This window comes from Clytia hemisphaerica, unplaced genomic scaffold, assembly GCF_902728285.1.
Source record: "Clytia hemisphaerica strain Z4C2 unplaced genomic scaffold, Clytia hemisphaerica genome assembly, whole genome shotgun sequence".
Lineage (NCBI taxonomy): Eukaryota > Metazoa > Cnidaria > Hydrozoa > Leptothecata > Clytiidae > Clytia > Clytia hemisphaerica.
The window spans coordinates 54,393-114,973 of NW_027104218.1; the positions used below are offsets into that span (position 1 = coordinate 54,393).

The 60,581-nt window shown below is 35.8% G+C and overlaps 4 protein-coding genes and 2 long non-coding RNA genes across 6 annotated transcripts; 2 read left to right on the top strand and 4 right to left on the bottom strand.

The window, feature by feature from the left end:
- Window positions 1-6,400: 6,400 nt before the first annotated feature.
- LOC136815752 (uncharacterized) lies at window positions 6,401-8,009 on the bottom strand. Its single transcript, XM_067072204.1, has 3 exons — window positions 7,780-8,009; window positions 7,200-7,352; window positions 6,401-6,763 (listed from the first exon to the last, which is right to left on the bottom strand). The coding sequence occupies exons 1-3, from the start codon at window positions 7,988-7,990 to the stop codon at window positions 6,570-6,572; spliced, it is 558 nt and encodes a 185-aa protein (XP_066928305.1). The 5' UTR covers window positions 7,991-8,009; the 3' UTR covers window positions 6,401-6,569.
- Window positions 8,010-10,546: 2,537 nt separating this feature from the next.
- Window positions 10,547-25,107, bottom strand: LOC136815764 (uncharacterized). The gene is made up of 4 exons (XM_067072213.1): window positions 24,963-25,107; window positions 15,460-15,700; window positions 12,723-12,884; window positions 10,547-11,044 (listed from the first exon to the last, which is right to left on the bottom strand). Exons 2-4 carry the CDS (start codon window positions 15,665-15,667, stop codon window positions 10,617-10,619), a joined length of 798 nt encoding a protein of 265 aa, XP_066928314.1. The 5' UTR covers window positions 15,668-15,700; window positions 24,963-25,107; the 3' UTR covers window positions 10,547-10,616.
- On the top strand, window positions 21,964-23,478 carry LOC136815753 (uncharacterized). Its single transcript, XR_010847758.1, has 3 exons — window positions 21,964-22,019; window positions 22,381-22,514; window positions 23,158-23,478. It is a non-coding gene; the product is annotated as an uncharacterized lncRNA (long non-coding RNA).
- Window positions 25,108-26,020: 913 nt separating the features above from the next.
- LOC136815765 (crk-like protein) lies at window positions 26,021-34,842 on the bottom strand. The gene is made up of 8 exons (XM_067072214.1): window positions 34,710-34,842; window positions 34,189-34,308; window positions 33,489-33,630; window positions 31,874-31,972; window positions 30,855-30,983; window positions 30,290-30,409; window positions 29,189-29,278; window positions 26,021-28,659 (listed from the first exon to the last, which is right to left on the bottom strand). Exons 1-8 carry the CDS (start codon window positions 34,733-34,735, stop codon window positions 28,510-28,512), a joined length of 876 nt encoding a protein of 291 aa, XP_066928315.1. The 5' UTR covers window positions 34,736-34,842; the 3' UTR covers window positions 26,021-28,509.
- An 11,863-nt stretch (window positions 34,843-46,705) lies between these two features.
- LOC136815754 (NPC intracellular cholesterol transporter 2 homolog a-like) lies at window positions 46,706-49,383 on the bottom strand. The gene is made up of 4 exons (XM_067072205.1): window positions 49,269-49,383; window positions 48,837-48,911; window positions 47,452-47,660; window positions 46,706-46,837 (listed from the first exon to the last, which is right to left on the bottom strand). Exons 1-4 carry the CDS (start codon window positions 49,342-49,344, stop codon window positions 46,754-46,756), a joined length of 444 nt encoding a protein of 147 aa, XP_066928306.1. The 5' UTR covers window positions 49,345-49,383; the 3' UTR covers window positions 46,706-46,753.
- An 8,920-nt stretch (window positions 49,384-58,303) lies between these two features.
- LOC136815766 (uncharacterized) lies at window positions 58,304-59,162 on the top strand. Its single transcript, XR_010847760.1, has 3 exons — window positions 58,304-58,343; window positions 58,807-58,868; window positions 59,007-59,162. It is a non-coding gene; the product is annotated as an uncharacterized lncRNA (long non-coding RNA).
- The last annotated feature ends 1,419 nt before the right edge of the window (window positions 59,163-60,581 follow it).

The following is a 60,581-nucleotide window of genomic DNA, read 5'->3' on the forward strand; positions in this document are numbered from 1 at the left end:
ATGTCATCTAACATTAAATCACGGAACCAACAGCTGATTGGTTACAAATGATGTGTTGACTGATTTTACGCCACTTACAACCAATCAGCTGTTGGTTCTATGGTGTGATGTTAAAGATATTGCAGTGATGCATACTAATCAGTATTACTAATCAGTACAGCATAAATTCTTTATTTATAGAGTCTAATTGAAAGTGTAACTCTTCCTTTTTTTCCTAAACCTGAACTTTGTACCCAAGGCTGCACTTTTGATTTTACCTAAGGCTAAAGCCTAAAGGTCACAATACAGTTTTTGAAGTCTTTAAAATTGCAACATAGAATTCTTTTCAAATTAAGTATTTGGATCAACCAACTAGAAATATACAACTTTCGTATTTTTTTCTCCATTTTTTACGAAAGTTCTGGAAATGAAAATGAAGAGTTAATGATTGAATATTAACCACTGATGATCTGCAGCACTATTGTGAATCGCTCTGGGTGGTTCTCACTTGAGAAAATGATTGGCAGATTTAAGTTTATCCACTAGTGAGGGACTTTGCGGGCATTCTGCAGAGGTGAATCTTTTTAACTTGGACAAATGCTTGAACCCTGCCTTTTGTTTTTAAAATTTTGAAAATAGTAGCACTTAGCATTGGCAGATCATTTTGATGGAAGTTATTTAAATGACACAAGATTTTTAACAGAAAATCATTTGTTTCATTGTTAAAGTGATGATAGTGCGTTTATTGATTTTGCTATACATCTGGCAAATTGAGGCTTGTGAGTGCACTTTATAGTTTTGATTTCCATTGAATCTTAACACCCATGATAGCCTGATAGTATATCAACTTTATAGCAAGAACAAACAATAAATTTCAACAAGTGTGTGGCAGAGTCCTGGTGTTGTAACCCGAAAGCTACTGAAAACGTTTGGTGGATGGTACTCCTGGGGGGGGGGATACTTAGGCAAATGGAGGGTACGATATGTGCCGCCCTTAAGGGTACCTTTTTTGGATTTCCAAAGTCCTGCTAAGGGTCGGAAAAATTAGAAAATCAAATATCAGTCCCACTAAGGGTCGGAGAAATAGGAAAATTTCAAACTTTTACCCCCGGAAAGATCGAAATTTGGTCAAAAATGGTCAAATTTGTCCCGACAAGGGTAACAAAATTCACAAAATTTTCCTTTGTTTTCTCCTTTCTAGTCCCGGTAAGGGTCAAAAGGTCAAAAGTTGGGCGGCACCCCCCCCCGTCAGCTCGCAACCCTAGTACCCCCTCCCCCGGGATGGTACTGGACAGAAGAAATTGAGAACACAAGTCATTTACAAAATGACATAAACTAAGTACTTTATGCATACAAACTTTTGCGAGCAGAAACTTTCGCGAGGTCGAAAAATCGCGAAATTCACGACATTTACTTTCACGAATTCAAACAAAAAATCTTTTTCGCGAGCATAAACTTTCGCGAATCAATACATTGAAAAGGAAAACTTTCACACGAAAAACAGCTAAGAGGGACAAAATACTTTAATTGGATTGAAACTTTTGTCTTTCAACTTATGTTGCCTTACCAAGTTAAAAAAGTACACCATAAATATTATTCTAAGTTAGAAATTTTACAGATTTTCTATTTTTTCAAGAATTTTTCGCGAGCATAAACTTTCGCGAATGGCCCCTTCAAGAATTTTCAAAGACATCTACTTTCGCGAAAAGAGCTAAAATTCGCGAAAATTGCAAAAGTTTCAGCTCGTGAAAGTTTGTAAGCCTCAAGTATATTTTCTGCAACAATGGTACAGCATGTATGGTCTTCAACGAGAACTCTGTGAAATCCACATGCTCTCATTGAGCCTGGTCAGAAAGGTCAAACTTGTTACCAGGCCCCAAAGAGCATGGACATCAAAGACAAAAACACAGAACACTCAACAAAGGGGAATGGTGACTCTGACTCATAGACACTGATCTGTTCTGAAAAATACTCGTGATTCACAATGAAGGGATGTCAAAATGTAAACAACATTTAATATATAAAATGGTAGCCTAGCTATATAATATTTATACAAAAGAACAGCCACTTCAAAATATGCCATGTTTGCCCTGATTGCCAATTATTTTGCATTCGATTGACAAAAATTTGGCAAATGTGGCAAAATTTGAGTGCCATAAATGCCAAATAAAAAAGATGTGGTGAATCTGACATTCTTGGCATTTTTGGAACTTACCTCCATACGTCTCCATACAAAACACTGTTTCCACGAGACCTGTGTTCTTTTGGCTCCAATTTTGCCACTTTTGCCAAAGATTTTGAAAAATAGAAGACCTTCCAATGCTAAAGCAAAACAATGCCGATCGGCAATTTGATTGGTTAAAAAATCATTTGTTTACAAACGCCGACAGAAAACTGCTGACTAAGCATCACAAAACAGAAATCATAATGGCGGCGTAGCTATGTACAAATTTGCCATGAAGCTGTGATCTTTTGACATTGAAATTGTAGATTTGGCAAAGTTGGTGAATATGGCAAATTTGGAAGTCAATCGAATTGGCTGGAAGAACTATGATATAAGAAGATATATATACAAAAATAATACTATTGATATAGTGATTTCCACACTGGCATACTCCAACTCTTTTGTCCCTACTTGTCCCTACCACCATGGACAGGTGGAAGGAACTTCTGAATGAAATGACATTGGGTGATAATTTGACCTTATTTTCTAATGAACTCCTAAAACTTGAATCTTGTTTATATTTATCTTTAATGAATACCTATACTAATTTTATATGTGGCAAGTATGGGTTAACACCTTGCTACTTAACAAGTAGATAGATAGGTAGATATAATGCTTTAATTCTGCTATTATCAGCGTTGCACGCCATTCTAGAAAGTACATAGACAGTTGCTAGGTTATTTGATAATTTTTGACTTTGTAACCTAATGTTTGTATACACATACTTTTAGGCTTGTCATGCAGGCACTTAGTTCAAGAAACACAGTAAGATAGTTACACTAGCACCCTGCCAAAATAGATTATTAAAATAAGATTAATACTGCAAAAGTGCTTTATCATTTCCTAAGAATGCGTCGCAAAACTTCTATTAATATCATGATAATGTACATTAGTGTATTATGTGATTGATTAATAGAACTAGAATTAGAACTTCTATAAGGTTTTAGGCCACAATCACAAATAACTTGTGTTCGCGTTGTCCCAGAGACTGATAATTTTTCTTAATTTTTCAGATTATTTTGAGTAGCAAAATTGTCGCAATTTTATCCGATTCCATCCTTTGCTTCACCCAACCATCTTTACTTCAATTGCATGTTCCATTGTTTTACGGAAGAATTCAATTTCAAAATATAAGGGATCATAACTTTGTGTAATGCTGACATACCTTGCCTAATTTTGCCTTAGCAAATCTGGTCTTAAAAATGTTTATAGATAAAAAATTCTGAATAAGCTGTTGAAAAAATCACTCTACAACAACTACTTGTAACTACTTTGCAGACCAGATAGTTGCTATTGAATTGAATTGAATATATTTATGGCGGAATTAGACAAGGACCGCGTTGCCGGACCGTTTACATAAACAGGGAAAACAGCGGGCTGTTTATTTTCAATTTCTGATATATAGATTTGATTTCTGCCGACTCATAGTTTGAAAATCCACTTTTCCAATGCTTTCTTTGCTGACCGACTGACCGACTCATTTTTTTGCCTTAAAAACTATACAAACACATCCTTATCCTTATTTTTGAGCCTTATAAAAAATTAAGCCACACTTGCAATTATAGCATTTGAAAAAATTTTGGAAAAAAAAATTACCTAAATTTTATGCCATACCGTGAAGTCGGGTAAAACTTGCATCAGTGGAGGCTAACATGAATAACCCTCAAATGAATGACCTGGCTGCTGGTCATTAAAATACAAAGTTAAATCAAAACAAAATGGTAGAATAGAGCTGCGAGCGGAGCTGCGTAATTCAATTGTTTTGAAATTTTGCTGCTTTGGTTGGTCTTTTATTTGATGGCTATGCAGGTTTCCCTCGCTCCACTGATGCAAGTTACAAGACTTCACGGTACCTAGATCATAGATGCTAACTTTCAAAACTACCGTGAGATCAGGTGACTTGCATCAGAGTGGAGGCTAACATGAATAACCCTCTCAAATGAATGACTGTCTGGTTGTCTGGTCATTACATTAAAATACAAAGTTAAATCAAAACGAAAATGGTAGAGTTAGAGCTGAAAGCGGAGCTGCGTAGTTGATTTGTTTTGAAATTTTGCTGCTTTGATTGGTCAGTCATTTGATGATGGCTATGCAAGTTACCCTCCACTGATGCAAGTTACCCGACTTCACGGTATATTATAGTCAATAATATGAATTTTCCAAGAAAAAGATTTACAGGTGAGAAGACAACCACCCGTCAAAACCCTGAAATGAATAAAATCGAAAGACGATGAATCTCATTGTATGAAAAACTAAACACAAGACAACATAAGATACTCACAAGGCATGATTTTTATTTCATGAAAGTTTAAAACTACTTTAGCAAGATATAATAAAATAAAACGAAGAGAAGTGCCTTTTGCCCATTAATACTAGTATAAAAAGTTTTAAGATTATGCACATGATAATATAATCTTTTAAATCTCCCTTACGTAATTACTCTGTCTTGAAGTTTTTTTAATGAACTCTTTCAGTCTTTCATGCTGTCAACTTTCAACTTTTACTCCATCACTTGTGCGTGAGCTAAACGTTTTGTTTTGATATATTTTGTGTTTACTTTTTTGCGCGCGTACAATGTCACTTGTGACTGGGCGATTTAGACCGGTCTAGACTACAAACGAAATTTTAAGAGCCGTTGCACACTTGCTCTGTGTTTTTGAGAAAATAATGCCAATGATTTCAAAGCCCCGAAGCGACTAGATACGAAATATGAAGTCACTTTCCACACCATTTCCGGGGGGGGTTTCATGGTTGGCGGAGGAGCGGAATCGGCCCTTTTTTCGGACGGAGTGGCGGAATTTGGCGAAAATTTAGACGGAATTACGGAAATTGGGTTCTCTGACGGAGACGGAAAATTAGACAATTTTAGTGCGGAAAAACGGAATTTAGCAAAAAAATTTGCGGAATTTCGGAATTGGTAAAAGATATTCAAAATTTGCGGAATTTTCGACAAAAATATTGAATTTCAAAGGAATTTTCGGTGACGGAATTTTGGTTCAATTTAAGACGGTTTGACGGAAGTTTGAGAAAAAATTGACGGAATTGCGGAATCGGGTACCCCCTGAAACCCCCCCCCATTTCCCATACCTCGTCAAGGATTTACAGCTGGACCACAGCCCTCGTTTTCGAGAATTGACGGGTCCAACCGAAATATTTTCTCGAGCTACAATCATGGTCGAAATCTTGAGAATTAGTCTTATTTCCTCGTTTTTCGAAATTTGGAGTTAGGGCGAGAAAGTCGATTTTTTGGGCCATCTCGTCTCGTCGTCAACGTCTTCGATCAAAACTTGGTGTTGATTGCATTAATAGATTTGAAGTTATCGCCGTTTTCCATAAATGACGTCCATTTGAATCTTTCCTTTGACGTGTTTTTTCGACGAATTTCAGATAGCGTCAAAATCAGTTTTTGGCCGATATCTTGAAATCGGCTTAATTTAAATTTTGAGTTGACCCAGGGCTTTCCGTAACCATCTTGTTAAAAGGCTTCTTTTGAGCCATATGCGAGAGCTAAGGAACAATGGGAAGCGGTCGGCGTCACGAAAAATATGTTTTGGACTTTCCTTAACTCACTTGAGTTGAGAAAACGTGGCCTCCCTACCGTAACTAGGGGTTTATCAAAGTTAAATATGACGAGGGATCGGGAAGTTCCTACCAGTCCAAGCCACGAAATCAGGTGACAATTTTAAATTCAGTATAACCAGCTAGTGAGAATAATTGTTTTCAATTGTTAGTCTTCTTAGATAACGTATCGCTTGTACGTTTTAAACAGCTAAAGTAGCTTTGACTATTCACGGTAAGAATATTCTTAAGGGTTAAGGAAGTAAGAACAAAGAACACTAGTTTTATACAACAATAACAACATATATTTTACAAAATTAATGAAGGATAGATTTGATGAAATATCATCTATTGTGATTCTAGGTGTAAAATGCATTGAATTATGCGTTTGTCCCATTCGCTGTATCTCCAACCACTCCCATTTGTAACCAAACTTGCTTCAAGTCCGATTTTCAAATCGCTTTTATTAAAGACACGTCGGTACTCGATGATCTATAAGAAACCAAGCTGGCACACAGCGTTGTTTCAACGTTCATCTAATATGACGTTGTAAACGTTAGATGGACGTTGAAACAACGTCGTGTGCCAGCCGGGTGTCGCGTGATCTAAAGGCCAAAGAATTTTGGGTTATAAAGCAGCTTCTGAGATTTTATATTGATTGGGATACAAAAATTGAACGAAAGAAGTGTCTCTATATCCAGCTGACAAAAACGCGTTGTTTCAACGTTCATCTAACGTTATATGGACTTTGTGAACGTTAGGTGAACATTGAAACAACGTTGTGTGCCAGCTGGGTTTCCAAACACGTTCAAACGATAAATGTTATACTGGTTCTTCGCATACATCGCGTACAGAGGATGAGAATACAGGCTACACCCAAACAAAAACATGTCACACAGGCTACATAGAAAGTGTAGATTTTGTTGATAGAAGCGCCCGTTGCATCGAAAATCCGGTCTTCGGCCACTGATCCGTATAATAATGCGGTGATGGCACAAATAGCTAAAAATAGATCAAAAATAATGTAAAAGTTATTGTTTCTAGGAACCCAGCCTCGTTCCATTCCATGTGTATTATCATCGCTTTGACGCTTCACTGATAGCGCTAGATAATCGGCGTCAATCAGTAACGTAAATAAAGCCTGGGATACACGGGAACGAGGTTGCTAGGAACCTTATATGGGACAAATTTTATAATGTAGAACCAACAAAATGCGAAACAGTAACCTATAAGTTATATATTCAAAACAGGGTTAGGGTTAGGGTTAAGCATGGCAAGCGAGCTTAGGAGCCGTCGCTTACTTTTGATACATAACTGTGTCATATGTAGCTGGGGCTTTCAAAATTTTTAATTCATTGCAACCAAAAATTTGTCAATTCAATACAAAATTTGCCTCAGTTTAGCTTGCTTGTACTTTGAGGTGAAGAAAGATACATACCGGCAACAAAAGTGGAAGTGAAGACGGACGTTACGTATCCGGTCAAGGTTTTATACGGACTTCGAATCAAGATAAGAATGTGTATCACGACCGAAAAGAAGCAGCAAATGGAAGCGATGGAGTAAAGGATCAGAGCTATGTCCAAAACACGAGCTGAATACAAAGATAAATGCATATAAGGAATTATATTTTCAGACACTTTATGGTTATGACATTATTTTCATACGTCGAAAGGGACTGTATGTATGTAGTTATACACTGCGAGAAAATGTGACCTCCCCTAAACTACACGAAGCCTGAAAAATTTTCAAGCTCTGTGTAGTTTAGGGGTGGTCCCTAGAGTTAGTTACTACAGTTTCTTGGTGGTGTGTAACTATATACATACAGTCAGGAAATCATAAAAAGATAATGTACAGTCCCTGGCCCACAGAATGCAGGTGCCCCACAATGTAACATAACCAGTCCCCACATATATGACATCACCTCAAAGAAAGTGAAATATTAGGTTTTGTTGGATACTTTATGGGATGAAATTTCGGATTTTATTAGAGGGAGCGTGGGAATCGTTTGTGCAACTTACTTCTCCTGTTTTTGAACTTGAAAAGTGAATCTCTTGGTTCCCACTCAGCACAACCATCACAATCTCCTTTGAAAGCAATCAACCCTTTGAATAGCCCCTTTTCACTATCATAAATCCAATTGGTCGTGAAAACACAGGCTAGTGAGCCAACCAAAGACAGTAAGAGTAAGACAAAAGAGACACCGAACCCATGTTTGTAATAACAAGCCATTTTTTAATACACTGGAAACTAAAACGATATGAGTCCGTTAAAATTGTACGAAATTCCAATTACCAGTTCCCAATGCAGCGCTCCTCTTTTCGTTCATGTTGTTTCGCTTGAGGGAACGATTCACTGAGTTTATAAAAGCTCGAAGGGCTAGAGAAGAATCTTCAATCTTTCTCAACAAGAAAACGTGAACATTTGCTTCGCATTAAGAATGACGGTGATTGAATCCATCACAGTCTGGCGATAAATTTCCGTTTTTCAATCCCGCGTTTGTGGGAAACCACACACCTTGCAAGCTTCAGATGAGAAATAAGTGACTTCATTTCCCATCTAAAAGTTTTATCCCTGGGGTTTAAAAAACAATTACAGTTGACGCTTGTTGTGCTTGTTGTGCTTGAGTTTTATCCCCGGGCCCATCAAGGGTTTAAACTCAATTACAGTTGACGCTCTCTAATTCGACGTTCTGCTATTCGATAGGCTCCCTTGTTTGATAATATCGAAAGCCAGTCAACAAGAAACTCTCATAAACGAGGCTCCCTTATTTGATGAAAATACAATTCCCCTTGAAGATTGAATTAGAGAGTGTCAACTGCACCTCGTTTAAAAAAATGTCCCGTATGAAACAAGAGATCAAAATAAATAAACCAAGTGATGCCAAATTTATCCGATTTAGTGCAGCACCATCTTTCAAATTGCAATAACTGCGCTCGTTATTGGAGACCAAGGCCAATATCGTACCCAGGGCCACTTACCAGCACTTTTTGATTCTACTGATGGTCGTAAGAAGTGCTATCAGAATCATCAAAAAGCGGACTAAGGTACCGGAACCGATTATGACCAAGACCTTAATAACACCAGATTGAGTGTAAACAAATCTTAGCTACAAATGAATTCCATAATTTCCAAAAATCTTCTTTGCTTAAACAAACTCATTCCGATGAATTTCGAGCCCACCAAAATAACAATTTCCCAATGGAGTGTACAAAATACTACGAGAATCACAACTTTACCAAAAAAGCTATATAAGAAAAACGGCTGAAATTCTTTGAATATTTAGTTTCATAATAACTTTCGTATTATTTAGAGATCCTTTTGAAATCTGTTTTGATGATATTTGAAACAACAAAAAAGGATAAATGTCTGAAAAAACATAACTTTATGTGTTCAAGATGATCTAGAGATGATCTAATCAAAGTAGACTGGATCCTTATGGGTTGAATTCAAGCAAAGGCAAGATAAGCTAAAATAAATGTCTCCTTAACTCGAACAAGTTCACTCGAATGTCTCCTTAACTCGAACAAGTGTTCTAGTCCCTTTAGTTAACAATGCTTTATAAAACCTTATTCCATATCCATAACTTGAATTTCCACAGTTCGAACAAATTTGCTGTGTTTGTGTTCCCCTTTCATTTTCGAGTTAAAGACTTGACTGTAGTATGTAATACAAGCATTTTTATTGGAAACATGAGACTCAGCTATCCTTACTTAACCTTTGAGATTTAGTATTCTCATATTACTCTCGGGTACCTAATAGCCGTCCCCCCCGCTAATTAATTTTTCGAAAATTTTCCACCCAGGACATTCTTATTCCAACCCCCCCGCTTATTAATTTTTGGGAAAATATTTTTGAAGGTTCCCTTTTTTGTCCCAATTTTGCTGTATTTGCCTCCTTTTCAAAAAAATTTCCAGCCAGGACATTTTTATTCCAACCCCCCCCCCGCTTATTAAGTTTTGAGATTTTTTTCCGACCCCCCCCCCGCGCTTATTCCAACCCCCCGGCTATTACGTACCCGAGAGTATTCATTTACTACAACCTCTTCCAACTGGAAAAACTGGCCAAAACATCGTCCCCGGTGGAAAATTGTCCTCCAATTTTTGTCTCCACTGAAAATAATCAAATAAACCAATCCTTACTACAAAATATTATGCTATTTTTTCCATTCCAGTTTCAGTTCGTTATTTTTATCCTTACTGACTGAAAAAATCCTATTAATTCTGTGAAAAGGGGGTGTTTTACTAGTTTTAAAAGGCTTTTTCAGCCATATTTGGTCTAAATTGAGCCTAAAGGAGCCTCAAATTCTAATACTAGGCGTGCACAGAAGAAGACAACTTGTCGTTATGAGAGCACGAGGCGAGATTCAACCAGAGCCTAAGGACAGATTGAAAACATCCCAACCTTTGGTTTCAGAAATTTCTAAAATAAGTGATTTTAAGTTTGTTTTAATCACACTTAAAAATTTTGAAACAAAAGAACAGTCGAAGCTGAGTCAATTATTACTAATTTTTATAAAAATTGCAATCGTTGAAGAGGAAAACATTCATTGCAAAAAGAAAGAAAACTAGGATGATTCTTTGTGAAAGCGGGAAAATTTGTACAATTTGGCTATTTAAAATTACTTTTTAAAAGAACAAAACTTTTAAACAAGAAAAATGCAAAAAAAATATTTAGAAAAGCGAGGTATAAAGTAAAATTCGCAAAAATTTACAAAATAATTTCGAAGATGCAAGGTACTAGGTAACTAGGAATCTTGAAAATAATGAATTCTTAATAAATTCTTAACACACCAAGTAAAATATCAAAATAGCCTGAAAAACCATGAAAACTAGACTTGATTGATACCAAGCTAGATTTAATACTGGGGTTGTCCTACAGGCTGCATAGGGTATTGAAACATAGGCTGGCTGTTATAACCTCCACCTGACATCTGATGTTGCATTTGAGGGTAACTGGGCGTGGTTGGGTGGTAAGAGGGCGGTGGAGCGTGATGCTGATGTGGATTGTAACTTAACTGATCATCTAGAGGGGCACTTCCGATGCTCATAGCGCCCGCATTACTTCGGATTTCCGTATCACCAATATATTGTACATCGGATGAGCGATGTGTTTTGGACATACAACAAGTGCATAAAACCAGAACACAGGCTAATAGCAAGATGACTGATGTAATACAGCCTACATAATATGTGTAATTGTCTTCGAAATCAGTACCCCCTTTCGGCTTGAATAGTTCGTCGCGTGCGAACGTTCCGTATAATACACCCGTCATTGCGCTTGCCGCTAAAAAGAAAACATATAATTTGGGTTAAAAAAACTTCATTTCAAATTCCAAATGAAACTTCAAGCAATTACTACAAAAATACTTCCACTATGAGGAACTATGTCATTCAAATTTCTCCTCCAATCTCAAATCTCAAATAAAGCAGCTTGGTCGCTTCCAGGTTTTACTTTTGAAAAGTTGAATCAATTTCTGGAACTACCGGAATCCTTAAGTCACTAGGCTGCTTACTCCCATTAACGGATTCGTGCTCCTATGAGCAGCAATATTTCACGCAATAACGCAATCTCTTTTCGAAATTCACTCATTCACTCAAATTTTTATAGAGTTTCACGCAAACCCGATTTTACAGAAAGTCGGGAAAATGCAGTTTTGTAGAAGTCTTTCATCTAGACTATGAAGTCACCCATTGGAAAAGAAACATAAAATTGGATGAAGATAGCCTACGGGTTCCACTAAAACGTATTTAGGATTTTCCCTAACACACTCTTGGAATGAAAAGGAGAATGAAAAGGAAAACTCAAAGTTCAACCGTCTTCACATTTCTACATTTTTAAAACCCAGGCCGATCTCCACTTGTGCGCGCTTCGATCACATTTTTTCGAGCAAACACTCTTGGAATGAAAAGGAGAGCTCAAAGTTCAGCCGTCTTCATATTTCTACGTTATAAAGAGTTTTGAAAAACTAACTAACGTCCCCATGTATCCCAGGCTTTATTTACGTTACTTATTGACGCCAGAGAATAGCGAGGTTAAGCACGGGGTTATTTTGACCGTAAAGTGCGATACCGTAGGCCTGTACATAACTTGCACAAGCAAACCATGCAAGTGAAATCTTATGTACAGGCCTATGGTATCGCACTTTACGGTCGAAATAACCCCGTGCTTAACCTCGCTAATACCCTGGTGTTGGCTGTTGTGAGTTCCCTCTTTCAGAGGGGGACTTCTCAAAACAATACGTCATATAAAAAGATCTGACGTTACAAAGTTACACTGTAATGCAATGGTTTCAAATCCAGGAACAAATGAAATCTGACGTTTTGTTTTTAAATTACGTAATCCTACGGGTTCGAAAATCAGAAAATACCAGGGTATTATCTAGCGCTATCAGTAAACATCAAAAAGCTGATAATACACAGGGAGCGAGCTTGTTAACTTTATTTGGGAAACGAGGATTACGGCGCTCTGATAAAGACTCTTTGGAAATTTTTGCGTCTAATCGACTGGAAGACGTTATAGGAGCACAACCAGTCCCAATTACCCTAGGCTACGTCATATCTTCCTTCGTTTCGAGCGTAAAACTCCTACTCTTCGGGATATGAGCACTGCTCTTGTTTTGAATATTGAAATTCACCGGATAAATCGCATGCGCACTGAGGTTTTAATGATACAGCAGAGTTTCGAAACCTTAGCCAATCAGCTGTGTTTTAAACATTCTTTTATTTGAAATCTCTAATGATAAACATCTTCTGTGAAAGTTGTCTATTATGTTTAATCCTATTAATAAACGAATTACCGGTGGGGGTCACTAGTGGCCGCCTATAGCAGTGCCTATAGACCAAGAGTAAGGCTTGGAGCTGTCTATTCTGTAGACTACAATTACCCATGATTGATCTTGACCGTGAAATTGTCAATAAACGATTATTTTTAAAACAAAGGAAATCAAAATGAGAAATGGTACCTGCAAGTAAAGTGAAGAAAAAGATGGTAGCTGCGTAACATTCTCGACTTTTGTATTGTGTTCGCTTCAGAATTACGATATGTAATATGGTGGAGATAAAGGAACAGCAAGCAACCACGATGTATAAGACGAGTACGATATCCAGTGTTTGACTTGTATAATCTAAAACAAAAATGAAGTATGTTATTTAAAAGCAGAACAGCACTCTTAATAAGGAAATTAATTACGGGATTAGGATTATTAGTGATTGGACCATTGAGTTTCAAGCTCGAAGGGCTAGAGGCGAAACTTTAACCCTTCCCAGGCAAGAGAAATCGAAGCTTATTTCCAATCCAAAACGCGTATAGAACGCGTTTATTACGTGCCGGATTGTATCTAGTGGTTCCTTTGTTTTGGAGGACTACATTTTTTGAAATCTAGCGATAGATTTTAGTTTCAATTGACGTCTTTTTTTAAGCTGGCGAATCTCGCAAGGAAAATGGAGGAAAAAATCGATGAAAATGACCAAGAATTGCCGCTTAAAAATGAGGTTTGCACCCCAGAAAAATGCATTATTAGAGAAGGAACAACACCAAAAGACACTCTGACCTGCAGGAAGTGCCACCGAGATGTTCATTATGATTGTTCTGAGCTATCAATCTACCAAATACAGATTTGCTTAACGTTTAAATCTCGAAGTTTTCAATGCCAAAGTTGCGTTAAGATCTCGCCAGAGCTGATTGAACGAGTTGAAACATGCAAAAACACCAAAATCGAAGGACTTCAAAAGAAAATTAAAGCATGTGAGAACATCATGAAAGTACAAAATGAAGAAATTTCCCAACTGAAATCAAATGATGTGAACTTTCTTACAAAAGAAATCAAAGAAAGCCTGGAAACAAAGATGAGCATACTTGAGAAAAAGATAGAAACAAAGATCGAGAACATCTTAATCGAAAAGAAGCAAGAGGCGAAAGATGTTAGTTATGCTGAAGCTGTATCCAAACAGATTAATCTAAAATCAAATTAGGTGGAGAAAATAACTCGATGTGAAACAGTCGGCAAACAACGATCCACATCATGTAACCTAATTTTCCATGGAATCAAAGAACATCTGGAGGATCCCGAGAATACAACGAAAATCTACGACGAGAAATTTATCAAGTACAGAATCCTTGGAGTACAACTGGGTATCAAGGGCATAAAAATTATAAACACACAGAGGATTGGAGTATTCACGGAAGGGAGAGAGGAGGAAGAGAGGTATCGACCAATCAAGGTAGTATTCGAAAATGAAGAAGACAAGAACAAAGTCTTGAGAGCCATCACGACATACAAAGGCCCTCCTTCATCCTATCGAGCAACAGAAGACCTCACAATTATTGAACGATTGGCAATCAAAGAATTGTGCAAGAGAGCACATGAGCGCAATGCTCAAATGAAGGACAAAAACATTCAATTTAAAGTCAGGGGAAGCCCCAGAACAAAACTTTACCTAAAGAAAATTGTAACAACGAGCAATTGTAAAAAGACAGGTTCTTAGAGGCCCACGGCGTGCCTTGAACCTCAATCCTTAATAAATAATAAATAAATTCGGTGTTTGTGTGAAAACTACGCCCAGGCGTTCTGTATGGGAAATAAGTGGTTTCATTCCCCATCCAGGATTCCCGCCTCTAGCACTTCGGGCTTGATGGATTGAACTCAATGGATTGAACACGGAAATTTTCATCTTATTTTGATTATTACATCAGGGAGGTAAGCGTTAATTTTCAAAGATTATACTTGATATATAATCTGTTTTGTTTTTTTTGGACACATTGTACTCTCTCGAATCAAAGTCCACCAGTACTTTTAGCACTGATATGAAAATGGGTCTGTGTATAGTCCGTATAAGAAACCCCGGTCTGTAAGCCTTTTGTTTCAAGCTTGAGCTTGCGTTACGAAATTAGTTTGTTTTGCTCGCCCTTTTTAACTTTTGAACCAATCCCATGAGGAGTATTTGGTAACGTGATTTTGGTAATTGATTTTTATAATCGTATTACACGCTTTTTTTTATAAGAATGGTGTAAATCCATTTCATCATGGATATTCTTAACTTTTTTGGGAGATTTATCCTAAAACATTCTTACAGCATTCTTAGGTTAGAATCCTAATTCAGACTAGATTTAACATTTAGTACATACATCTCAAAATTCCATGATGGTGATATTCTTAGCATATTCTTAATTTTTCGGCCATTTTCATCATGGACATTCTTATAAAGTGTATTCTTATTATAAAAAAAAGCGTGTAACAAAGGAAAAAGTTAACAAAAAGTTACGACAATAGGCTTCCTTTCCAGACCAGGGTTTGTTATACGGACTTCGCTCGAATTTGAATCTCTATTATTCGAATATTTCTGTGATTTGAACTAGATTATTGGTTCCCTCCAAATGGAAAATGGTTCAAATTACTCTCTGTACCCTTGGTTTCAAATAAATGCCCCCCCCCACTTGTTAACTTTTCGAAAATTTCCTAACCTCCCGGACCTTATCAGGACCCCCCCCCCGTTTATTAATTTTTAAGAATATTTTCAGCTGTCAAAGAAAAGTCCCATAATTTGATCTAAATAGCCTGATATTAGCCTGATATTTTTCTCCGCCCCCCGTTTATTCGAACCCCCCCCGTTTATTTGGAACTAAGAGTAATTCAAATTAATTCTTTTATCCATTGAAGATCGAATGAGAGGTATTATTCTTCTAAAATGTAGTATTCTTACCATCATATCCAACCTTTTTGAATTCAAAAATAAGACCCCGCACTCTCCAATTATCGTAACCTGTGTATTTCCATGCGATCAAACCATAAAACCACTTGCCACTAGCTTGTACCCAGTTTGTTGTCAACAGACATACTAAAGATCCTCCAAAAGCAAGTATGAGGAGGACCAATGATACACCAAAGACATGCTTGTAATAACAACCCATTTTATGAGCCCTTCATCCACCTTTATCTCTCATCTGAAACGGAAAGAAGAAACGAAATTAGAAAAAACGTGAACCGGGGGAGGGGGGACCGATAGGTGATACAATCATGGTCGTAATATTTAAGAAAAAAGGGAAATCCACCGGGAAGTTTTGAAATCACAATTGATTTGTAAGTGCTCTAAAGTAGGTTTGAAGGGTAGAGTTTTAACTCTAAGTTTTAACACTAGACTTAGGACCTTAGGGTCTGAGGATCCAAAAGTTCAAAAATAGTCCAATAAGGCTCAGAATATAGCCTGGAAGTCTGCCAACCCCTCCCAAATTGAAATATTCGATTAAGTTAAAGAGATAGCCCAAAATCGACTTTCTCGCCAGAACTTTAAATCTTGAAAAACGTTAAAATAACCGGAATTCTCATTCTATTTCGACCATGATTGTAGGTATGAACGTGGTGCAAGTAAGAATAAAGGGATTTTAAGAGTTTATCTAATAAACTCAGTTTTATTCGATAATTTTTTGATTTTTATTCTCTCGAGGGATCATTAAAACCAGTTCAAGAAAAGGGTGCATTCTGAGTTAAGGAGCTGTAAACACTTTTTATAAGAGTTAATAAGATTTTTCAAGGTGCCAAGGAGTTTGTTCGAGCTATAGAGACTGACAGTCACAAGTAGTTTAAAGTTTCCCAGTCAAAAATAATTTAAGGGACAAGAAAAAACGAAGCCAAACAAAGCCAAGCTGAGGTTTTGAGAAGGGTTTCACAAGTTCACAGGTTTTTAGATTCTTATCTACTTATTACAAACCTTAAGCCCAGGGCTGGGAGGGGGAGGAACACTCAAATTAAGCGACCGACTGTAGGTTGGACCTTTCAGGATACTTTCTACGTGTCCCAAAGTACTGAAAGGGTCAAAAGACAGTGAGCGAGTGAACAAAAACTTTTGACAAGGCTTTGGAAATTTAACTTTTTTTGCCTTAAAATTGACAAAACTTTTCAAAAAAGTGTACCGTAAGTTGGTTTTTAAATCGAAAGTCCAGCCCCCCCCCCAACGGGATCTTTTTAAAGAACACTTATTCTACCACACGCTAATACAGAAAAATCTAACTTTAAAACTGAAAGACTTGTGCGCGCTGCAATCGCACCTTTTGGCTTCAATCCTTTTTGCTTGGAAAAAAGATTACGTCATAAAAATGAAGCGCGCACTCGAAAATAAAGTTGAACACATTTCAACTTTTTTCAACCGTTACGTCAGATCGCGCCAAAGGAATTGCTTCATTTTTCTTTTGATCAATAGCGTAGCTTTTGTAGCTTTCCGATCGCAGCGCGCGCAAGTGGAAACCGGCCTTTACAAACTAATGCTAAGCTGATATTTCAAACAGGTGTTTACGTTCGACCTCACTAGAAAGAAACAAATAATTATTAAACTCTCTTTTTGGCTTGTATTTGTAATTGGATTTACGAACAAGGTTTTTAAGTCGACTCCAGAGAGAATACACGTTTCTTTATAAGAAAAAACTATATAAGAACATTTTAAGACTTCGCGTACTCTAAAACAAATTTCTTAAGAAAATACTTACAAACTGGTGAAAATAAAAACATGTTAAAAACATTTTTAGTTTAACACTGAAAAAGTTAAGAACATCCGAAGTGAAATTTTTTGGATGTTCTTATAAAAAAGCCATGTAATGTCAGAGATTAGAGGGTCGTTTACAAAACTGTTAACTCAACAGAACTCAACAATCTATTAGTTTGGCTAAAGCAACTATTTTAAAAATATACCATAAAGCATCAGTGAAACAGGGGTGTTACGAACAAGTTATAACGAGAATTCACACTGAGTGAAAACCATTGAGTTTAAAGCCCGAAGGGCTAGAGTTCAATCTCTAACCTTTCTCAGGCAAGAAAAAGTGAAGCCTTAAAAAATGCGCCGCATTTTTGACGACAGTTTGAATCTAGCAATTCCTTTGTTAACGATTGATATTTTTTTCGAAATTTAGCGGTTAATTTTAGTTTCAATCTGTCATTTGTGTAAAAACCAGGCGAACCGCTCAAGGCCGCGCAACTTTGGTAGGATTTGTTGGCTTCAAATCCTACCAAGGAGATTGACTTCTAGCCCTTCGGGCTTATACTTCATTGGTGAAAACACGGGAACACGGGTTTTAAAGTTACTTCGAATAAACGTCCCCCTTCTTTTAAACGCCCCTCCTAAAAGGAAAATTATTTAATAAACACCCCCCTCAAATAAACGCCCCTTCGAATGTATGCCCCCTCTAGGGGAGGGGCGTTTATTAGAAACTTGTGACTTTAATACTACAATACCAGTGTTGATTGGAATTGAAAAGGAAGATTTTAGTCATCTCTTGTAACCAGAGTAGTTTTCAATGCAATTTTAATCGTTGAACCAAAGAAATTTTGCACTAAAATCCTGATAAAACAAAGGGTATATTTGCTCTAAATATTCGACTTTAGACTAAAATAATTCAATAAACGCCCCCTTTCTTTAAACGCCCCCCTCGAATAAACGCCCCTCCTAGCTTTAAAAAATAATAATTTATCTCCACTCCACCATTAATAAAAATTTAGCTATAGAAAAGGATTATCCTATCCCCATTGGAATTTAGCTTGTTTATGATTTCCCCACTGGTAAAAGAAATTTTCACAAGTCACTGAGACAGTGTCATAAATTTTGAAACCCTTACTCACAACGAACTAGAGCCAATTTTTAACCCAAAAAATCAAGTCGATTAAATAAATTCAAATCTTAAATCAAGAGAATTAACTCAGCGCCAGAATCAACTTAAAGCTCTACAAAACAGCCCTGTTTGAGTAAGAGAAACTTATGAGAAACTTTATGATAAAAGGGTTCAAATCAAGGAGGTGATGCAATACGAGAATGAAGAATCTCATGTTTCCTTAAGAAAGGATTTCAAATTACAATCAAAGTCATAATATTAGTTAAAAAGCGAGATTCCTTGCTAAACTTTAAACACCAAAAATTATTTTCAGAAGTTCAGTATTATTACTGGGAGTAGAATTTTAACTCTCACGATCCTTAGGATCTCAGGATCTAAAAAGCTCAAAATTGTTCAAACGAGGCTAAGAATATAGCGTAGAAGTCACTTGAATCAAAGACACTTCGCTATACAAGTGTCCTTGCTTGAATCCCTCCAAAATAAAATTATTCAATGAAATAAAGTGGAAGTATAATTATTGCTCGAATTTTAATTCTACAAGACGTTGAAATACCCAAAATTCTTAAGAATTCTCACATCATTACCTACTTTCTCTTTTAACTAAAGCCAAGCATATACCAACACTACCTTCAAAAAAGTTTCCTCAAGCAGGACAAAAAAAGTCTATTTTCATAGTACAAGTCGAAAAAAGATTTATAAGTCACTCTTAATCTCATCTCTCATCGTTGAGTTAGTTGTAATAGGTATTCAATTCTATAGATCTATGTTTTTATTATATTACTACTTTCTTTTACTAAACAACGATAGCCTTAATTAAGTGTTGTTCTTAGCTGCTACTCAGAACAGGTCGTTAGAATATTTTAAAGAGCGCTCCTTTTTTGAATATCTAACCTTAGTTGCAAATTTTGGAAAAATCTAGTCTTCAAAATTGTAAATAAGCTGGAATATTTTGTGTTCGCGAGGCAAAAGAGTGATTTCTTGTGATGAGTACTCAAAATTTGTGTTCTTATTCTTATAAAAAATAGTTAGAAGAGGTATTTAGATTTAAATGAGTAAGAATGCATTGTAAATGAGATTTTAATACCATTAGCCAGTGGTATATCAAATAGATTTTTTATAAGAACTTTTTGAAATTGGAATATTTTTAGCACAAAAAAAATGTAATTAAGAACATGGTTATTAAAACGCGGACAATCTTTAAAATTAATTTTCATTGGTCTAGACTCTTAATTGACAAAAGCTTGGCTAATCCATATTCCCATTTTTTGTGAATTTTCGTTATGGCAACAAGAAAGCGTCATTTCATGACAGTACACATTTTTTATAAGCAACGTTGCTAAGACTCCAGTAAAACATTTTTAGATGATCTAAGCATGGCAGACGATAGCCCTTGACCCAGAAGCATAAATATGATTTAGATAATACAATATCAGGGGTGGTCAAAGCGAATTTTTTCAGAAAAATGAGCTAGAATGCTAAACAACCCCAGCCCTGGCCCAGAAAATTGGAGTTGCTTATAAAAAGAATGTGTAAGGCATCAGCACACAAAACCTCAAAGAGGCAAAAGGAATGCTTAAGCCATAAGAATGTTCTCATGAAATTCTATGAACCCCAGTAATAAAATTGCTCAGCAAGCAAATTTTCTTAAGATTCCACGAGGGCTTATCTAGCAGAAATTGTTTTTATGTTCTTTGACTCAAACGACTTTTTATCACAAAATTCATGAATAGCAAATTACACCTCATTACACGTTTTTTTCTACGGACCACTTATCAGCGCCATTCAGACTATCAAAAAGCTATAAGTAGCCCTCGGGCTAGCCTCTCCCAAATAACTCTTTCAAAGAGGGTTTCTTAAAGACAACTATTCAAAACTTGAAAGAAAATAAAAATGTTTTGTTTGAATTCATTTACTTTTGGTGTATTTTCTAGCAACGTGGAGGCTAATTTTTCAAATTACCCTCAGGCCGAACTATGATTTGCTTAGCGGTGTCACTAAACTTCAGCCCCCCTAACATGGAAATGCTTCTAACGGCATACACAAAGTAAGGAGACCTCCCCCTTTAGGTATTATTCTTTCCGACGGGTATCATGTTGTGAAACTAACGCAGCAATATTCATTCTTTTGGGAGGGGATTAGCACTGACCTCTATAAACCCTGGGATAAGATATAACCACCATCTTTTATCAGAGTTTTTTTAATGTGGTACCCGCAAAGAACATATCGGATCGTTCTCGGAATCGTTAAATTTTTGCCTAACATCAAACGACGCTATATCACAAGTGTCCAGGAAAAAGTAAAGATCTAGTGCTCTCGATGTATTACATTGCTATTGAGTGGTGTACCAGTAGAAAATCCCAATCAAAGATATTAGGCTTCCGTGATTGAGAAGCTTTCTTCAGGGTATATATATCATTGAGTTTAAAGCCCGAAGGGCTAGAGTAGAATCTCTTAACTTTCCCAGGCAAGAAAAGGTGAAGCCACTTATTTCCCATCCAAAACGCGACGAGAGCGTCATGATTACGATGACGACGGATTGTATATAGCGATTCCTTTGTTTTTGAGGACTGCATTTTTGGAAATCTAGCGATAGATTTTAGTTTCAATCTGGCGTTTGTGTAAAAACTACGCGCGGATGTTCTGGATGGGAAATAAGTGGTTTCATTTCCCATCCAGGAATATATGAAATACCCAAGATGGGAATTTTTTCCTAAGTAGGAAATGACGTTTCCCTTTTGATGAATTATCAAGAAGATGTTGAAATATCGGAAGAAATCTCTCCGCCCCGGCGATGGGAAATCTTTAATTTACACCTTATCGTCTCACAATTTCGGACCATTGAGGTCACGGTTAACTACTGGCAGGTGTGAAGATTTTACCGAATAAAAAAAGGTTTAAGAGAGAATAAAAAATGGCGGGTGGGAGCGTGGAAACGTCAAACAGGTGAAGGTTGAAGGTACAAAGGTGAATTTGGGCAAAAAGGCGTTTTAGGTAAAAAAGGGGATTAGGGCAAAAGAAACATATCGAAATATAGGATAAACATTCAAACATAAAAGGATATTTCAAAATTATAATTTAATAAAATTTAGATTATTTAAGAAAAAATAATATATCAAAAAAATTATTAAAACGGAAAAATCAAAAAGATATTAAAAGTTAATAAGTTTCAGAATTAAAAATAATCGATGAAAATAAAGAATTGGAGTTGGAATTTACTATTTGGGCTTTATTCATCCTATTTGGACAATTTCTATGTCGTACTGGATAGCTTTTTGTAAAGTGTCCCCACTGACAAGAAATCAAGTCAAAAATAGGCCAAAAAGCCTCCTTTATTTTAGATTTTGGAAAAGAGAAACTCTCAAGAGATTTCCCAAAGATCCTGGAGGGTGGATTGCTTGGAAGAATTCTACCTTTTGAAAATGGAAAATATCAAAAAAGAAATGTTTCCATAAAAAAACTTTTGATTTCATTATGATCTTCTTACGATTTCTGTTTGAAAATTGAGAGAATAGCGTCTTAATAAATTTGATTGGAAATTTATAAGAGTTTCTATTGAATTTCGATCACGTGGTCATGAAAGGCGAGAAGTATATAAAGATGGCTAGTTCTCCAGCCAAAATATCAACAAACGTCCAAGGAAAAGTAACCAAAGCAACTTCAAATTAAGGTAAGAATAAATTTTTGAAAAATGAATAAATTTTGAAAAATAGATAAATTTTGAAAGATGGATAAATTTTGAAAAATGAATAAATTTCTTTGAATGTCTTTATAGAAGATCATCATGTTTTGTTTAGTTACGTCATTTCCACCATTATTATGGAAGCAAACGTTCGAATCTGTAGGGGCGATCCCTTACGTAAATCGAATGTTTTCCTCCTTAGTGATAGAAGTTTACTTTGGTCTGTAGGACTGAGAGGTGTTTTTGCCAATCCGTGTTGAAAAATAAGTAACAATTTTAATCTTTAAGAACACACAGAGAAAATTTTTGCAACAGAATTTATCATAATTTTTCTTCAAATTTTTCCTAGGTATTTTAACCGGTGACCGGTAAGGAAGAACAAAAAAACGAAGATGAATAAATCAATGATTGTTTCCATGGCTATTTTATTGACAGTATTTTCATTCACGCACGCTGCGCTGGACGATTGTGTGGGCTTTGATGGTAAGCAAAATCTCCAATTTTCGGGTCAGGGCTGGGGTTGCTTAGCATTCTAGCAGACATTTGCTCGTACAATATGGAAATATTTCACTCGTTCCGGATTTTCCGTATATTTTCTTCGCCTAAAGGCTCGGAAAATATTGTACGGAAAAATCTCGGAACTCGTAAAGTATTTCTCATATTGCACTCGCAACTGTCCGATAACTATTTCATATATTGATGCATATTGGGTTAAGAGCCCTCGTCTGCCATTGAGAATTTTATAAAAACACGAGACTATAATTTGAAGAAAAGAATGTGAAACTACAATACTGATTTGTACTCCTTTTAAAGGCCATTTAGTAAAGAAACTAAGTGTATCAAGAACACCTTCATTTTCGATGAAACTTACATTAGAGAATACCTTATCGGGAAAAACTTCGTCGGGGAAAATTTTCGTCGGGGAAAAATTCGTCACTTGCTGGTAGTTGGTAAACGCATTAAGGCCGGGGAAAATTTTCGTCGGGGAAAATATTCGTCACTTGTCCAAAATTTCGTCACTTTTCCCCGACAAAGTTTTCTCCGGTAAGGTAGTCAACACAAGATCATTCGAACATTATTTAGATTTTAATCAAATAGTTTCAACTTCCACTTTCTCTTATTTTAGGGTCAAGGGTATCATCTGGCCAACAAGTGAGATTTGGAGCTTTTTGTCTGACGTGTGCAGGTGGAAGTTTATCAAGCTCCGCATGTCTCGGGCGGAAAAGAGCGTTCTTAAATGTCCGAAAACGTAACGTGATTGACCATTTCGGACGCGAATTGGATGATCTTTTGAACGAGTATGAAAATTGAGTATCCATCATTATGAGATTATTTTTAAAATATTTGATTAGATATTAAATTTTTAAGTTTGCAGTTATTTTGTATTATATATAATTATTTGTAATAGGGTATTTGTTGTTTAAAGATTTTAAAGACCTTCAGATATAGAAAATGAGAAAACCTCTATTTTTATTCACTATGGGGCAAATTTTTGAAGAAATTACACGAGCGATGCAAGTACGAAAATTTTTGAGTAATTTCTCTCGTTTTGGTTGAAAACTGCAAATTCTAAGATGTAAAAAAGCAATGGGGCGCAAAAATTAGAAATCAAAATTTTGAAAAAATTAAAAAAGCCACCCCCACCCAAGGAACCTAAGACTCGTCGTCGTTCCCATCCTCTCTTAAATTTTTGCCGCCTTTGATTAGCTGTCCATCTGCCTCCATGAATATTCATCTTACAAGCCATTGGTGAGCGGTAGAAATTCACTTCACCATAAACGTCATACACGTCACTTGATTTCCATTCTTGATCATAGATTTCGCGGCAATCTGATGCGTTTTTGACGAGCGCGGCAAACTGTCTGTCGCTCACAGCAGTCGCGTTTTTTAAAGAGTTGAGCGTCATAGAAAAGAACAAGCAGCATGCTGAATGGACCTACCTAATGCTTAACATCAGATTAAAATAAGAAAAAAGTGACAATAATAATTGTACAAAAATTCAGAATGGAAAAATAAAGCTTGTGTATTGAATAATGTAAAATGGTAAAAAGGAATTTCCCCAAATACGAAAATCACTTAAACCATTCAAGCCCAAAAAACCTTTTAAGCTGTTTTTGGCCCAAATTTGCCCAAAAAAATTTTCCTTAAAAAGCTTGATCCGTCACATTTTGGGCATTGCCATTTTGCATCATTGTGCAAAAAATCAACATTGAGAAAAGCTATATTTTCTTATTTGGTTAAAAGGAATTTCCCCAAAATAAAAAAATCCGTTTTTTAAGGCGAATAAGAATTTTCCGGGAAAAACCACTTCAGCCATTCTTTAGAGAATCTTGCCCTCTATCTTTGTACAAAAAATCAGAAAAAAGTAATGACAGGATTTTGCACGAAGTCCAAAAATTATTATCTATTTTTATAGGTAGTTTTTGGCCCAAATTTGCCCGAATAAATTTTTTCTCAAAAATCGGGCACCGTCACGTTTGCCATTTTGCATCATTGTGCAAAAAATCAGAAAAAACTAATGAGCCAATCCTGAGAAAAACTGGTAACAGACGGACGGACGGACGGACAACGAACGGACATGGGTTAATTTATAGAACCTCCACCGGGGTACCCGGAGGTAGGTCCAAAAATAAACATACTCATATTGTGGGCTGTGGGCGATCCCTTGTTTACGAAGCAAACTCGTAACAGAACCACTAGTAATGTGTAAATTAAATTAATAATGAGTTCGTCCACCGTATCGTACTTTTGTTTTCTATCTTTTTTTGCCGATATCGCCACTGCCGGTGCCATACCATGCCGATTGTAATACTTTCGCCTACGTTGGCCTCTCTATTTGAACTTTTTCTTTCGACTCCCCATCCCCAATTCATAAAAACGTAAGAAAGAAGTGGACTTTTCAAATGAATAAGAAAAAGAATGATACCTTACCTCGATTTTCGCTTGCAACAGTCTCTTTATTTTGACTGCGATTTCACCTCCTTTCATTTCCTTGAATTCATTCATTTTTGATAATAGCCACATTTCACCAGTATTTATTATTTTGATTTTTTTATCATAATTATTATTTATCATCTTAAATGAAAGAATACAAATACAGAGATATAACGCCCAAAACTAGAATGATGTATATGTATATGGTAATATGATTTGCTTAGGCGGACCGCCAGATTTTAGTTGTTTTTGCAAAAGTAAAAATCTGATAATTTGATGAAAGATGTTTTTATTTGAAAATAAGGGGTGATAAATCTGCTATTGATGCTTTTTTCTCATTTTTAATTATACTTTTCAACTTTAGGTAGCTTTTTTGAATTTTGAACATTCTTTTTCAAAATGGAGACCCCGTTAAATGCTCCTACCCTACTTCACTGGACTCAGCGTCATATAAAATTATCAAAAAGCAAAGTTCAGCCAGAGGTAGACTCTAGTCTAATGTATGATACAAACCTATTTGTTTTCCATATCATTTGGGCGGCCCAGTTGTTTTTACACCCCTCCCACCCCATTAGCGGCGTCTTATAAAGGAAAGATTGTGTAATTGCCAGGGTGTACCTTTGAAAGAAGCAGTAGGATAAATTTCACAAACTCGCAAAATTGCGTGATGGCTGACTCGTTCTTACGAAATTTTCAAAAACACAATTTCAGCGTAAAATGGTCTGCAAATATGCTATGTATGCTATGCATGCTTTCCTAACCCGACAAATTTTCGTCTGATTCGCGAAAAGAAACTTTAGAAACGATTTTTTTGGCATGCGAGCTTAAACATTGCGAAAACATTTGGATTTAAACAGAACTTATTCAATCGGGACGAGATGGAGTTTTTACAAGCTCTTATTTGATGTGGTTGGTCGTTAACCAGTAATAAAACAATTTTGTTACTTTTTCTAAAGAACGCGTCATTTTATAACTTCAAATGACCAATTATTTAAGTATAATCTTATAAAAACTTCATCTCATCTGAGTCAGTCAAATAATACAGAAACAGAAAATAATAATAATATACTTTTCTCGAATTTATACAAGACTTGTCTTAAAATGGGGGAAAGTATACCAAAAATTGGATTGATACTAAAAAAATTATTCTACAAAAGTTACACATACTGTAATGACAATTTAGTTTAAAATATTCTATTGTATTGTTTTTATTCATAAATGGAGACAAGGGGCATGACTAAAAAAGGTTCAACCCACTCAGCTACGAAACGAAAATTTGACCAATAATTTATAAAAAAAGAGAATTCAAAACTATTTCATTTTAAGAAAAACAGCTGAAAACATGTCTCATACTGGCTCAAGACAAGATAAAAGTCGTTATAACAAAAAACATATATGACTTGACTTGAAACTCAAAACCATTCGAATTGAGTTAGAAACAGAAAATATGGGGGGGGGCTTCTCTAATATAATATTTTTGCGTGCTATTGAAAATATTTTTATTCGAAAAAAAAAAAGATTTTTAGAAACGTGCTACACAATAACATAATCAAACAAAAAATAATATCGTGAAAAATATACATTACAAAAAGGTATAATAAAATCTATAACATAGCAAAAATTAAAACAGAAAAACAGTATAAATAGAGAGATACCGTGACAAGAGAATTTTTGCGTGCGATTTATTTTGTGAGCCAGAAATTTTAACAAAATTGGCGAAAATACAAAAATTCGCGAAAACGCAAAGTCTAATATGTAGTTAAACTTATCCGAGTAAAGTATTGACAAAAATAATTCCCACAACAAAAATCAACCTATTTAGTCATCTCAAGAACCTATTTAATAGTCAATATCTTAAACAGTCGATTGAATCAGAGACACAAAAAAATCACCAAAAATAAAAATTAACTAGAAAATTTTAATCATATTCCTCAGTACAAAAAAACAATTTACATTATGACGCACGATGGCCCTAAAATATCTCTGTTTCATCACCGAATATTTGGTCTTTATCATATGTGAGAAAAAGAAGACATTTCAGGGCCACCGTACTTGCGCTTTGAATTCATTCGAGATTACATTATTATAACAGAAAAAAAGATAAAAAATATTGATGTAAATTATGGCAAAATCAGACGAGCTGTTTTGTTGCAGGAAAAGATACATACACCCTTCAATTATACGAATTTAAACCTTGCATCATAGAAATTCCCCAACTCCTTACAAAAATTATCACTCCTTTTTAGAACAATGAGGCTCAAAAATGCCAAAATTAGAACGATTTAAGAACAATGGCAAGCCTGGACTGTTTGAATTTAAGCTTGTTAAGAGTCAAATTAGAAAGAATAGTATGTTAAACCTAAAATTCATTAGTATGTTAAACCTAAAATTCATTAGTCTTGCCCTAAAATAGAATCAGGGTAGAAGGAATCATTATGAATTCAAGGTGCCGAAAAATATAGGAACAGCTGAGTCTCAAAAAAAGAGTTACTGATTCTTATAAAAAACGAGTCAAGTCTCTCCTTATGGTGTGTGATTTTTTGTGTCTAATTGGAGAAGTAACACTTCAAAATCTAGTTTAAGGATGGAATTGGGGTCAGAATAAGAAGTTAATGGGGATATAGCACATAACTATCAAAATATCATTAAATCATGATCCAGCCGCCAAAACATGCGTACAAAAAAGTGTAGTTTTCAAGCAAAGGTCTTCTATTGATACATATCATAATCACCATTCAATTGGGAGGTGCATTACCATCTTGTCCACAACTGAACAACAAATCCGTATAAAAGAAAATCACCAAATAGCATTACAACAATCATTGAATAAAATTCCCAACGAAGGATTTCATCAAATCTAGCGGTGGGGTTTGTTTTTCTTCCAATTACATTAGACTTTATTTAACAGCACCACCAGCAATTTCAATACATTCTCAGGTCAAACCATGTTTTAGTAAACAAATATCCTATTTCACTCCAATTTGGAAAGCTCATAATTCTGAGTTTCTTTTAGTAGGCAAACCATCAAAATGTAAGATTTTCAGGGGGTTCTTGTTGAGCTGAGGCTAGCATGCGACCGTCGTTTCAACGTTTATCTAACGTCCCGTAACGTCAATAAAACGTTTTATGAACGTTGAAACAACACTGCGTACCAGATGGGCAAAGGTGTGATAGAGAGTTGTGCGTTATTTTAGTACTTACATTTAGTCATAAAGAAGACTTTGAAGTAAATTTTCATAGCATATAACTTTGTTTGTGTAAACCTAACTACACTATGAAAGACAAAATATTTTAAATCTTATTTTGATCTATATTAAAATTCATTAAAATTTTTCGCGTGTTATTTTCTATGTTTTTCCAGGGAGTTGTTTCATTTCATAAGACCTCTATCTATTAAAAGTACAACCTTTAAACTCAACACCCAAACACACTCTCAGCTCACGTACGAGTTGAACATTCCCCGAAACTCGAGAGTAGAACCATATTAATTTAATACCTATGAATTGTATTAAGAGAAATACATCTAAGGAGTTATCCCGAGTTATTACGAGTTGTTCCACGCATCTACGTCTTGTGGTGAACTGGAAACTATTTTGACGTAGCGGAACGGGAAAATTCCTTTTTTACCATTTTTTAATTGTCCTTCCCAAATGCCATCCTCACGCATCTTAAGCACTAAAATTCTCTCTCCTTTCTGCAAATAAAAAATAAAGAAAAAAGAATCAAAATACAGTGACACATTAAGGAAAGAAGAAAAATTTGGGATTTCAAGGGTTTCAAGGGTATGAATTTTTCACCTCACGGGTCCCCACAATAATATTGATTTTTCAAGGGTTTCAATGAAATTTTGAAGGGCATGAAAAAAATCAAGGGTGTTTCAAGGGTTCCAAGGAATTCAAGGGTCGCTGGCCACCATGGTAATTGAATTATCTTTACTGATTGCTTTATAAGACATTTTCGAAGAGACTTTATTAAAACCTGAAACATTAACTTATTTGCATCCAAAGTTTCAAAAAATCTAGAAAATATGTTGATATCTCGTATAAGCAGTGGTCAAAGCTGACTTTTTTTTGCCTGAGACACAGCATTATTAGCTCACTTTTTTGAAATTTGGCGAATTATAATTAATTCTGAGGATGAATTAAGCCTCTTTATATACTTCACAGAGACGGAAGAACTATTAACACTGTATAAGAAAAAAAAAACACTTCATATTGACATACCTGAAATTTAAGTTCGTAAGGGTCGTAGATACTAGGGACACGATCTTGAATCGCTTCTGCGATCGCTGGTACCGTCGTTGCTGTTGGAACCTGAAAAAATGAATAACAATTTTAGAATACATTTTATCATCATCATGTTTCGACTGCGGTCCAGGCATTAACGATCCTTCCTTCTCCAAACGTCCCTATCCCTCAAAACTGTTTTGTTGGGGGTCTCCAAAGAAGAAGAGAGTAAAGCGATTTCGATAGCAGTGTCTGGCAAATCAAGTTTTCCATAAATCTGAAGAAGTGTGGGAAAAATATATGGTGCGAAAAGTGAGGGTATGTCAAAACTCTGAGAGTGAGTAAGAACAACAGGCAAGCTTTGTAAAATGATCTGAGCATCTACGATACATCGTAAGAGGATCTAGCACCCAGGATGGCTTTGACAGCCCGCTCTAAACTTTTTCATCCAAATTTTACAAGAATATTATAAAATGCTCAGGTTTTTATACGATCTAAGAGCCTAGATCTACTATCAATCAAAAATATACATTTTAGAAACCCAGTCGCTTTTCCTTTCATTTTCAGACAACTTTCAGGAATTTTCACTTCAGCTTTGAATGAATGGACCTTTACCATATCTCTTTTGAGCAGAGCATTATGCTGGTTAGTCCAGGTTAGTCTGTACACAAACCCGATATTTACGGCTAATTTCAAAATTCATTGCCGTTGGGTAATAGAACTGGGGTAGAGCTGATAGGTAACAAATATTTTAAATTATGTTAAAATCTCTGCTGTGGGGAAGGTTTTGACCCTCACTGAAAAACATTTTTGCCTGCGGCACAGTAGATTTCTTGAGAATTTGCAAACAAAATTTCTTTGATATTTTGCTTTGTGAAGGTGGGGCTAAGTTTTTTGAATTTAGCCTGGGAATATTTTCTCCTTAGCCCCACCTGAAAAATCCTGGGAGCTGGAATTTCAAAACGTTCCAATCGCGTTGTTGACGATCAGAATTGAAAACAAGATGACGGACTAGTCAGCTTTAAAACTGGACGGGCTTCCTTTTATATGGGAAGCCATATCCAGTCAAGTTGCTAGCGATCAATGAGGCAGACTTACAGTTGAAGGTACTGAAGTATTGTTGGGTGTCGTGTAACCACCAGATCCTGTTGTGATGCTTGGTACACGGGTTGAGGTGGATGAATTTGACATGGTGTTGACTGTGGATGTCGTCCGTACCTAAAAAGTGTTGCAAAAATGAGAATCAGTATTTGTTCGACCAGAGTCTTGTCAAAATGGACAGATACTATCATAAAGGCTTAGTCTGGTTAACATATTGAGTTTGAAGCCCCGAAGGGGCGAGAGAGGAATCCTCAACATTTCTCAAGCAAGAAAAGCGAAGCTTTAAGTTTGCCCCACATTTAGAAATTATGTTTGGAAAACATGCAGGTCAAACATTTGGATAGGAAATAAGTAGCTTCTTTTCCAATCCAGGAGTTTTGGATCTAGCCCCTCGTGGCTTTGAAATCAATGGCCTAGCACACCCTTCAACTTGTAAATTGTTTAGAGAGAGAATAGTTGAAACACTACAACAACAGTACAAATTGAAATCAGATTTCACATGGATGTATACTTTAGTATCTAAAAATTTAATAAAAAAAGTTAAAGAAAGCTGTTTCCATACCACTTCGACATAATTAGCAGGAATCATTCCTTCTTTTCCTTGACTATCTCTTGCTAACCACCATTGATCCTCCTCTTTCTTCAATATCGTTAAATTGTCATTCTTGCGGAATGGTAAATCCTCTGGATCCTGTATTATAAAAAATCATTCATTCATTTCCATTCAGAACATTCTTAATGCAGCCTCTTGTCTACATTCGGGTAATTCCTGGTAGTTCACATCTTTTCTCTCCATTTTTTTTATTAATCTTGTATTATAAAAACTTTATGGGGATATTTTTTCAAAATTTATTCACTTAATATTAAATCTAACCTTATTACACGAATATTACTAGTCATTTTATGAACACGAATTAAAATATTTCGTGTTAATAAAAACCCCCTTGATCAAAACCAGTCATTGTTTCCTTGAAAAATCAGAAAAATTTGTGTTGATTTCAGATCGTTCAAATTTCAAGGCCATTGAATACTTGTCTAGTAATATTCGTGTAATAAGGTAGAGGCCATAATTATTTTAGAAAGGCAGGGCAGTGTCCGTTGGCCAAAAAGGGCACTTTTAGTGTTTTTCCACTAAAAAGGCTGTTTTTACCAAAACTTTCATGATTTTAGGCGGGGCAGGGTTCGTTAACCGGACGCTAAAAGGGCAGGAAAAATGGCTTAAGGTATCGGTAGGACATTCTTATAAAGCCCTGCTTATGGGGAAATTTCTTCTCAAACTTATCTATTTTTCTCCTCTTTTAACCTCTTAATTGCCAACCTCTTAATTGCCAAAGGAAATTTTTACAGCTTTTTTTCAAAACCTTATGGAATTTCCATGGGGATAACTACACCTACTAATCCAAACATTTCCACTCACTATATACAACCAATGATTCAAACAATTAAAAATATATTTTAAAATTCATGAACAAAAATTCTCAAAGTTAATCAGTGGTTTTATACCATCATCAGGTTCATAAAAATGCTCTACTTTATAATTTCACCAGAGTTAGACCACTCTTTTTTTCATCTTTTACTCACATTTCCAGGAAAATTATATTTCGCTTTCACTTTTATCGATTCTTGTGGTGGAGCACGTGCTGCTGGAGCTTCAGGTTCCGGCTCAACTTGTCGTGCTGCCTAAAAACATGAAAACAATATAATATAAAACATGGAAGACACCAGGTCCAGCTTTCAACAGTGGTCAAAGCAAGCAAAGTTTTCCTTCTGAGACGGTGAATGGATTTACATTGCAAATTAACACATATTTTTGGAACTTTGGTATTATAGAGACAGAAAAGCCTCTGTATGTACTTCACTGAGACAGAAATTTTCCTAAAAGAAAGAACTTTAACAATGTTTCACTAAAAAAGTGAAGGTGAACAGCTCAGAAAATTTAGTCCAAGGATGGAGAAAGAATTTGAGAAAAAAAGGTCAAAGAATCCCTCCCCTGATTTTCAAATTTTGATCAGGGGGGGGGTCAACATCCAGATACCAGACCCATAGCCGGGTGGTGGTGTCTTTTTTTCCTTTAAAAGTCTGAAAAGTCAAGTTGGTATTGATGGGGGTGGGTCCCCCTTTTTTAGAAAAAAAGAGTTATCCTCAGTTGGTATTGATACCAAAATAGGGGGTGGGTACCCCTTTTTTTAAATAATATGATTCAAAAGTTGGTATCCATATGAAAATGACAGCAAAACTTTCCTAATTTTTGCCCTTATAGCTAGAAAACACCCCGGGGTACATATCAGTCTAAACAGGTTTCAATTGGATTTGTTTTAGCTTTTGAGTATAATGACTTTAAATGAGTAATAAATATAAATGACTTTGAAGTTTGTTTATTTTGGATATTTTCAAGTTTTATTTTTGATCAAGCCCGAAGCAAAAACATTTTTTCTGTGATAGCATTTGGTAATGAGTGAATCTATTCTGTTCTAAAATTATGTACTAATAATAGCTCTCCTAGTTTTTGCACATCAATTATATTCAGATTCAGATTGATTTTGCTAGCTTCATTGGGTTTGTTTTTATTATATTGTCAGTTTTCTTCAGTCATTTTCTATTTTAGCATATGACATTTTTTGTGTTGTGTTGAAGAAAGAGTATTTCAAAAATGAGTTTTTTAAAGTTTCTCTTAGTACCCTGTTTGTGTGGGAGGGGGTGGGCCCCCTTTAAACAGCTTTAAACTCAAATTTGTCAGATTGGTATTGGTATTAAATTAGGGGGTGGGTCCCATGATATTTTGTCAAATTCAAAAAGTCATGTTGGTATCGATACCAAATTAAGGGGGTGGGTCCCCCTTTTTCTGAAAATTATGATTTTCAAGCTGGTATCGATACCAAAATTAGGGGGTGGGTCCCCCCTTTTTCTGAAAATTATGATTTTCAAGCTGGTATCGATACCAAAATTAGGGGGTGGGTCCCCCCTTTTTCTGAAAATTATGATTTTCAAGTTGGTATCGATACCAATTTTGGGGTGGTGGTGTTAACTTAGCTCAAAAGGTCAAAAGTCAGGTTTTTGGGCTATGGGTTGGTATCATAAATATTGACCCCCCCCCTGTTTTGATCGCTGTAGCACTACACTTAAACCAGCCACTATATTGTACTAAAATCCTAAACGAAAATAAAATTAAAGCTAAAAAGTTATTTTTTATACTTACTGGCTCAACTAGAGTAGTTGTATCCAAAAAATGACGTTTATAAAATTCTACGATATCAGGCAAGTCATTGAATACTTGATCTCCAATGTGATACTGCCCTTGCCGATGCGTGATAATGTAGTGGCTGACTTTACGGTTTTCACTAAAAAAGTATTAAAACGTCTTTTTTTAACAGATGGGCAATAAAATATGTATGGCTATAGTAAAACTGGATGATTTGGACCTTTTTGGGAGGGCTATAATAACTTATGATTTAAGAGTGAAAGAAAAAATCTGATTTAATATTTGAAATCAGTCATTGTCAAGTTTCAGAAAAATATAAGATAAATTTTTTAGTCACATTAGAAAAAATCATCTCTTTTTTTCTAATTTTGATTTCCATCTTCATTCTCTTAGACTTGAATCATTCTCCTCAAAATTATCTTTTCAACAAGGGGTTACTTTTAATGATAACGTTTTTCCAATTAGGAGTAATGTTTAAAGTTTTCTTAGAAAAAAAAATGAAATCAATCAGAACAATGTGTTAGCCACATTTCTTTCAAAAGATGAAAACAGGCCTGGAAAGAAGGAAAGCATCTCTGTGCCAAAACTACATGTACGCTCAAAATTTGGTCTTTAAAATGCATATTTTCTTAGTATATGCATAAACTATAATACACTATTCCCAACCAGGCTTGTATATAAAATATTTTTATTTTACCTGACAGATAAAACATATCCCCCTTTGCACGAAGTACTGTCTCGAACCAGAAAAAGACCAGGGCTTTGATTCAGTAAGATCTCTTCTGATGTTGGCCTTGAAATTTCCCCATGATACCAACTAAAAATAAAATCATGTAAAAAGAAATATTAGCATCAAAACACTTTGTTTGATCTATACTTGTTTCAAACAGCAAAATCAAAAGCAAATTATTACACATTTCTTTATAAGTAACTCAACTTTTCAGGTTAGGCCTGGGGTTGCTTAGCATTCTTCTAGCACTCATTTTCTGAAAGATTCTTAATTTGTCCACTTCTGATATTAGGGCATGGGCTGTGATTTGTCATGATTAGATTATACAAAAAACTTTCACTTTACAAGATTTAATGGCTAATTTAAGGCCTTGAGCCTTAGCACCCTGGTTAATAAAATATTGCGCTAAAGTGTAGACTGTGATAAATTATGATAATTTACCACAATAATCAATGTCAATCAAAGTAAATTGAAAGAAGTTAACTTACCTGTACATAAATAATCTATCAGCCATTGTGTATATTATAAATAAATCTCCCAATTGCAAAAAATAAATTCAATTTGAAAAAAATGCTACCATACAACAACATATAATTTTAGCATTTTCGTGCTTTATTTCTTTTCTATGAAAAATAAAAAAATGATGAACCAGTCAGTATATATTCTATGTCATTGACCAAGAACATGTTTTTTTCAGCAATAAATCAGGGGTTTGAAGGGGGAGATTTGTCTGTGCAGCAGTCCTGGTAAAAAGAGGGGATTTGTAACTCTATAAGTATAAACTCAGCATTTAACAACACAAATGAGGTGACATCACAACAAAAGAGTCCATAACTCATGAACTTTCACTGTTAGCACGCCTTTTTAACATTTGGTTTTCCATCAAAATAGATGATACTGATAGTAACCGCTGCCGATATATTCATGATAAAGAAAAAACCAGCGTGTGTCATGGTATCTCTTCGAAATCTATGAATGGTAAGCCTATATACCTGTGAGAAAACATACTAAAATTTCTTTTTAAAAGTCCTAACAGAGACTTTGTCAAACAGTGTCAGAACAAAAAATCTGCTTGCCTCAAGCTAATGCAGTCCTGTGAATTCAGACAAAAACATATCGGCACGTAAGTGCCGACCAAAACCGCCCGTGGGCCGGCAAAATTTTGCCGGCCTAATGGAATAAAGCGAGAATGGCATTGCCGAATGCCGACCTGGATTCACAGGGCTGTAATGTGATGGTCTTTTCTTCTTGTTTGGTAAGTCACGTGAGTAAACAAATGACGTCTCACGAAAGCCGTCTATTGGTTTTGCATATTTTTCAATTTTCATAAATTTTGTATACAATTCAATGTGGCAGAAGGAAAGGCCAAAAGGTCTATACAAAGTGGCCGATAAAACTGATTGTCTACAAAAATTTGTTGGCTATGCAGGCCGTTTAAACAGGGAGATCCAGAGACATAAACATCAGGCTGTTTTTTTGGTTTTCACAACAGTCAAAGCGATAAAAAAGCTAAAAAAAAGATCTGAGCAGCCCATTGTCAGCACCTTAGACTGACTACCCAATTCCTCTCACATGGCATGGGTTGACCCGGGTGAAGGTTCATTCACTTGCCAAGTCAACAGCTGCGTGCAGCAACGAAGGTTAATTACCACTATACAATCAGAGCCTATTAATCAAGAGATTCAACAGGGATACTCGCAAATGGCAGTCTGGGAAATCCTTCTAATTGCACGCTTTAAATGCCTAGTTTTGAACGCATAGTTGCACAGCTATCTAATTCCTAAATTTTTTAGAGTGTCTTTACCTGGCAATTTCACCTTCCAAATCATCAAAATCAATACTATAACATAGGGCCAGCCCAGGTCTAGGTCCCAGGCAAAATATAGGTTGCCCCAAAGATTAAGGTCCCCCCGAATATTAAAAGTTTTTTAAGCAGCCTCCAGCCCCCCAGTCCTATACCTAGTATGAAATATTTGTCGATTTAATATCGTTTTTAAGAAAATCACATCTCTATTCTATTGCCATTCTTGAGATCTTAACGGTTTTTAAGATAAAAGCAGGTAACGTCATTTATTTCGTGGGTTAAAATTAAAATGACTATAATGCACAGTAGTAAACTGCCATATCTTGTAGTAATCAGTGGCATCTTTTTGCGCCCTTTGTTTTTCAGCACACCTTCGAAAAACCTCCGCTTGGGGGGCATTTGCCCCCCTGCCACCACGCTACTGTATAATGGTTAATTCAAGATGCTAGACACAAGTGAAAATAAACAGAATTAATAAACTGTAAAATGGAAAGTTTTTGGATAAAAACGGGGTGATATAAAGAAAAATAATAGAAGAAATAGTCAGCCCCCAGCTGAAATTGAAATTCCAGTCCCCCCAAAATATCAGGGGGTCCAAATATTTAGCTGTATTTTAGCCGTCAGGTACAAAATGCATAAAACATAATGCATATTGCATAATACATAATAGTATTGTGTAATTTACAGAACGATTTTATATTTTCTAAAACTCTCCTTTGTAGAGGCTAAAACCACGAAAACCTCTTTTATGAAGAGTTTCTTAAGTAAACATTTCAATTAGAGGGATTCCGGAGGGATTTCCCCAGACATGATATTTACTTTTTGAATTCGAACGAAAGAGAAAACATTCAAATCATACATAACAACAAAGGGTTTTCTGTCAGCATAAATAATTAGAAGATGCAACAGATCAGAAAGGTTTCCCCCTTCTTCTTTCTCCAAAAAGGTAAACACATAACAATTGGTTGTAAAAAGATTCGAAGTCTATTTTTCTTTGATCTAGCTTTCGCATGAAGCTCTTTAATTTATATTGTCTGGATATTGGCTTATCTAACAAAAAGCATTCACATGGTTAATGCTTTGTAAAAAGGAAAACCCGTTGAAATTTATTAGCAATTGTTCGACAAGATCTCTGAGAAAACCTAGAATAAAGATCTTGCTATAAAATTTACGTTTTCGAATTAGAAGTGTAATATACAGAGGAGATATTTTCGTGTTTTTTCTACACTATACTACGATCTGTAAAATACGACTATGAAAATCAAAATGGCGACAAGCATTTTCAGTGGATCATGGATTTTCTTCATCACCATCAAAATTAAAGGGAAGAATTCTCTTCAAAGTTTGACTTTATCCCTCCCGGGTGACGTATCTTTTAACCATATTTTGAAAAATATTTTTGTGGCAAAAATGATAAGAAAGCAGATCTCGCTTCGCTCGCGTTATATTTCCCGTAGTTCTTGATGTTTAGGAAAACTTTGATGTCAAGATAAGCGGAGTGAAATAATAGACAATTCAACTTTTTGCCCCCAGAAAGATAGAAATTTGGTCAAATTAGTTCCAAAAAGTGAATTAAAATTCACACAATTTCCCTTGTTTCTTCTCCTCTTTATTCTGCTAAGGGTCTGAGGGGCAGGGCCAAATGTCAGCTCGCAACCATAGTCCCCCCGGAAGGCAGCTAGGACACGCAGACAGCGCGATAGCGCAATTTTATGTTGCTTTTTATCAAATTACTTTGTCATAACTTCGATATCTTTTCAAATTCAACAATGACTTAGATTTACAGCAAAATAATTATCGACATAGATATTTAAAGGTCCCTTTTTACGAAGAAAGAACTCTAGTTTTTACCGCCTTTTGACAGTGTAGACCTAAAGCTCTAAAACAGCATCTAATAACATGAAAACCAGGATTGAGCCGAGAACGCTCCGCGAACTCCTGCGCGGGTGAAAAACTTCAATCTGTCAATCATTTTCTCAAGCGAAGAGTACGCGAAGCGATTCTAGCTTTACGATAGTGCCGCGGGTCATCAATGGATAGTATTCAATTATCATTATCCCTTTATTTTCCTTCCTAGAACTTTTGCAAAAAAAAGGAAAAATAGAAAAGTTTCGTGAGAGGTCCTAAAGCCGACAGCCCAGCCTAAAGCCGATGGGGTCTTTCAAAGATACAAACTAAAATAAAAACAAACCTTTCGCTGTGACGCAACGAAGATACCAAAGTGTCAACTAAACTGAGAGATTTGATACATTGAACCAATTGAACCAAATAACAATGATTGCTTTTTATAACAAAACATATTTTTTTATTGCAATATGCACAACGTCATAAATGACAACAGTAGTAACAGCATCATAAAAAGTAACGAGATGTTTTGATTTTCCAAAGCACACGAAAATATAAAAGGTCTTAAGACTTAATTGCTGAATTATGTCTGAATACTTCATCTAAAGCAGTGAAATCTTGTGTGCGAAAGTATCAATTTGGCAAAAGTGTAGCACAGATTGAAAAGGACATATACAAAGAGAAGGTTGAATTGCTGAAAGAGACTGCAGAATTTTTAAAAATACAGCATTTCGAGGATAAAACAAAGAAGGCGTTATCACACCTGATAACCTGTAAAATCCAAAACCTTCTTCCAGACAATTGTTCAGTTTGCAAAAGAAGGTATCGTATCAGCCTTCATGACTGTCCGATTCTCGAATGTGCCATTTGTGGCCAAGGGGTCCACAAACCTTGTTGGTTAAATCTTGCATCAATTGCTACAAACGATTTCAACCAACCTGTAGATGCGGATGTCTTCAAAACCTTGGTCAACCCTCTAAATCTACCAGGAATGTTTTACATTTGCGATCCCTGTAAAGTTACTACCATTCCAAGTGATGAAGAAGGGAATAGTAAGCGTAAAAAACGTACAAAAAGTACATCCCAAACTCAGAACAACCATCATCCAATAAATACTGAAGCTCAGGATACAACCCTTACAGTCACAACCGATTCAACAACTGATGTTGATGTTGTCGACATTGACCAGTCATCTGATTATAATTTCTCTGCTGGTAAACAAAGTGAAGATGACAAAACCAACAAAACAAGAAGAGGCGAAATCAAAGATAATGAAAAGAAATCCCAAATCTGCAAATTTTACAAAAGTGGAACATGCAAGCATGGCCTAAAAGGAAAGGAATGCAACTACACTCACCCTAAAATGTGTCGCAAGTTCACACAACATGGAACAAGGCAACCAAGAGGATGTAACCTTGGAACTAAATGCAAGGACTTTCATCCAAAAATGTGTTTAGATTCCCTTCGGAAAGGAGAATGCTTTTCAGAATCCTGTCGTTTTGCTCATGTAAAAGGAACAAAAAGACAACCTCCAACTGTGAAAAGTAGTGTAGCGCACAATAACAAACAATCAAACAATAACAAACAAGAGCCTGGTCATTTTTTAGATATGATTCGTCTGTTGAAGGAAGAAATTCTGGAAACACTGGGACAGAAAATCCAAGACATTCAATTTCAAGTACAAAACCTACAACAGACTCATCAATTACCTCAACAACAGACTCACCAAATACCTCCACAACAGACTCATCTGATACCCCCACAAGGACTACCGCTCAGACCACCATTCCAAATCCCTCAACTACCATTCAACCCAATGCAAACATTCCAGTAGTGAATAGCTTTGCATTTTTTAACATACAAGGGCTTTGTGTCCACAAACAGTACCCAGCAAAGTTCCCTTTATTAAAGATAATGTTTGTAATGAAAACCAACTTTTTGTTGGATTGTCAGAAACTTGGTTATATAACCATAAAGACGCAGAACTTAAAGTAGAAGGTTTCGCTCCCTTCCGATGTGATTCAACAAGAAAGAAGAAATCTAGAGGCAGATTTACTGGTGGAGTTTGTTTTTATGTCAGGGATGATATTGCAGCTTCATGCGAAAAAATCTATTCTCACTCCTCGCCCAGTGTACAACTTCTTTGCCTATACTCAAGCATCGAAAATCTGGCTATCCTGGTAGTCTACCGACAACCTGACGACAAAGCAAATGGTAATCCTTCAACCGCAAATGATTTTATCATTCCTATCAATGGTGTAAAAAATGCACTTTCAAAGTTAGAAACCGTACCAAATATCATTTTTGGAGGTGATTTCAACCTTCCAAAAGCAACTTGGCCTGAGGGCCTTCCAAAATCAGGATGTACTATCAACGACCGTCTTATTCTAAACTCTTTGAATCAGTTTTGCAACGAATTCTTCATGTCACAATATATCGATTTGCCAACACACAAGGACGGAAATACATTAGACCTTGTTTTCACTAACAACAAACAAATAATACACAGCTACACAACAGTACCTGTATTGCAAAGCACATCACATCACGAAATTGTACTTGTATCAACAACTCTGAAAGTTCAAAACTCCTTTCTGGACGACGATCAACAAGAGCCACGCACAAAATTCAACACACTGAATTATTTTGCTGATGACATTGATTGGGAAACTATTAAAGATGATCTCAAATATGTCAACTGGCCAAGTGAGTTCGATACTGAAGACCCAGATGTTATTTTGGAAACCTTCAACAACATATGCTACAGAATATGCGAAAGCAGAGTTCCCGTGAAGGCCAAGACCACATCAAAAACGAAATCAAAAGCTGAGAGATACCGTCACTCTCTTACAAAAAGAAGAAGAAAAATTACAAAAAAACTTTTACACACCAACTCCAAATCCAAGAAAGACAAGATAAAAGATGAACTTTTACAAATTGAGAAAAAACTTCAAAAATCTTTTAATGAGTCAAAGCGTCACGTGGAAAGCAAAGTGATTGACTCAATTAAAAAGAATTCAAAATATTTCTTTACCTATGCAAAAAAGAAATCGAAAATTCGGTCTAATATCGGACCCCTATTGAATTGCAATGAAGAACTTACACAAAGAAGCAAAGAAATGGCTGATCTCTTAGCCGACCAATATGCTAAAGTGTTCAGTAAACCAAAGCAACCACAACCACAACCTAACCAAGACAAAACAAACGTCAAGATTGATGAGATTAACATAACAGAAGACTCCATCGTTAAAGCAATAAATGAGCTGTCTCCATCATCTTCTGCAGGACCTGATGGATTTCCAGCTATGTTTCTCAAAAAATGCAAAGATGAGTTATCCGTTCCACTGTGTTTACTCTGGAAGAAAAGCCTAGAAATAGGTCTTGTTCCAACTGAACTGAAAAAATGCACCATAACACCAATTCACAAAGGAGGAAGCAGATCTCTGGCTGCCAACTACAGACCTGTTGCACTCACCTCGCATGTGATAAAAATTTTCGAGAAAATATTGAGAAATCATATTGTAAATCACATGAACAACAACGACCTTTTCAATCCAAACCAACATGGTTTCAGAAGTGGGAGATCCTGCCTTAGTCAGCTTCTCGAGCAACACGACCTCATTCTTGACATATTAGATGAGGGTTTGAATGCAGATGTTGTTTACCTTGATTTCTCAAAGGCTTTCGACAAAGTCGATCATGCAGTTGTACTTGGGAAATTAAAGCAATTGGGTATATCCGGACCAATCCACAGATGGATTGAATCATTCCTTACTGAAAGATATCAAACAGTAATAGTAAATGGTGTCAAGTCCAAAGCCCAGAAAGTAATTTCAGGAGTCCCTCAAGGCAGTGTATTGGGACCTCTTATATTTCTAATATTGATTGGTGACATTGATGAAAAAGTACTGTACTGTGTATTGAAATCATTTGCTGATGATACACGTGCCACCAAATCAATCAAAAACACAAAGGATGTTGAAATTCTTCAAAAAGAACTAGAAAAAGTCTATGACTGGACTGAAGAAAACAACATGAAACTAAACGACACAAAGTTTGAACTTCTACGCTATGGTCCAGATGAAGAAATAAAAAACCAAACTCACTACAAATCCCCTTCAGGAGAAAATATCGAAAGGAAGAAATTTGTGAAGGACCTGGGAGTACTAATGTCAGATGATGCTGTCTTTACACATCAAATAAATTCAGTCATTGAGAAAGCAAAAAACTTGATTTCCTGGATTCTGCGGACTTTCTCTTCGCGTTTACCCGCAACTAATGATTACTCTTTACAAATCATTGGTTATTCCAGTCATTGAATATTGCTCAGTCCTATGGAGTCCAAGTGCTGTCAGTTCTACCCAAAGATTAGAAGAAATCCAAAAATCATTTCTCAAAAGAATAACTGGCACTCCAAAAAACTATTGGGATTGTCTGAAAAAGCTAAAACTTTACTCACTTCAAAGAAGAAGGGAGAGATATCGGATCCTGTATACATGGAAAATAGCTGAAAATCTGGTTCCAAACATCAACAATAAATTTCAATTCAAGGAACTCCCAAGATTGGGAAGGATGTGTGTTCGCACCCATAGTTCAAAACTACATGATAGCACTCTTGTTGTGCAAGGTGCTAAATTATTCAATTCAATGCCCAAGAGTATTAGAGATATGAAGAATGTTACAGTCGAAAAGTTCAAAAACTCTCTAGACAGACACCTCAGTTCGATCCCAGACGAGCCACAGATTCATGGTTACACAGGGTGCAGGAGAGCCGACTCTAACTCCATTCTTGACATGAAAACTGTTTAGCTGCTGACATCCTTCCTTATTCAGGTTTGATGGATGCAGCATTGTGGTGTGAAGCAGAAAGTTTCTTGCCAGAGCATGAAGCTCGAAGACAACCAAAAGTAACCAAAAGTAAGTAGGTCTGTGTACGAGCGTGCTCATTTTGAAACGTTACGTAATCAAGCCTGGTTTCTATTACTTTACACTGGCACTTGGCTTGATTGCGGGGCTAAGACTTTGTGTAAGGATACATATAGACGATGTATATAGTATATAGAGTCATGACTCTATGTCCAACCTTACCCAGTAAATGGGTGGTTGTAAATAAATTATTATTATTATTATATTACATTATATTATATATTACATGATAAGAATACAAATAGACAACGTATATTACAATTATTATGTATTACATGACACCTTGCTCCTAATAATCTAGTAAAGATAATATATGTCGTCAAAGAGTACACTTAAATGAAGAGCGGTCCGATTGCGGGCCTTCCGTAAATAAACATCCGGACTTGTAGGTGGTAAAGAGAGCGTTGATAGTTGCCGCCTCATTGATTCGATGTTTGTTATTCAAATTATGTTACCGCATCCGCCCTTTTTTCAACTTCGCTCATTTTTACAATTTAGTCTGTTTGTTTCTTGATGGAAACCAGTCCAAGTTGTTTCGTATTTTTCCCGCACAAGTAACTTTTATTACAAAACTGTTATCGTTTTAAACATGAGCAACTGATCCAGAATAAAAGGTAATTATTTTTACAACTCGCACTTTAATTACATTAATTGACATCTTGACATTACAGCTATCTTGTTAGATGTTTTGTGTCGAGAGTTCTAGCAATAGTTTATCGTTCAACTTGGAAAGGGAATGTTTGTAAACATATAATTTTTTTTCATAACAGTTATTTGGGGGGTCGGAATTAGGCTTTTTTACTGCTCTATTCACATACTGAATTTGAAAGATCTTCTATGTGGCGTTTTTTTGCAAACTTCAAAAAACTGATTTTTGTCCCGCGTTTGCGGGACTTTGGCTTAAGTGCTTGAGTGCAGCATAGGGTACAAAGTCCAAACATGCGTTTCCCGTAATTTTTGCGTGAAGAGTTAGGTCTATACTGTTTGAATGTATTTTTAATGTTGCTGTTGTTCTAACAAACTTGTCTTGTGATTCTTATGTTTTATTTCATATTTGTTCTTTTCTTTAACAGATTCTGTTTAAAAAATTTTCTTTTGTTTTGAAAAGAATTCAAATGTCTCAAATCAAATAAGGTTGTTAATTACATTCGAAAACATAAAACAAAAATAAAACAAAAAAATCTATCAATCTATCAATCAAAACAAAGTCTTTATAAAACGCCGCGAATATCGTTAAACAAATTTGTGGAGCAAGAACTAAAAGTTATCTTTTGGAAGAACAAAAACATTGCGTGCGAAAACAAAAGTATAACAGACAAACATACAGTACAAAACGACATACAGAATACCGCTATTAATATATAGATGCATTATGTTTCATGCATTTTGGACCTGCCGGTATTTGAGCTCCCGGTTTTCACTTGCATTTTTTTGGGTGTAACCCCCCCCCCCCAAAGAAAAAAGTCTGGGGGGTTGACGCTTTGTATAATGATTGGCTTTGATTGAGATACATCATTTACAAGATATTAGAAAAGAAATGAAAACACTTTTCGTTTGTGCAAGGTCAAAACAATTTTCCTTGAGTTTTCCTGGAAATAAATTGGATATATACACGTCAGGACTATTTTACGCAAAATTCAACATAGTATAGATTCTGATCTAAAAAAATTTTTGTCCGTTTGATCATGATTTTATCTGTTTCTAAAACAAAACTGAACCCCACTATTTCACCCAAGCTTCCTCAAGCAGGGCAGGAAATTAAGCGTGTAATTGCACAGGGCGTAATATGATAAGCCTGTATTTCCAATTTACGCCGCCCCGCGAAAGTTAAGCGTGCAAATGGAAGGATTTCCCAGACTGAATGACTGAAAAAGTTTAATATCATTGAAACAGCAAAACCTGTCTGTACACCCTTATAAAAATGTGCACCATTTCCAGACTGGATTTTTATACTACAAAATGCACACCATCATATCATGCCACCCATAGTATAAAGATTCAACATTTATAGCCAACCTGGTTAGTGGGCCCAACAAAAACAATAAAAAATAGTCAAAGTTCTTGGATGAATAGGTGACCCTAACTATTGACTCTATATCAAGCAAAGATTTGAATGGAGCTAAAGTAAAGTAATTAGGGTTTCCAATAATTTAAGGGTTCAAAATATGTGTGACTATCAAGAATATTTTTCACCTTATAAGTATGGGTCTATGATGGGTCGTTCATTAAAAATTTGAAGACTATTAAAGAGTATATACACCAAAATACATTTACCTACAATTTTAAAGCAAAATCATACCGTTAAAGACAAAAAAGAAAGTATTTTGTAACAACTTCACCATAAAAAAATTCTGTTTTTGGCTTCACCATCGAGGATCAAGATGGCGTATTCTGAGTGTGCGCATGCGCAATTCTTCTTTTCTTAACAAATTTTACGCAAGGATCTTCTAACCGCTATGCGTTCCACACCTCCTCGCGATATCCAGTTCCTATTTATTCCGAAAGCGAAAAAGTAAAGAAGAGGAGGAACGAATTACTTTTCTATTTGGTTGAGTTGCAGGAGGCTTTGAGGTCTATTTTCGCAACTGTAGCCGCTTTCGAGCGGCCCGTCAGTACCTTTAAGTGACTACCCAATTCCCCTCACATGGCATGATGGGTTGACCCGGACGAAGGTTCATTCACTTGCCGAATGAATCACTGCGAGTGAGAATCGAACCTCAGTCGCCTGCTGTGCAGCAACCAAGGTCACCACAGGACCTAATTATGGAGTACTTAATGATGAATGTCATGAATGGTGCCGGCGCGAGGAAGTACTTAGGCAAAGAAAGCCCGGGGGAACTAGGCAAATGGAGGGTACGGTATGTGCCGCCCTTATAAGAGGGTACCTTTTATGGATTTCCAAAGTCCCGCTAAGAGTCGGAAAAATCAGAAAATCAAACTTCAGTCCCACTAAGGGTAGGAGAAATAGGAAAATTTCAACTTTTTACCCCCAGAAAGATAGAAATTTACAATAGTCAAAGTTGGTCAATTTGTCCCGGTAAGGGTCGTCAAATTGACAAAATTTTCCTTTGTTTTCTTCGTTTTAGTCCCGGTAAGGGTCCAAGGGTCGAAAGTCGGGTGATACCCCCCCCGTCAGCTCGCAACCCTAGTACCCCACCGGGAAATAAAGGTATGTCATGTGCCACCCTTCTTAAGGGACCCTTTTTGGAACCTGGCAGTCCCAGTAAGAAAGGTCGGAAAAATAGGGAAATTTCAATTTTCTGCCCTTAAAAACATCAAAATTTGCTCAATTAGTGTCGTAATAAGGGTCATAAAATATAGGTTTTGGAACAACAAAGAAAAACCCTCGAAACCCTAAAGGGTCGCGCACAGACAGGCCACATGTGTCCCCCTTCCCAAGAGACAGAAAAGGACATTGTCCATTATCAGCATTTAAATGCTTACTGATTGCGCTAGATAATACCCTTGAATGTCTGCTTTTCGAACGTGTAAGATTACGCAATTTGTTCCTGGATTTGAAGAGGCCCCCCAGCGGTTTGCGTGATGGCGTGATTGGGACTTTTTTCTTGCGTGATGGCGTGATTAGAGATTTTTTTTGGCGTGATGGCGTGATCAAGATTTAGGCGTGATGCGTGATAAGGCAAAAATTTTAGGCGGGATGCGTGATTTGGGCTATTTTTCACTATTTTTTGCGCGACAACAAATTTTAGTGATATTCGTGATGCGTGATGGAGAAAGTTTTTTTGCGTGATGGCTTGATTAGGGGTGCCGCTGGGGGGCCTCTTTGAAACCATTGCATTAGCACCAGGCTATTTTCTGGTAATAAGTAACGTATATAAAGCCTGGGATACATGGGGGCGAGGTTGAGGACATTTAATACATCTTAGGTGAAAAAGTAATTGAAAAATCTGAGATTGTTAATAAATTTTATTTCAAAGATATTTCAAAATAAAAAATTTATTGAAGTTCAGTTGGGAATTCGAAGCAGATTTGAGTGTTCTTGTTTTGGTCGAAAAGTCTCCATCTGACAACCAATGAAAGCTGAAATGACAAAAACAATATTTTGAATAAATGGAAAGAAACTTATTTACGTATGATGTATGATGACCATTACTGAAAATAAGATATCTATTCCTGATATGCGTTAGCGTATTTTCTAAATGGAAGCATCCAAAAACTTTGCTGAATTTTAACCACTGTGTTTCTATTTTTCTATCTTAACAGAAAGTGGTCAACATTCCCCTTTTTTCGGGAAAATGACTTATATGCATATCAAGAATATTAAGAAAGAAATATCTCAAGAAATATCTCAGTCAAAGGGTAAAGTACATGTAGCTCTGTTAAAAAATTTTTCAGGCGGAAAGTAAATGAAGGAATCCAAAAAGAATCAAGTAACAGGTAACCTTAGGATCCGTGACAGCTTTTCTAGGACGCAACCCATTAATTTCATTTCAAAGTTGAATGTATTTGAAGACATTTTCTACTGTTGTTCAGTCCACTGCTAAGGCCTGAGAACATTTTTTATTGGCGAAAGACTGGACGTTAAAGGCACTGATTGCGACCTAGAAAAGTTATCACGGATCCAAGGTTTGGCCCCCACTATAATGGATTGTAAACGATACTTGAACACTAAACATAAAAAAAGAGATTCTTACACTTGGGTAGTATTTGGAGACTGGTAAGGAGAATTTGTAAGTGACTTCTTGTCCTGCTTTCAATGGGCAAGTCAATCCTGCTGTTGCGCATGCGTCAGGGTTTTGGAGAGGGAATGGAATGTAAATTCCAATCTTTCCTTTAACTTCAGTGGTCAGGCTAGTGATGTCTGATTTGGGTTTCATTTTGATGATAATTGAAGCTTCAGATCCTACACAAAATCAAAAGGAAATAGATCAAATCAGAAGCAGGGATAATGACGTTATAAAGCCCCCCCCTCCATAGGTTTGCGTGATGTTGTGATTGGGCCGTTTTTAGCGTGATAACGTGATAATTTATTTAACCCTACCTACTGAGAGGGGGGGCACAAAGTGCCCCCCCTGTTAGAAAATTGGCTGGCATTTTTTAACTAGTGAGGCTATGAAGCTGAAATTTTATGACTTTTCATCAAATTTTATGGGGAATGTTTTGGTTAAAAATTTTATCTCATTGGCCAATTATTTTAGTCCTAATGACAGGTTTGTCGGTGACCTCTACCATCCCACAACTGCAGCGCAGGCTATTTTGCTCTTTTTTATGTGCTTACTCCAAGATACTATAACATGTCACCAGGTATACTTTAATGGTCCATTTCATTTGTATTGCTTCTATTACATCTTAAAGGAGAATTAGCAGCAAAAAATAAATATAAATATGACAAAAAAAAGTATCACCGACTTGAAAAAGTTGAAATGTTCTGATTTTACGCGGTTTTGAAAGTTTAAAACATTTTCTTTGGTTTTGGCGCGCTATAGTAGAACGTCACGACAAAATTGTTGATTTAGATTTTAATTTCCATTTAGTACATTGTAAAAGCTTTCAAATAAAAGCAAAATGAAGGAGAATGTGTTTCTCCATCTGTTTCAATAGCAATTTTAAGAAACATCATTTTTTTTTGAGTTTTTCGGGTGATTTTTGCCAATTGTTGATACAATTGATGACGTCATCAAAAATTGCATTCAATTTTCAAAAAAAAAATTTGATAAATTTGTTTTTTATAGGTTCAAGCATTGCTGTACCAAATTTCATGACCAAATAATGTTCCTATCCTAAGTTATCCACGGGGGGCACTATGTGCCCCCCCTTTCAGTTCTAAGGGACCCAAATAGCTCTCAGTAGGTAGGGTTAAAAAAGGACTGAAAGTCGACGGGGAGTGATATTCCCCTACTTTTTATGGATGGGAAAATTTCGGTGAGGTGAAAAAAATGGTAAAATCTTTTGTAGTGAAGACTAGCTTTTAATTTTCCACTGGGGACGAAATTTTGGCCTATTTTTTCCAGTGGGAAAGGCTGTGAGAAAGATGTCTTATGTTACTGTATACTTTGTTTTTGAAGCTTATAAACCTTACCTTTGTGGAGAACACAATTTCCAGATTCACATGGCTCGATAGCAACAGAAATTAACTCTGATTGTGATTTATCGCCTGAAAATGTATGAAAAAAAGAGTGACGTCATGTTCAGATGTAAGTTTTACTAGAATACAAGTTCAATTATCAAGAATCTTTCATAAAATGTCGACCTCTGATTGAAAATCATTGTCTAGAAATATTAAAAAATAATGAGGGTTATTATTTCAATTTGTCAGAAGTCGATTTTTGAACTGCGAGTTTAAGAACCAAGAATCTTATATAAAAGTGTATCCAGAGCCACTTGTACAACTTTTTTTATTTTACTGATGGAGATTAACAGAGTTTCATTAAAAGAACTATCATTGTTGAAAAAATTGAGCCACAAAATAATCAACTATTTACAAAGATAATATGAAGAACAAATTCATTACCTGCGCATGGTCTCGTTTGGATAATACTACAGTTAGCAGCGACGAAAAGAGCAAAAAGACAGACCAAAACCTTCATTTTTTGTAGATTGTATCGTTCAAAAACCTAAGTAACGAATGAATGAACGAAGATTTCTTCGATGGAACTATTTATAAGATTTCGACATGCGGATCCACAAGCACTGTTATCTTTGTGGAGAAGAGTGTTAAAATCCATGTAAAATTCCAAGGAGGTTTCAGTTCTATGTACAGTAAGGAGGGGTTAAAAAAAGGCGGCCAAATTTACATCATAATTTATCAATTGGTTTATCTAGCTTTTCAAATTTGTTTAAAATATGGTGTGATATAATTCTAATGTTTGTTAAAAAAGTTGAAGCTATGTTTTATTTTTCAGAATTGCAAGCCAACAAGGCACACAATCTGAAAAAGATTAGATTGGGCTTTTCCAGAAAACAATTTTACCCCCACTGTCGAAGATATTGATTTTTCGAAATATCAAACCCTCTGGAATCCTACTTTATTAGTAAAGACCACCCTGGATATCCACTCTTGAAAATATGCTCAACTCCCTGGATATTCTCTCTTATAAAGATGCTTACCCCTGGATATCGTATTTTTTACTTGAAAAGACACTTTACTCCCTGGATATCCGCTCCCTTGTTGTAGATATTTAACCGCCTGGATATCCACTTTGGAACAAAAATCGTTAACCCCCTGGGTATCCGATATCCTCATGGGCTATTTCTGTAAAATTCCATTGTATTAGACGATGGTTTTTTATTAGCAGATAACCCCGAGTACACATTCTTTTATTAAAACCAAGTTATAAAAACATATAGAAGGAAATGTTGAATAGAATAAACGCTCAAAATCGTCAAAAAAGATAAGCACATCAAGCCTCAGCCAGAATTATAATGTTTCTAATAAAAAAACGTGAAAGAAGTGTTTTTAGAGGCCTTTCCGATTGACAGAACAGTTGGACCTTTCATCCGACACGTATTTCGAAACTTCTGGTGAAATTTTAAAAAGAAAATCCTCTAAGAGGACAATCTAATAAATTCATAAGGTTCTTTTAAACACCCCCGTGTCACAGACCCGCTGGGTCCCCACTCCCACTGGTTATTTCAACCTTAGATCAATTGAGTTTCTATCCCCATTTGGATTTCAACAGACATTTTTATCCCCACGGATGAGGAAAAAAGTTCCACCGGGGCTGTGAGGTGTTTCCAAACGTTTTTATCAAAAAAGGTCCCTGTCGGAAGAGGCCGATTTTTCAATATTTTGCAACTCTGTTCAGTTGCACATTTTCATACTTATTTCCAGGTTGAAGATCTTAACCTTTATCTCTAAACTAAACTTGAAATTTAATTGAAAAAAAACTTTCAAATCATATCTAAACCGAAAATATTGTATATAATGTGCCTATTCACATGGCTACCATTGCTATTTTGAAAGCAAAAACAAATTCATATTTAGGTAAGGTTATATCTTAATAGTTTTCTAAGAAAACATGCATATTATGACTTTGGTACAATTTTAGAACATTCTCAACTAAATGAAGTTTGGTAGAGAAGCATTTGTTGGTTTTGGCTGAACTTGATGTGACTTTCCTGGATTTGATAATTTTTTGATACAAGATTATTATTCATCAGAAAGATTGTAAGACTTCACTTTCCAATATTGTTTTTCATTTTTTCTTCTAAATATGGAATACTACCTTGGACGTTAGATGAACGTTGAAGCAACGTTGTGTGCCATCTGGGAGTTTCCCATTCAACCTGACGAATATCATCTCTTCAACCCCAACTGGTTGAAAGATCCCAACCGGGTCACTGAGGAAGGGGTGTTCTTTTGTTACCTATCGACATTTTAAGGTGCCTATTAATTCTGAAGGAAAATGACAGTTTTTCAAACATGTCATACATAGTGACGAACGAGTGTTTTATCAATTTTTGTCTTCTGTGTTGACGATGATCCAAAAAGAAAAATGTGCCGATATTTTTATGTTCCTGACCCCTGTATGTCCCCCCGTTTAAGGTAACAACGTTGTAAAATACGGATAAAGTGACTACAAAATGTATTTTCAAGGGTATAGTAATATGGGAACAAAATGGGACGACTCTTTTCTCAAAGTATTGGCAATATTATTAATAAATTTACATAGGTGTTTTCTGTTAATGGGGTAAATATTAAAGATATCTTACACAGCTTTTATAAGACATCAAATTTGTTTAGATATCTTGATTGCATTTTGATGGTCATTAAAATAACCGTTCTAATGCAATGATGTAACTTGACCTCAAAGTGAAAAATCCGTACACGTTTTTTATAAGAGAAAACTATACGAGAACAAGTGGCTTCAATGGGCAAAATATTAAAAACAAGTTAAGACATTTTAAAGGCTTTGCTGACTCTGAAACATCCGCGATCCTTGGTAAATTGCATGAAAAAGCTCTCAAAATAGTGAAAATAAAAACATTCGAAGGCTTCAAAAATTTTGGATGTTCTTGTAAAATAAAACACATGTATCTTCCAGACGTAGACTTTTTTGAAAGTTTCATTTTAAACCTCTTTAACCCTTTAAGTGCCAATATCGTATAAATCAGCATATACGACATACATTGACATGGGCTATGAAGAAGGGTGAAGCCCTCCTGTAATGCTTTAGTTTGAGTTAAAAATCGTCATTTTTGGTTTAACTCGTAGGAATTGGATTGAGCTTCATGGTCAAGCAAAAAAAATCAAAAGTGAGTCTTTTTGGCGAGATTTTAAGCCAAGTCAAAAAATGCAAAAATCTGACAAAAATTCACTTTTTAAAGATTTTGATCGTTTTTTGACAATTTTTGGTCAACGAGTGATTCAAGAACCTCCAAATTTGGCCCTGCTTTACTTGATTCTGTCCTCCAGCGAATTAATCTAAAGTTTTACCACTGGGCAGCTTTCTATCATTCAGCCAGGTCTGCGGACACACAGAACCCTTTAATTCCTCTTACCCCCTCCTTTACCGCCACCCAACCTGTCCTTCCTAAATTGGGTGGCGCCGAAGGCACTTAAAAAAAGAGGAGACCTATCCAACGAACTATAAACGAGTTTCTAACTACTTCTAGATCCAGAGATATTAGCCTTTAAAGTTTGAACTAGTTCTTTAAAAACCGTGCCACTTTAAAGGGTTAATAGAATACATATAAATAATTTCATATCACCATCGGCGTATATAGTACTGCATATGAGGCAAAAAAAACCGTAACGTCCAGACCCCAATAAGGAACCTGAGATCAGATTGTAATTTGCAAGGACCGCGCTCGTCTAATAGGACTGGGAATGACAACAAAGTTGCGTGGTTGTGTTAAAAAATAGGGCGCCGTATCAGGAAAATTAAGTTTTTGACTTTCCGGCGCACAACAAGATTCTTGTTGTAGAATTTTCCACGGGAAGACTATTTTCCTTAGATGGTTAATTATCAAGGGCCTTCAGAGGTTTACCGTTCCCGTAAGAAAATTATGACCAGCTTTTATCAGGTTACCAATAAAGACACAGTCTTCAAAGAAGCTCAGGGAATCTTTTTCTTTACCGGATGGAAAATTTCTTGTTATCTGGCCCAAAGACCTCGATTGGTCGGCACAGGTCAATATATGATTTTAGCCTGTGCTTTTCACGGTACTGAAGGACGAGAAAAATTTAAAAATCATCTAGAGAATTTGTATTGTACGGAATTTTATCAGATCGTGCGAAGGATTGTGGGAGGCCTAACTTCAAGGCCTCGTTTTCGGGGATTGTCAAATTCAACCAAAAAGTATTGTTAGGCTCCGAATAGGCTTACGACAAAGGGCAATTGAGCCCGATTAAGAGTGCGGCACATTAAACAGCGACTATCATCCCCTCTCATAGAAATACGGTTTAACCACAGTTTTTTCGGTGGTGTCTAATCCAACCCGAGGGGTAAATTACTCGAAAAAATCTCGTACACTTCTTAGAAAAATCACAAAAAAATCACGCAAAAAATCAAAAATCACAAAAAAATCAAAAAAAAATCAAAAAATCACAAAAAAATCAAAAAATCACAAAAAAATCACGCAAAAAATCACAAAAAAATCAAAAATCAAAAATCATTTCGTACGCTTTTTTCGAAGTGATTTACCCCTCGATCCAACCTCGGAATATCAGATAGGTTCTTGTTTGTGGGTAGAAGAGTGTTCCAAAGGGTTTCTTAACGGCTCCTTAATAAAGATAGAATGCAGGATCCTTAATCCAAAATAAGGAGAGCTATGAATGTACACCCGTGTCTCACAGACCCACTGGGACCCCAGCCCCACTGGAAAATTTGGGATAAATTTCGTAAAAATACCCTGGAATTTCAATGTTTAAAAATTGTACTCCAAGCCATCCCCACTGGATTTTTTAACCTTGGAAAACAATAGATATCTATCCCCATCGGGAATCCAATAGAGATGTTTATCCCCACTGAGGAAAAAAGTTCCAGTGGGACTGTGAGACAGGGGTGTGAATTAGAGCTAAAAAAGTCTTTGATAAGAAAAATAGGTCACAAACAATCGATAGAATTAACACTGATATCCTTTTATACCAACCTCCATAGAAGGTGATGAATTTGAAGAGATGATACAAAGCTATGGGACAAATCACTTTATCCTAATTTGTCATCACTTGTCAAATTTCACATATAACTAAATTCTGACAGATTGAATCTATGATATGACATAAAAACCGAGATAAAAACATGTTCTTATGTTATGTTTGTGAGTATTGTGAACTCGACAAGGTAAATAATTTTATGGATTTTTATTTTGAATCTGTGTCCAATTATTCTTTCGCGGACACATGGACATTTTATGGTATCGAGAGTATAAGCTAGATCAATTGGAGTAGGTAGATAGATGTAGGTAGTCGATATTTTACGTGGATAGCCCAGTAATCTAGTACTTATTTCAATTGTTATAACTGAGTCCACGACCAGCCTGCTCGGCTATCTATGAACTGAACGAAACAGTGGAAGGGACGGAAATTGATGTTCTTAATTCTTTTAATATCCTTTTTTTCGCTCAAATGTCAGGCTTGATATTTTTATATGCGTATAAGATATTTTTAAATTTAAGGTATCACTGTTAAATTTAAACATATGCTAGGGTACCTAAAGAGTTGGATAATCTCAATGTTGGTTACAATTAACATGGTTGGAAATTGTCCGGGGCATGGATTTCCCAGTGGTGAACTTGCAGGAGGCATTTTCCTGGTAGTCTGAATCGCAGACCTCTATAGATACATTGCCTACAAGAAACTCTTTTTCACTAGAAGATGATAGCAGAAGCCTTTTCCTGGGGGACAAATTTCCGTAGGATTAAGCAGGGAACAATTTTACGGGGGCAAGATTCTCGTGAACGAATATCTTAGAATCTATTTTGCTACCATAAGGAAACCAGGCATCATTATCAAACTGGTTCCCTTGAGATTGGTTTCCATATATTAAAGAGTAAAAAATTTTTCACTTAAAGGAAAAATCAGAGGTTGCGATGATACACTTTGCCAATAGATTAATACAATGTTCCTCAGCCAAATCCCAGTATAACTTTCTTCGAATTTTATGAATTTTAACAAGTATTAGGAAACAATAGAAATTTGAAGTAAGAAACATGTAAAAACCCATTTTTAACCGAATTATCATATAGCTCGACTTTGGAAAAGATGCGACAAAAAGATTTGGCGAATGGATTTCAGTTCTTCGAACGACACAAATCATGGTTTATAAGCTCCATCAATTCATCAATGCTAGCAAAAGTCTTCATTTCCATACTTTCTTCATCATAACACAAATCGTAATCGTGTTGTGAACGAAACAGACGGTACCGATATTCTTGATTACGTAGAAGATAATTGTAGTAATATTAGCAATACACCTTTTCGACCGTAGCCGCCAATTACCGCGCGGGCATTTTTTTGTCCGTTTTACCCTAAAACCATCCCAGTCTTTTTTACATACCTACAGACAATAGAAAAAAGTGTTGAAAAAGGATCGGATAATTGGTGCGGGCCTGACCGCGCGACTACGGTGGAAAAGGTGTATTAAGGACCATAGTCGGCTAAGTTTTAATAGGTAATTAACTTTTTTTCTTTCGAAGTTTTTTCAAACTGTACGCAAAGAATTGAACTGTTTTCGATTTTTGGGAAAAATTTTCTAAATTAATGCATCAAAAGTTATGGCTGTTTTTCTATGAAAAATTGGGATGGAAAATTAGTCAAAAAGCACTATTTTCAAGATTTTGAAGCAAATAAGATTTTAAATAACTAATTTTAGTTCGGTAAGAGATATTCCATCTACCGCCAAATTCTTTTCAAAATGTTTTTTCTCCACCGAAAATAAGCTTTTCAAAGTTGAAATACTCTTCTTCGCAAAAGTCTTCATTTTCTTCTTCATCAAATTTTTTCATTGTGATTCTTAAATTTCCAGTCTCACGGATAATTTGCCTAACAGAAAATGTATAACGTGCCACAGTTTTGTGTGCTACATCAAGTAGAACTTTATATTTTGTAAGTGGCAAATATTGAAAATTCAATATGGTCAGAGCCCTTAAGCCATCCAAATTCACCATCCAGTAGACGGATTTAAATATGTTTTCGAGTTCTTTTATAGTCACGATTCTCTTGAAGAGGGTTATCCCCCAACTGCCCACAAAGTTAACATATTTCCCACCTTATGAATATGGTCAACCTTCGCCTTTGTGATGGCTGGTAGGATCTTTTTGATGGGATCTCATAGTGACTTGTCAAGTTGATAAAAGTACCCAATGTAAGATCGTTTTATCGTTTTTTTTGCCTTTTGAGTTCTTCTTTTCCTCCTTCTTTATATTGCAAGAAGCCTGGTGATAGATGTTTTTCTTGCGGGTTTTATTGGCCCATCATCTGGCTTTTCTTTAACTTGTCGCTGTTCGTGGTACTGCACGTCCATTTTGAAGAAAAAGTAGCACTTTTTTATACGAAGTGTACGAATTGCGAATAAACATTCGACTTTTGCTATCTTGCTGGGCTTTTATGCCGCTTTGGCTTCTTGTTTAAATTTAAGATCAACCAAATCCTCAATTTTCGCAACGGTTGCAAGAGGTTGAGCAAATTTTCAAAACTAGAAAACTTATTTTTTATTCAAAAGGTAAAATCCGGAGTTTTCAAAGAATACCATGACAGTGCTAATAATTAATGTTTTATGTTTATCTGTTGGGTTCCAAAATTCACAATTTATTTCAGACCGACTGATTTTTCACCAGAGTTTAAAAATATGCTAACATTTGAGGATTCTTTCTCTAGAGTTCATAACGTTACTGATTTGATTTGGGTTACTGATACAGCAGGATTATCGGGAGGAGGACCTGGTAAATTTTTTATGCGGTCTTGGATCTCTTTTTTTGCTATTTCTATTTTGAATTATTTCCCTCCTGTTTTAGACCAAAAATAGAGAACAAACTATATAAAAACATAAGGCTTCGATGGCCAAATTGTTAAGAACATTTTAAGGCTTTGTAGTCCCTAGAACACTCAATTTCTTAGGAAAATGAGCAAAAATACTCAAAAAAAATTGTGAAAATAAGAACATGTTAAGAACATTTTTAGGATTCAAATTTTTGGATGTTCTTGTAAAAAGAAAAACGTGTGTTTTTTAGGATTCTTACCGTTTCAATCCTGAGATTGCTTATATTTTCAGATTTCTAAATTATTCTGAAGTGTTTTTTTTCTATAAGACCTACGAGAGTATTCTAAAAAATGGGAGTCTATCGTTTAGTATGTGCATATGAAGTGAAGTGCACTGTAGGAGCTCAATATCAGACTCTGAACAGGTGTCTTTTGAAACTGAATTCAAAATATATATTATCTTATAGATTCATCAATAGAAAGATTTTTGTAGCTGAATGCAAAGGCGTATGGGAGTATTCATATAATCGATCAAAAAAGGGAAGGAAACGTGTTTTTAAGAAATATATTATTATTTTATCAATATTCAAAATCTTTTTCATATTTTGCATTCGTATTCATAAAAAGCGTACTACGATGTACTATTATAAAGCACGAGGGAAGTTTTGTTGTGGTTTCTAGAGTTACAGAGTAAAGAGAGAGACTGCAGTAGATTATTGAATGGTTTTGAAGTTTTGACGATTTTTTTATCGTAGTATTCTTTGTAGAGAGATTGAAAGAGAGAAATGGCATCTCTAATTGCTCTAAGTCGAATCTCGATGATTCTTTTGTTAACTTTCTAGCTTCCATCCAGGAGCTTTGGTTTTAAAGTCCGGGGACACTTATATTGTCTGGTCCACGGAATGTGCTGCCTTTAAGGGCTCTGACCATAGTCAGAAAATTGATTTTAGTATCTGAAACATAAAAGTTATGTTTTAAATTCTTTAACACTTTTAACAAAGAATTGCCTTTATAAATTGTTTTTTAATCAAATCCCTTAAGAGTAATTAAGAACTTGATTGCAAAAATGACGTTATGAACTTTAAAAAGACGTTAATAATATGTTGCATCACCTTCTTTTATAAAAAGTGCTAAGTTTTAATGGGTAATTAACCTTTTTGTTTCGAACTCTTTTCAAACTGTCCGCAAAGAATTGAACTATTTTAAATTTTGCGGAAAATTTTTCTAAAAAGATGTGTCAAAAGTTATGACTGTTTTTTTAAGCAAAATCCAGATGAAAAATTGATGAAAAACCACTATTTTGAAGATTTCGAGACAAAGAAGCATTTACAAAAATTTTCCGCAAAAATTTTTATTGTTCGGTAAAAGATACACCATTTACTGCGAAAAATTCTTCAAAATGTTTTTTCTTCGCCGAAACTAAGCTCTTCAAAGTTGAAATACTCTTCCTCGCAAAAGTCCTCATTTTCTTCTTCATCAAACTTTTTCAATGCAATTTTTGAATTTTCAGATTCAGGAATAGTTTGTCTAATAGAAAATGTATAACATGCTACAGTTTTGTTGGTTACATCAGTCAGAAAACACATTTTAAACACGGCAATTATGAAAAATTCACTATGGTCAGAGCCCTTAAGGGAAGGTTTTCCGAGACCCTCGAAATGCATTGTAAGTGTGTACTTTTGAGAGATTGCACTATAATCTGATCTTTTTTAGCTGCATACACCGTAAGGTCGGGTTTGGGAAAAATCTGGATGTATCTTTATATAGTATTTTTGGACTCGCACCGATTTTGATTTGTTTAGCACATTGTGTTAACATCTCTGGGCTCATTTTCAGGTGCCTTCAGCGAAATAAGATATGAAATCAAACTACCCTGTAAGGGTCAAAAACGTTTGGTAAAATGCACTGTAAGGGTACCTTTTCAAAGCTCAAGGGCGGCACTGTAAGGCCGATTCTGAAAATAACTTTTTGGCGGCACAAGCCGTCGTTTAGAAATCGAGTGCCCCCCGGGTTTTAAAGAGTCGAAGAGTCGCGTATCTGTTGATTTCTCGAATCAATCATATTTCTTTCAATGGACAAATCGGTGGGACCGGGTGGAACATTACAATATTTTTATTTTACTTTTTAGCTTCTTTTACAGGATTTATGGATCAATTCCGGAGATTGTAAAATATGATCAACCACATACTGGTGACGCTCTCTAATTCTATCTTTAAGGGGAATCGGATTTTCATCGGATAAGGGAACGTATTGAATAGATAGGTTTAAATCAGCCATTCCATAAAGTTATAAGAAAAAAAAAAACAACAAGCTTTATTTTTATTTCAGCAAAAACTTTTCGGTAAAACCACCATGTATGTATTGAATAGAAGAACGTCGTTTATGAGAGTTTTACCTTGTTGACGGTGACGGTGACTTGAAACATCCTGTCTCCATGACTTGGTCAGAATTCTTCAGCCATCGTTGGCAAAAAAGGGGGGTTAATGAACTATAGTTCTTTTTAAAGTAAGCCGGGGACCTATTGTGTCTTCAATACGGCTAATTTGGCACTGAATGTAGAAAGATTGCTCAGGGTCAGATTATGCTAAAATCTGCTCTCAAATTTTGGCCGAATTCCCGCCTTTTTTTATAACTGTGCATTCGTAGATTTAAAAAGTGTGCCTCCCAAGTCACGTTTTAACCCTTCTTACTAATATTTCTGTAAACTCTTTAAAAGTCCAATAATCCTCGGGTTTTTAGGCGATTTTGGAATTCTTTGAGGTCTTTTTATACACTTATTGCTTATATCGAGGTCAAATATTTTTACTTCTTTTTGAAACTATCTTTGTAAGTAGTGGATTAAACTTAAACTTTTTATTTGACATTATTGATAATAAAGTCGATAAAAGTTTATATCGATTATAAAGTGTTCACAAGGTGTGGCCTTTTTGAAGTTACAAAGAAGATTCTTTAGATGACGAACTGTTCTTGCAGAGAGTGGTATTATACTTGTCACGCAAAGCGAGAGAGTAATGCAGTAGCGTTTTAGATTGATTGAACAGAGTATGCGAGTAGTATGTATAAATCAATTAATATTACATTGCGACAGATAAAATAAGATATAGCGGTTTGGATCGAATTATACTTTCTCTTTTTTGATAATATGTATGTTGTTGTTGTGTCTGTTTGAATGGTGGATTTTTTGATGCAGCAGTTTTATCTGAATGAGATGTTTGAAAAGTTTAAGTGATGTTACATTATTGTGTTAATATCACGGAGTGGGTTATCGATTGGATTCGGAGATCGGTTATGGATTGCACTAGCGCCACCCCTTGATTCTTTTCTTTAATTTCTGACACCAAGTGGTATCGAGTATCATTACACCCCCTTCTCACAGACCCACTGGGACCCCTCCCCGCTAGAAATTGGCCGAAATATCGTCCCCAGTGGGAAATTAGACTCTAATTTTTGTCCATGGTGAAAATAATCAAATAAACAAATCCTCACTGTAAACTTTGTGCTATTTTCCTCCATCTCCACTGAATTTTCTGACTTGAAAAGTATGGGATAAGAATTCCAGCCATAATGCATAAAATGCCAGTATCAACCCCCATCAAGTTTTTGTCCGTTATTTCTACCCTACCCCCCCCCCCCCCCCCCCACATCTGGCTGAAAATATTCTACCGGGTCTGTGAGAAGGGGTGTATCATTTTTCTACTAAGTATAAAGTCTGCTATGACCTGGTCAGGGGTTCAGCTAATACTCTTGATCACCGTAGCCGAGTGCTTTACCGTTGCACTCCGCAAGGGTGACCGAACGTTGGCCCATAAGAAATAAGACAGATTTTCTCCCCTATTAAATAGTTTAAAGCTCCCCTGATTATAGAAATATTATTTAATCCCAAATATAATTTTCTAACTCTTT

Coding starts and splice junctions, on each gene's coding strand:
- LOC136815752 (XM_067072204.1), bottom strand. CDS start 7,990: ATGGCTTGTTATTACAAACATGGGTTCGGTGTCTCTTTTGTCTTACTC. Junction 7,353..7,779: donor CAAGTTCAAAAACAGGAGAA/GTAAGTTGCACA, acceptor CTTTGTATTCAG/CTCGTGTTTTGGACATAGCT. Junction 6,764..7,199: donor CACTTCCACTTTTGTTGCCG/GTATGTATCTTT, acceptor ATCTATTTTTAG/CTATTTGTGCCATCACCGCA.
- LOC136815764 (XM_067072213.1), bottom strand. CDS start 15,667: ATGGGTTGTTATTACAAGCATGTCTTTGGTGTATCATTGGTCCTCCTC. Junction 12,885..15,459: donor CAAAAAGGTTGGATATGATG/GTAAGAATACTA, acceptor TTTTTGTTTTAG/ATTATACAAGTCAAACACTG. Junction 11,045..12,722: donor TTTCTTCACTTTACTTGCAG/GTACCATTTCTC, acceptor TTTTCTTTTTAG/CGGCAAGCGCAATGACGGGT.
- LOC136815765 (XM_067072214.1), bottom strand. CDS start 34,735: ATGGCTGATAGATTATTTATGTACAG. Junction 34,309..34,709: donor GATAGATTATTTATGTACAG/GTAAGTTAACTT, acceptor TTTTATTTTTAG/TTGGTATCATGGGGAAATTT. Junction 31,973..33,488: donor CAACTACTCTAGTTGAGCCA/GTAAGTATAAAA, acceptor TCATGTTTTTAG/GCAGCACGACAAGTTGAGCC.
- LOC136815754 (XM_067072205.1), bottom strand. CDS start 49,344: ATGAAGGTTTTGGTCTGTCTTTTTGCTCTTTTCGTCGCTGCTAACTGT. Junction 48,912..49,268: donor CCAAACGAGACCATGCGCAG/GTAATGAATTTG, acceptor ATACATTTTCAG/GCGATAAATCACAATCAGAG. Junction 47,661..48,836: donor AAATTGTGTTCTCCACAAAG/GTAAGGTTTATA, acceptor GATTTTGTGTAG/GATCTGAAGCTTCAATTATC.